The sequence below is a fragment of the Camellia sinensis genome, chromosome 8, assembly GCF_055761805.1.
Source record: "Camellia sinensis isolate YWXY chromosome 8, ASM5576180v1, whole genome shotgun sequence".
NCBI lineage: Eukaryota > Viridiplantae > Streptophyta > Magnoliopsida > Ericales > Theaceae > Camellia > Camellia sinensis.
In genome coordinates, this window is record NC_138968.1 from 58,977,568 (window position 1) to 59,049,656 (window position 72,089).

A 72,089-nucleotide genomic window follows, 5' to 3' on the forward strand; every position below is an offset into this window, starting at 1 on the left:
AAACAAAACCAAGCAAATAACACCCTCTAGAGCTCAAACCATGCTCAAAAGTACCTTAGCTCAAAGATGGTGAGATTTGGCGAAGGGTGTATAGGCAAAGGTTAAGGAATTGTAGTCAAAAGTGTAGAGAATTTGTAGAGAGAGAGGAATATTTTTGAGTTCAAAATTTTCTAACCTTGCTACAAGAGAGAGGGGGTCTCTATATATAAAAAATATGAAATTTCCTCAAGGAGATCCTGCCCTATACATGGGTGAAGATGGGTGCATCTGTGCAAACAGCTGGCACAACTGGTATAAAATATCTGTAAAATACACTAGTGATCGGCAAGCCACATCAGTGGTCGGCAACCCAAAAGTAATGGCCAGCAGCCTCTAGGGATGGCCGGCAGGCTACTGGAGGTTGCAGGCTGGAAAAACCAAGGCATGGTCCAAAAATGAGACAAAAAGGGTGTAGGGTTTGAAAGGCTCAAAGTTGTGGCATTCTGCTGAGGACTTCAAGCACTCGGCGAGCAAACAGACTCATCATCGGGTGTGCATGCGAGGATGTCCAAGGTGTAAAGGCCGTCAAAAATAAGGTGTCGATTGGGGGTTGGAAGGGTTTCCTGTTGCTGGGAGAGAAACAACATCTGTTCCTCCTATTGCAGCACCTTTCGCAGGACAGGCTTAAAGAGGTCAACCATACCCCCAACAGTAGCCAGTACCACAAGGACAGCCAGTCCCAAATGTACCTCCCTATGGACCAAGATGACCTCAAACCCATGGGTTTCCACCAAACCCTGTGTTTGTTCCCCCAGTAGTAGTCCAATAAGCACAGAATATGGTTCCTAGGGAGGAAGTTGCTGATATTGTCAAACAAATGTATAGAGCTATAGCTCGGGGGGTTCAGAATCCTGTATATAGAAAGCCATACGCAGAATGGGTAGATAGGGTGCATGAATATCCAGGAGGGTTTAGAATACCAGACTTTGCTCTCTTTTTTGGAAATGGAAATCAATCAACAGTAGAACATATTGCCAGGTTTGCAAGCCAATGTGGTGAATTCACCAATAATGATTATATGAAGTTGAGACTCTTTCCAAATTCTTCAACTGAGGGAGCCTTTGTATGGTATATTAACCTTACACTTGGCTCTATCCAAACTTGGTAGCAAATGGAGGAGGCATTTCATGCCCAACTCTTCCAAACAGGGCCAGAAGTTTCCATTGCAGATTTGGCAAGGTTAAGCCAAAGGCCTGATGAGGAGGCTGTTCAATTTATTGCCAGATTCAAAAGAGCACGAAACAAATTTAGGGTCATTCTACCGGAGCTTGAATTTGTCAGATTGGCTCAAAATGGTTTAGAGTTTAGACTTCGAAAGAAGTTTGATTCAACTGAGTTTCGAGACTTAGTGGAATTAATCTATAAAGTGTCTAAATATGAATCTTTACTTGAGGAAGAACAAGATCGAAGTAATGCATCATATAAAACTTATTATAGGAACCCTAATTGTGAAATTGATGCAGTAGAGATCGTAGGGAAAGAGCCTATGACCTGTGAGGCATTATTTCATAAGGACACTATAATAGATTAGTAATTCAAAAAGAAAGAACTTCATAGGAAATATTCTTTTGATTTAACAAAAGCAGATGATATTTTTGATCATTTACTTGCAGCAAATTTCCTAAAGTTACCAAAGGGAGTTAAGATCCCTACCCCAGAAGAACTTAAAGAGAAAATGTACTACAAATGACACAATTCTTGGTCTCATTCAACTAAAAATTGTATTGTTTTTCGGGACAAGATCCAAGAACATATTCGAAAGGGCAGTTTAAAGTTCCCAGCCAAAACAAAGAAAGCTATGGGGATTGACACTAACCCATTCCCAGAGAATAGGGAAGTTACAGCCAATGTTGGCGTACCAGATTTCCAAAACCTATCCTTGAAGGAATTAGAGGAGGTTAATCTGCAGATGCATGTTGCCAGCCAGACTGCTTTCAAGAAGGATACCAGAAGTTCACCAGCAAATGGACAGAGCTTTGCAGACCAAAAAGATGACTCTAGTGAGAAGGCGCTGGATGATGACTCTCTTGAGGCACCTGTCATGCAAAGGATGTGTCCCAGATACAGGTTAAGTTACAAATGGTTGAAAGGGCTCCCAATTGATGGGAAACAGTATTACAAGGATGTACAGAGATACCCTAAGCCAACCAATACCTACAACAAGAGGCCATACCCAACTGGTCCTAGACAGTAGCCATTCTTGGCTGGACCATCAGCCACTAGAATGCATTCCAAGGGTAAGAGACCTCTACATGAGTTCAAACCACCCAATTACTACAGGATGGATGGAAATTATCCTGGGAGAAGGCCTGAATTAGGCCCAAGTCAAGAAATCAAAGCCAATAATTGGCCTCTAAAATCAACTTTCAGTATGTTGCAATGCAATCACCCTGAAAGAAGGCCTAAATTAGGCTCAAGACAGGGTGTCAAAGCCAGTGAATGGCCTCAAAAGTTGGCTTCGAAGGTGGTTTCAAAGACTGGGAGAGCAAGTTCAGCAACTGAATCAGTAAGTTCATGAGTACCTGAGGTGCCAGACTGGTTTGTCAGGCAGAATAAGCCTAAAGAGATACCTGCACAGAGAATTGTCTTTGGAGACTAGGACAGAATAATTAATCCACTCTTGGTGGCTCCAAATAATTGGGTATTATTAAAGCACCCAAAAATAAAGGAACAAAATATGGTTCCAGTAATCTCTAGGTCTCAAATGAAGAAGATCAAGCAAAGGTACACTCAATACCAAAAGGATCTGAAGGAAAGAGGAGAGAGTTCTTCATTGGCCCAGTCAAAATGCCAGACAAAGGAAAAAGAAAGTCCAAAATTGGCTGCTCAGAACAAAAGAAGTGTCAGCAAAGAGCAATTGGCTAAAGTTCACACTGAACTGAAAGCCAGGGAAATATCCAGCTTAGCAGGTCTTGAAAAAGCCTTGATAGAAAGCGACAATGAGACAGAAGGCGAATTTGAACTAGGCCAAAGGAAAGAAATGGCTGAGGATGAGATGTTTGAAGCCTTCATGGCTGAATAGACATTTTTGGCCAAAAAACCAACAATAGCAGACCATTCGAAAGAAGTCACCAGTACTAAAGTACCAGAGTGCAGCATGGAAGATGTTTCTGAAATAACTAAACAAGTTAGTTTGGAAAAGAAACAAGTACAGCCAGTAGTTCAGTTTGGCTCATTTCCTCCAGTGTCAGTGAATATGGTATATATATTGCCACAGGAGTTCCAGACTGAAGATGGAAACCAAGAAGGTCAGGAAATTGATCCTATTCCAGTTTCTAGTGAAGATTCACAGGTTAGCATGATTCAAGATGAGTCTGAAGTGGTCACACCAATGGAAACTGAAGATGAAAGTGAGGAAGTGAGTATTAATCTCTCATATCCCTTCGAGTATCCTACAACATCTATGACATAGCACGTTAAGCCCTTGTATGTCAAGGCTTTTTTTGATGGGATACAAATGAACAAGGTATTAGTAGATAATGGGGCAGCGTGAACCTGCTTTCAAAGTCCACTTGGAAGAAACTGGGAGAAAGAAACCCCAGATTAATCCTAGCCAGCATAATTATTGCTAGCTTTGCTGGTGATAAGCAGATGGCTTAGGGTATCTTGCCCATCAACCTGAATGTAGGAACAAGAGATTGCATGACAACATTCTTTGTTATACATATAATGCCAAGTATAATGCTTTACTTGGTAGGGATTGGATCTACACCAACAAATGTGTGCCTTCCTGTCTACATCAGAAGATAATGATGGCCCTATGCAATGGAGAGACAGAGGAGATCAATGCAGACCATCAACCCTTTATCGCTTGTGCTAACTTTGCAGAGGCCAAGTTGTATACTGAAGGAGTGACACCACTCAGTATATTGAGAAAACCTTATGGATCAGCCGAAGTGACTGCTGATGAGGAAGTAGCACACCTGAAGCACTTAGTGTAGGAGAATGGTGATGAAGAATTCGTCATCAAGAATGATAATGATGTCTGGTTGTAGGCAAGAAGATGAAACCCAAGAAGCCAAACCCTTGGCTTTAGTTAAGTTTTCAATATTGGACATAAAATCAATAGTTCAGAAGGTTCGAGAACAAGATAAGGAAGCCATGGTAGTTGGCTATAAGTAGGAGCAACAACATGTCAGGCCTTTGACCTTTGACAAGTACTGTGCCTTGGACATTGAAACAAAAGTTCAGGAAATACATGAAGAAAAAGCCTTATAGACAGAATTTATCTATGAGGAAGAAGGCAAAGATGTTGAACCAGAGAAAGTGGGAGCAGAACAAAGCAAAGAAGTTGCTTCGAAGGTAGAAGAAATCAAAAGAGAAGCATTAGTAAGTGCTCAAGTTCAAAACCCCTTGGAAGAAGTCAATTTAGGGGAAGGTTCTATACAGCAGCCCACTTATATCAGTGTGTGGTTAAGTGCTCTTGATAGGAACCAGTTATTGGTAGTCTTAAAGAAATATAAGGATTGTTTTGCGTTGTCTTATAATGAACTGCCAGGATTGGATATGTCATTAGTGGAACATAGGCTCCCTAGGAAACCTAACTTCAAACCACACAAACAAAAACCAAGACAGATGAGCCCTAAAGTGGTTCAGAAAGTAAAGGAGGAAATTCTTAGACTCCTTAAAGCAGGCTTCATTAGAATAGCCAGGTAGTTAAATGGTTGTCAAACATTGTGCCTGTAGTTAAAAAGAATGGCAAGATGAGGGTATGCATCAATTTTCGAAATCTGAATTTGGAAACTCCAAAAGATAAATACCCCATGCCTATAGTAGATCTACTAGTAAACAGTTCAGCAAGGCACAGGATTTTGTCTATGATGGATGGGCATTCTGGTTACAACCAAATCTACATTGTAGAGGAGGATGTCCACAAGACAGTATTTACGTGTCCTGGGAATATTGGCACCTTCGAATGGGTAAAAATACCATTTGGTCTAAAGAATGCTGGGGCAACATATCAGAGGGCAATGAATTCTATCTTTCATGATTTTATTGGAGGATACCTGGAGTGTTACATTGAAGATATTGTTGTAAAATCCCAGTCTATAGAGGAGCACTTGGTTCACTTGGTAGCAGCTTTCGAAAGAATGAGAAAGTTCAAGTTAAAGCTTAATCCTCTCAAATGTGCTTTTGGTGTATCAACTGGAAACTTCTTGGGCTATGTAGTACACAAGAGGGGAATACAGATTGATCAAAATAAAGCCAAAGCCACCATTGAGGCCAAGCCTCCATCAAGTAAGAAAGAAGTACAAACGTTCCTTAGACAGGTTAATTTTTTTCGAAGATTTATTTCTAACACTATAGAGAAAACTAAAGCATTTTCTTCTTTATTAAAGTTGAGAGATAAAGAAGAGTTTGTGTGGACAGTAGAGCATCAAACTACTTTTGAAGGAATTAAAGCCTACTTGGCCAAGCCTCCAGTGTTGATGCCACCAAAGAGCGACAGGCCTTTGAAGTTATACATTGCTGCAGGAAAAGATTCATTGGGAGTTTTCCTAGCTCAGGACAATGAAGAAGGCAAGGAGCAAGTAGTTTATTACCTTAGTAGGTTTTTAAATTCTTGTGAATGTAAATACTCAGCTGTAGAAAAGTTGTGCCTTGCATTGTACTTTGCAGTAATAAAATTAAGATATTATCTTTTGCCTATTGTTGTCTTGGTAATTGCAACCACAGACTTGGTTAAGTATATGTTATCTAGACCAATGTTGAGAGGAAGAATTGGCAAATGGATATTAGCTTTGTCAGAGTTTCATCTAGAATATGTTCCCTAAAAGGCAGTAAAAGGGCAAGTTTTGGCTAACTTCTTAGCAGATCATCCATGTCAAATAGAAAGCCAGGAAATAATGGATCTTCGTATGATCAATGTTGAGCCATGGTAGATGTGGTTTGACGGATCAAAGGCCAATGGTTTGATTGGAATTGGTGTTGTAATTAAGTCACCACAGGGGGCAGAAACCACACATGGTTTCAAGGTTGATGAAATTACTTGTTCCAATAATCAAGCTGAATATGAAGCCTTAATAATGGGACTAGAAATGTTTATTGGATTACAAGCTCATGCAGTTGATATCTTTGGAGATTCTTAATTGGTAGTCAACCAAGTAAAAGGAATTTTCAAATGTCAAAATGCAAGCATGCTACCATAGTATGTTGTTACATTACACTTGCTTTCTCAGTTTCAGATAGCAAATGTGACTTATATCGCAAGGTTCATGAATAACAAAGCTAATGATGTAGCTAAGAAGGCTTCGAATTTCAAAAGGAGGGGTGACACTCAATTGAATTTATGTCAAGCAACATATCAAAAGTTAATACCACCTTTAGATAAAAGGAATATGGTGTTAGAAGTTAATCATAATGACTTACAGGATCAAGATTGGAGGCATCCAATCATGTAGTACTTAACTGGCCTATCTTCGAAGTCCAACAGAAAGATTAAATTACAGTCTATGCAATACATAGTGTATGGTAATGCTCTTTACAAAAGAGGAGCAGATGGGTTGTTATTGGAATGTCTAGGGCTGAAAAGGCATTGGCAGCCATGGCTGAAGTCTATGAAGGCATTTGTGGTACCCATCAGCCTGGTGTGAAAATGAGGTGATTGCTTCGAAGGCATCTGTACTATTGGCCAACTATCCTTAAAGATTGTATAGAGTATGCTAGAGGGTGCCAGGCATGCCAAAAGCATGGCATAATAAGACATGTACCGATAATTGATCTGCCTATAGTTGTGTAGCCTTGGCCATTTAGAGGTTGGGCCATGGATATGATAGGAAAAATACATCCACCCTCTTTGAAGCATCATTGTTTTACCTTAGTGGCCAAAGATTACTTCACTAAGTATGTCGAAGCTAAACCGTATGAGGCTGTAGATCAAACTGAAGTTACTAGATTTATTAAAGATCTAATTTACAGATTTGGCATCCCACAGACCATAATTATAGATAATGAGACGGTATTTGATGGAAATATGGTAAAATCTTTCACAGTAGAATTTGGAATTTGTCTTATCAATTCCACCCCTTATTATGCACAAGCAAATGGTCAGGCAGAATCATCCAACAAGTCCTTGAAAAAAGGAATACAAAGAGTTGTGGAAGATAATCCAAGGGATTGTTATAACTTGTTGTTGGATGTATTATGGGCTTATAGGACTTCTCCAAGATCAAGTACTGGAGTCACTCCTTATGCTTTGGTATATGGGCATGATGCTGTGTTGCATGTAGAGATTAACATTAGGTCTTTAAAGGTGAAATGCTAGGACTAGTTAACTTCTGAGCAATATCATCAGAGCATGTTCTTGGAATTAGAGAATATAGATGAAGCTAGAATTCTAGAATTAAACAATATTCTGTTCCAAAAGACAAAGGCAGCCAAAAGCTATAATAAGAAGGTTAAACATATTAGCTTTCATGAATGTGATTTGGTGTGGAAAACAATACGTCCACTAGGAATTAAAAGCCATAAGTTTGGCAAATGGTCACCTAATTGGGAAGTACCATGTCAAATTCATAGAGTCTTGCCTGGAGGAGCATACCATTTGAGAAATTTGAATGGATATGTGCATCCTAAGAAAATTAATGGCAGGTATTTGAAATCTTATTATCCAACTGTGTGGGAAACACAAGGAGTGTAGAAAATGCTAAACAAGAGAAGCATGAAAACACTTAAACAATCAATAAGGATTTCATTTCATATAGAGTTAAGTACATGTAGCCATAGATTGGCCCAAAAATCAGTACAATGCTTTAGTTGTTCCCTTATAATAGATTCTCTACTCCTAAGGGATGGGAACAACTGAATGGTTGTAGCCATGTATTGCCTATAGTTAGCTTGCCCTTGATTGGTGATCTGCAGCTTTGTAGCAGCTCAATCCAAGGCTAAGTTAACTGCTACTAACTCCTTTTTCTAATTGAGCGTTTTTCTGCAAGAGTTGAGTTCAAAACTGAAAAGAAGAAGAATGGTGTCCCTTCAATTCAGATATCTCAGTATGTATATGGGAGACAAATTCTTTTCTTTCAACAGCTTCTCTTCTGCAGCTTTAGCAATGTCGCAGATGTTGACATAGAAATCTATGGTAGCTGTTGCCTGAGACAAATGGCTTGAAATGGCCATGTTGGACAGTTCAATGCCTTTGCGGCATTGGAGGAAACCATTCTTAAGTATGGGTCTTTGTAAGGCTTCAAATAGGATCCTTGAAAATGATGTTAGCAATTCCAAACAAGTGTCTAAGTCCAATGGAGGCAAAAAAGCTCTACTGATGGTTGATGAGCCTCAAAAATTTCCAAAAGAGAGCCAGCGAGGTCTAACGGTTCAACTTCACTACTGGCTGCTAGAGTGGTTGAAGGTGTGTCAAAAAGGCTAGCCAATCCGGCTTCAAAAATGTCCATCTTTTCCACTGACATTGAAGGTGCAGAGAGGTCTAAAAGAGATGGTTACATAGTGTAGACACCTCATTTTTGACAGCCCTTCAAGACTTGGATGTTCTTGCAGGTACATCCGATAACGAGTCTGATTGCTCGCCGAGTGCTCAAAGTCCTCAGCGGAACGCCGCAGGTTTGAGCCTTTCAAACCCTGCATCCATTTTGTCTCCTTTTTGGACCATGGCTTGGCACTACAAGAAAATACACATTTGGCGACTAATGTTTTAGTCGCCAAAAGCATTGATTTTAGTCGCCGAAGTGCTTCCCCGACCAAAAATTTTGGTTGCTGGCTTTGTCGCGAGTACATTGTCGGCGAAGGTATTGGCGACTTAAAAAATTTAGTTGTCAAAAGTCCAACAAAAATGGCGACTAATATTTTTGTAGGCAAAAGTAATAGGTATTAGCGACTAAAATTGGCTTGGTCACTGATGAGTGACATCGGCGACTAACATATTAGTCGCCCAAAGGGTACATCAATTCATTTAACTCACATCTTCAGCTACTAAATCTTTTGCCGCCAAAAATTCAAATATCTACGACGACCAAATTAGTAGTCGCCAAAAGTGTTATTTTAGCTACTAAATTTTTAGTCGCGGAAAGGTTGATTCTTCTTTAGCTACTACACAGTTTAGTCGCCTATGACATATAATTATGTTTTGGCGACTAAATATTTATTCGCCAAAAGTATTTTGAGTTTTAGCTACTAAACAAATAGTCACCAAAACTGTTTTCAATTTGTTTTGGCTACTAAATATTTAGTCGCCAAAAGTGTTTTGAGTTTTAGCTACTAAACAATTTGTCGCCAAAACTGTTTTCAATTTGTTTTGGCTACTAAATATTTAGTCGCCAAAAGATTTATTTCTTTTTTCGGCTACCAATTGTTTTGTCACCAAAAACGTCATTTTTTATTTTTGTTTTGTTTTTTTCATTTTAATAAATTTTTTAACAACCTGTATGTATTCACCGCAACCTGTAATAGGTATACAAACAAATCAATATATATATTATCACCTATTCCGTAATGCATGTTTCCCTTACAACCATCAAACAAAAAAGAACACCTTACAATATAAACTTATATACAAACCAACAAATATATTCCAATTACAAATAATAACGCTATACATTCCAAATATGTTACCAAAATTGTAATGACCATTTGGCATGGTACAAATTACCATGGTAATATGTACCATGACAAAAGATAATCAATATATACCACCAGAGCAATTAATACAAGTTCCAAAAATACTATCTATCCCGCCAAAAATTATATGTACGATTCATCCAAATTCACACAAAAAGTAGAGGATGACCAAAAACTCCCAAATTTGCAAAACTGTGAATTATCTTCCGGACAAAAAAATAGAAGATCCACATGTCAATGCCAAAAGCCATCTACACAACAAAAATTACACCCATTAGTTCCATTGTAAACAAAAATTTTCAACAAAAAGTTACAACCATCTATAAAACACAAATTGCAAGGATGTTAATTGTAATTGAAATTGCATTTAAATATAGTTTGAATTTAGGAAGTAATCATTAAAATTTTTTAACTTTTGAAACTAGGACACATAAAATGAGATGGAGAGAGGATTATAAAATTTTGTAAATTAGTTTACAACACTTCGCATTTCAGCTTTCTCCATCATATGTGCATGCTCTTTCACACTCCAACCCCAACATGGTGCTCACTTGGTCTTACAGAAAATCTAAGATCTAAATCTCGACAATGACAATATGTGAAAATGTGGAAAAGTATGTACTGTGTACAATATTGTATTTGAATAAAACTTACTGCACATGGAAACTCAATGCAAAGGTATGTACTGTGTAACATTTACGTCGGCTTATAGAACAAAATCTACTTAAATGTGTTGATATTGTCAAAATCTTGGCAATCATGATCGAAAGTCCCAAATAGGTTACAATTCAGATGGGTTCGGTTGAGTTGAGAGTTTATTCAAGTTCAGTGTAAAGTGTAAAGAAATTTCCCAAGTCAGGCATGAGCCCCAAGTCAAGTTTAGTCTAAAGTGTAAACATATATATATTTTATTCATAAAACTAAATATATAGAGATGCTTATAGAGCATATATATTTATAAGCTATAATATAAAAGCTTTAATATATATTCATAAGCTTTCTGGCGTTTGTCAACGCAACTCCCAACATACGCATGCTAATTACATCCCATCTGACCCTATAGGTCCTATTTGACATGAGGAAGCTACCCGTTGCATCCATAGAGTGCTTCGGGGGGTGCTTTGAATTTCCGGCCCTGAAAGGCATTTTTCGGCTAAGTTTATGGTGTTTATCACACCAACTCCCACACCACGCATGCTAATTTTGTCCTGTCTATCCCCATAGGTCCTATTTGATACGAGGAAGCTACCTGTGCCATCCATAGAGTGTTTCGGGGGGCTGATTTTAATTCCAGGCCCCGAAAGGCCTTTTTCGACTAAGTTTGTGGTCTTTTTCATGCCAACTCCCAACATACGCATGCTGTTTTCGTACCGTTTGTCCCCACAGGTCCTATTTGACACAAGGAAGCTACCCGTGCCATCCCTACAGTGGTTCAGGGGCTGCTTTCAATTTTCAGCCCTCGAAGGCCTTTTTCAGCTAAGTTTATGGCCTTTTTCATGCCAACTCCCAACGTACGCATGATAATTACATCCCACATGTCCCCACAGGTCCTATTTGACATGAGGAAGCTACCTGTGCCATCCCTACAGTAGTTCGGGGGCTGCTTTCAATTTTCGGCCCTCAAAGGCCTTTTTCGGCTAAGTTTATGGCGTTTTTCACGCCAACTCCCAACGTACACGTGCTAATTACGTCCCGTATGTCCTCACAGGTCCTATTTGACATGAGCAATCTACCCGTGTCATCCCTATAGTGGTTCGGGGGCTGCTTTCAATTTTCGGCCCTCAAAGGGCTTTTTTAGTAAAGTTTATGGCATTTTTCACGCCAACTCCCAACGTACACGTGCTAATTACGTCCCGTATGTCCCCACGGATCTTATTTGGCGCAAGGAAGCTACCCGTGCCATCCCTACAATGGTTTGGGGGCTGCTTTCAATTTTTGGCCCTCGAAGGCGTTTTTCGGCTAAGTTTGTGGCGTTTTTCACGCCAACTCCCAACGTATGCGTGCTAATTACGTCCCGTATGTCCCAACAGGTCCTAGTTGACAAGTGAAAGCTACTCGTTCCATCCCTACAGTGGTTCGGGGCCTGTTTTCAATTTTCGGCCCTTGAAGGCCTTTTTCGACTAAGTTTACGGCATTTTTCACGCCAACTCCCAACGTACACATGCTAATTATGTCCTGTATGTCCCTATAGGTCCTATTTGATGCAAGGAAGCTACCCGTGCCATCTCTATAGTGGTTCGGGGGTTGCTTTCAATTTTCGGCCCTCGAAGACCTTTTTCGGCTAAGTTTACGACGTTTTGGTAAGAAAACAAATAACCTAGGAGATCTAATATTAACTGAACTAATATATTTTTCCAATATGACAATAATGAAGCTCATAATTGGAACAACGGATTCAACATGGTTGATAGGGGGAAAAAGACCTAGAATTATTTTGATTACAACCCAAATAAAATCATGATTCAATGTCTAGAACTCCTAATGCACAATGAGGCTTTCATTAATTTATTTCATGTATTAGCATCCTTTTTAGGCAACATAAATTACAATTTTATAGTGGAATTATTGAGACGTGGCAGACAAAATACTTGTGCAATGAAAATATTGTTAACAATTGGGTATTGTCCAGTAACAAACCCCAAAACTCTATAAACAATGGCTAGGTTCCTTGTACATAGAAGCGTTAAAAAAATATATACCGATTGACTGGACTAAAACCTTATGAATTTTTCTAAGTTAAAAATTCAGATAACATTTTAGTTTTCTACAAAATCGGTTTTCAGCTCGATTTTATTGTCAACACTAAAACCGACCTATTCCTTTTTGTACCTTCAAGAAGTATTGGCGGGGAGAGGAATATCACATCACATTGTAAAAGAGGTAAGTAGGAAGTAGGTGTTGGGCTGATTGCCTTAACTTTTTGTATTCGAAATCATGATGCCAAAATGGCCCAAGGGCATGACTGCAATTTACACCACATACCCTTCAATATGCATAACTAGGACAACCCAAGTAGTAGCCTATTTGGGAAAAAAATACTCTAACGGTGTCAGCAAATAATGCAATTTTGGGAAACTTAATATTTCAATTGGATGGGGCTCCTAATATAGTAACTGCCCTCATATTCATAGGCTCATCGTACCCAAATTTGGGAAACTTAACATTTCATTGAAATCATGTGGCTACCTTATGGAAATCAGATTACGGTCCTTTGTGTAATGTATCGAAACACCAGGTCGTTCGCTGCAAAGTCTACTCACATTATGCCTCAAAACCTATTTGAAGCACATAGCAAAAAAAAAAAAAAATTGCATAGCAACTTTAGAAAACAATTCTATGCCAATATGATCCATATTTTTGTAGAACTTGCATTAGCTTATCAACAAAATTATGTTTACCGAATAGTAGGATGACCATCTGAACCTTGCAAGAGGGTTGTGAGCTGTGACACCACGTCGTTCAGATGATTGAGTTGTACATGTTGTGCCTCCCGTGCTTTTTTTTCTTCTTCGACTTGTTTCATCAGCTCCTCCCTTTCCCTCATAATTTCCTCTCGATCTCTTTGGCGCTTCTCTTTCTCCTTAAATAGCTCCTCGTGATCTCTTCGGCGCTCCTCTTTCTCCTTCAGCAACTCCTCGTGATCTCTTTGACGCTCCTCACGAAGAACCTCCAGTTCTACTCTCATTGACTCCATATGTTTATCACGTGCTTGTGCCACACTAGAAGCTGTGGAAGAGGGTTGTGGGCCTATCCCACATCCACGCAAGTAAATTTTTTTTTCCCCGAGCACTTGCCTTGATAGTTCTTCGTGGGTCAATGGAAACCCCTCATCGGTGGCTACGACTTGTAGATTCACCATATCATCCAATAATGGCAAAAAAATAATAAAGTCAAGATGGCAGAAGGAATTGAAAACAAATTTACTAATTGATATGCAACAAAATTGGTTTCAACATTCGATACTCACATGTAGCTCACCACATTTGGGGTCAATCCAGTCTCCCGTCTTCTTGGACTTGTGTGATTGCTTATAAAATTTAGGAAAATCTATATCTCCAACCTCATTTGCCTATTAGGTTTGAAAAAATTCCATTGATGAAGTATGAAGAAGAATCAATCATCCATTACATTACTAAATTAACAACTTCTCACCATAAGCGACATTGCTATAGGAAGTGATCACGATCCACTTGTATGATTATGGGGGAGCGTACCCCTATTTGCTTTACCAGCTTTAGAACGTTTATAACAAGAAAAAAAAAACAAAAAACAAAAAAACAAAATTACAAAATTACAAAAAAAAAAAAAACGAATTAGTAAAGAATTTTTACATATTAACACATAAATTAATTTCAAGAATGGGGTTTCTAATTAATTTGTTACCAAGTGAGATTCGCCTTTCCAAGTAACTTCAATCAGATATTTCCAGTCCTCCAAGCTCACTCCACTAGGCGAATGACTATAGGGGTCATCAACACCCTTTTCCTTAAGTTCAAGGAACTCTTGCTTTAGATTGTACCTCCAATCCTTGTATAGCAAATATGCCTTTCTATCGAGCATTTCTTGAGCTTGTTCATTATTATCAAAATCATCACCGATAACAAACTTGTCCTACAAACATAATAAGAGAATTAGTACATCAATTAATTTAAGCAATTACAAATAACATAATAAAGACATTATGACAAGATGAATCTCAAACTAGCACGGCTTGGACGACCGTATATTTGGTCGCTTTGATCAATTTTTCACCATGGCTTCATGCTCTGAAGAGGGCACAACCGTCTAATTTGCAATCCCAATTCATTCGTCGCTAGGGTGGCATTCCCTCATGTGATTGCGTTCAACACCCGATTGACATACACGTGTAATTTCTCTCCTTTTTTCCTAGCTATTTTTTTCTGCACTTCTTTGCCTAATGTAGGTCCTCGTACACGAGTTGACCTTTTTCGCCCTAGTACAAAAGGGGAAGCAAATCACAAATTACAAACATTACTAATGAAAGATATGAGAGTATTGGTTGCTGCTTCATTAAAAAAAGAAAAAAAGAAAAAAAAAACACATATAAACTTGTTATGTAGGCCTAGTACAGTATAAAAGAAACATATTAAAAACTTCAGTCAAATTCATTAAAAATCTTCAAATTTTCAAAAAAAAAAAAAGAAAAAATCACATCAGAGGTGTTACCAATGAAGAATGACAAGTCACAGTTCTCTAACCATTAAATTAGTAAACAGCCAATACCCCAAATTTTCTGGAATTTCCCCTCCATGGAAATGAAGCAATGAACAAACAATATACTTCATATAGAAGCCTGTTTTTTGAAGCCTTTGTAAACAAAAAAGCATTGTAACAGCAAAGACAATAAGTGACTATCAAACTAATACTATTAATTATAAGTGTACAGCCATTGGTTTCTTTTAAGTTTGGAACTCAACTAAATCAATGAGCTTTATCTACAACATAATTTACATATTTGAATTTTAAATACTTCAAGCACAATAAAGCTATAATATCACCTCAACCAATTATAGGCCAACCAAAGATTACATGTGTAGCCTTTGTTAAACTTGAGATAAAAATCTGATTCTCTTTCCTTTCTTGGTTTCAGCAACCAAAAAACTCGACGGTATATTGGTATTTAGATGAGAAAGCAGTTATATTTCTGCTCCAACACCACAAATATGTTTTACCCTCATTTTTTTTTTTTTTTTTGTTATCCATGTTAGTTTTGCAAAGAATAGTAGACTTCTATCAGTAATGTTACTATTAAATGTAAAAGTAGTTGTTACAATCTCAAATTAAGAGCAGTTGAAGACGAGGATAGAATGATGAAACATATAGAGGAGTGAAAGGAATCTCTATTGAGTCTTGCCAACTGTGAAGTCCTACTAAAATCAATGCTTTTAGCTTAGCTAAACTACGCAGTGTCCTGTTTCAAGCTCCAAACTGCATCAACAAAGAAGCTGACTGCTACAATTCCAAGTTTCTGGTGGGTGGAAAATCGGAGGAGAGAAAGGTTCACTGACTCAATTGGTGGAAGCCGAGTAAAGGGCTGTTTAAAGGTAAATATTTTCCAAACTTCTCATTTTGGCAAAACACACAGTCCATAACGCAGTATTTGCTCAATCTGAACACGCAGTCTGTAATGTTGTATTTGCTCAATCTGAACATGCAGTTCATAACGTAGTATTTGCTCAATCTAAACACACAGTCCATAACACAGTATTTGCTCAATCTGAACACGCAGTTCATAACGCAGTATTTGGTTATTTGACACGCAGCTCATAACATAGCATACTGCTCAATCTGAATACACAGTTCATAACATAGTATTCGATTTACTTGGCACGCAGCTCATAACATAGCACTCTGTCCAATCAGAACACACAGTTTATAACACAGTATTCAGTTTATTTGGCATGTAGCTCATAACATAGCACACTGTTCAATCGAAACACACAGTACATAACACAGTATTCGATTTATTTGGCACGCCGCTTATAACACTGCTCAATCTGAACACATAGCTCATAACACAACATTCTATTTATTTGGCAACTGAATACATCTGTTCATTCTGAACGCAGGTAGTTTCCCGTTTCACACGGGGTTACGGATCGATAATTGCGAGGGAGTCATATATGGAGCTCCCAGATGCTGTCCGACATATTGTGGATGAGGTAGGGTTTGGCTCATTTTGTGCGGGATTGTCACGCCATCTGGCGAGCAAGACCCTTCAGGGTGAACTTGTAGAGAGATGGTGGGACACCACCAACTCCTTCCATTTCTCAGCCACCGGGGACATGACGATGACCCTGTATGACTTTTCGATACTGACAAGCCTCAACGTGACAGGCCGGCCGATCCCATATGATATCGATATGGTGAGTAGAAGGCAGCTTAGACTTATCTTCTTGGAGCTCATCCACCGCCTTGCAGATCACCAGGCATGGTCAGGTACACATGGTTCTCCGAGCAGTACAGAGGGAGTATACCCGAGACTATTGAGGTCATACAACAGTATGCCCCGGGATTTTTGATGTTCCTCCTCGGGACCACTCTGTTCTCCAACAGGGGGAACACAGTCGGGCTTTATCTGCTGAGTGCTCTGGTAGACCTATCATAGGTCCGGCACTTTGATTGGGGTGGCGCTGGCCTCGCTACCCTTTATTGCTACATGGGCACGACCTCCCGCGAGCGGGGGACCGTAGTAGATGGCTACTGGCGAGCCTGGGAGGTATATTCTGCCCTCTTGATTCATCTTTCTGCTTTTCATTATCTGTACACTGCACACGGCACACATTACATTCTATACTCTACATTCTGCACTCAGCATTCTGCATTTTCTGTATATTTTGTATTCTGACAGCCACTGTTTTGCCTTTCACAGTTGTGGGTTTATGCCTACTTCCCGACACTCGTCCCTGAGGTCGAGGTCGAGGCACCTCTTGAGATCCCTTATTCACGCAGATTTGAGGGTCGGTGTCAGCCCAGGCCCCGGAGACTCTACCATATCTGAGGTAGTATTTCGACATGGTGCGGGCGACCGAGGTAAACCAGAATTCTCAATTCTTCATGCTTTCAGCTTTGATTCATCTTGCACATTTATGATATCTAATCAGTTCAAGCACTTGCTATCCGCAGATCACTTGGCAGCCATGGATACCCTTGCCAGGATATGCTCGGTTCCAGTTCCCTGGGAAATGGGGCGCCTCCCGGTACAAGACTTTATTTGAGGGACCAGTCGACAGAGCTTGGTTTCTTGGGGAGCGCTTCATGCGCTAGACGATGGGCAACCCCGACCAGGAGATCCCCTCACCGCCTCCTCTCGACATGCGGTCCACAGAGAGTCTCACACCCCGGGAGGTCGACGACCTTATGTTGGGTGTCGATGCAGTTCTTTTCTTGGAGGAGGGGGAGTATGCGACATACCGCCATACATACCTGATGACTCCACTGACAGGTGTTCGCACCCCCACGAGGAGAGCTGCTGACGTTCCATCATCGAGTCGCGCTTAAGCTGTAGACATCTCTTCCACTAGCAGGACTAGAGGGATGCCGTCGACTTGCCAGTATGCTGGGTGGCCAGATCTTCCGATCGAGCTGCCAGGCTGGCAGTATGGGACATCTTACCAGATTCCACTGGAGCCTCCATTGCCCGATCATCGATACGTCAGTGAGCCTGACTCACCACCGGTATGCTCCACAGTTTTCATTTATCACTCAGATATTTAGACATTCATTCATTCACTGATGACTTGAACTTACATCTGCAGCCTCCTAGAGAGTGTACTGAGGGGTTGCTTGAAGTAGTGGCCTCACTCGAGAGCATGGTCCTGCGGAGGGAGACGCTGCTATACGCCTCTAGCGTTCCGGTACTTTTCAATTTCCTTGTATTTATCATACTTCTGATGACATACTGAAACTGAGAACTTCACTATATTGATTCACTACATGTGTAGAGCACATCTGACACATCACATTCGCATACTATATCTGCACACTCCATGTACTATATACATACTCTGGCTGATGTATTCAAACTGCCCTTTTCAGGTTATGTCGCTACAGCCTGGGCCATCCAGGCCGTCTCAAGCAGCTAGGAGAGAGGCCTCGACTCTTGGCCAAGGGAGACGTAGAGCACCCGCTAGACAGGATGACGAGTCCAGCGAGGATGAGGAGTCTGCACATCCTCAGTCAGAGATATCCGCAGGAAGAGATGACAACTCTGGTTCCGATTCTGAGGGTGGAGGTGACGCCAAGGATGATTTCAAGGGCGGCGACTCCGATTCAGATGGTGGTGCCGGCGGCGGTGGTGCAGAGGCTGCTCAGCCGAAGAGGGTGAAGAGGGCCTCTCAATCTTGAGTTTGATAGCACTGATACAGATGTTCCTGCTTTATTTTTCTTTTTACATGTAGTTGAAGCACATTGTACAACTTAGGCAGTTTTATTTTCTTTAAAACTTGTAGCCTGTTGTAAAATGTTGTAAAAAGAAACCATGATGAAATGAAAATAGCATTTTGTTCAAAAAGTGTTGTATTTTGTATTCTAAGCATCGCATCGCATCATTTTGCACAAAAATGAGATTGAATGGAATTTGAACATTGTGTATTACCAAGTCAGGTAGTGAACCAACATAACAAGCCAAACAGCTTAACTAAATAAGCAACAACAAGACTAACAAGTTTAAAACTCTATAAACAAATGAGCAACAACTCGATAAACAAATGAGCAACAACTCGATAGACAAATGAGCAACAACTCGATAAACAAATGAGCAACAACTCGATAAGCAAATGCAGTTTGGGTAAACAAAGCGACAGAACGCATCCAAAACAGAGGTAAACTCAGACCTTCAGCACCCTCAACGCATAGGAAGGATAGGAATCTTCTTCTGGAGACAAGAAACAGGCTACAGACCACCTTTTCTTCAAGGCCGACCACAAAAAGTGGCTAGCCGACCACTTTCTTGGTCTGCAGACCAGAAAATGTAGCTGGCCGACCAAAAAAACTGGTTGGCTGACCAGTTGGCCTGGGGACCTCCAGTTTTCTGACACTTGTCCTCCAAACAGTGCCTTATCCTCCATAGAGGTTCCAGCTTCGTGGTTTCCTCATTCTAACTCAGTTTTGCACCAAAATGGAGGCGTTTCTTGTCTAAAATCTCACAAATTGGATCGCTACCTTGTATGGCTCGGAAAAGGTGAATTTTCGGGGATTCGGCATGAATGTACTATTCACGCTGAGCCGCACCCCGCTGCGTTTTCCATTCCTTCATGCCGCGACAAGGTTTTGGAATCCGGTAACTCATGTCTTTAGCTTTGGCGGACAAGAGGTATGTCCCACATTCGAAGACTTCCAAGCTTTAATGGAATTCGAGCACGATGAAGAAATTTTACCACAATCCCGCTTTGGTGACATCCAAGCCTTAGGACGGATGTGCGGGCTCACTTTGCATGATACTCGGTCATTGACTCGCGACGGAGTACTGGATATCCCTAGCTTGATTCGTCGATTTTCTGATGACGGTGACCGCGGCGATCATGCTTGGCAGGGTTTTCAGCGACATGCGCTTTGCTTGTGCATGTTGTCTCACTTCTTGCTCGCCCCAAGTTTCGGAAGGTTTAGCATCCGTTTGATCGAGCTTGCCCAGGGCTTGAAAGAGGGCAAGAGCTGCATCGCCATGACACTGGCTGAGACATTGATGGGTTTGGACGCTTTCCATCGCCGGGAGACGACTAGATTCGCGGGGAGTCCACTACTACTGCAGGTAATGTTTCCTACCCTATCTCACATATATTTCTCACATCACTTGGCCCTGAGGCTCGTTTTTTTCTTTTTCTCTCAAAACCCTTTTCCTTGCTTTTCTCTCAACGTACACCTATTTATTCTTTAATCTCTCATTTTTTATCCCTCCCCAGATATGGTTGATGGATAGGTTGAAGCTTGCGGACTCATGCCCAGCATATTCAGCTCGTAGCTATTTCTTTCGACGACGTCTAGTCGATGCCCCTGATGAGGGATGGTACTATGAATAGATGCGTAGTTTATTCGCTGTTAACATTGCTTGGCGCTGCCCTTGGCTCAATCTACCTGCGATGAGCTACAGTATGACTCGCCAACCCGAGATTCAGTTGATTAGCCTGACACACTATGTCCTTTACTTCCCATTTCGAATCCGGCGTCAATTTGGACATGATTAGACTTGCCCGGCAGAGGGGATAGAGCACTTTGCTGCATTTCCAGTCCGGGGCATACAACTAGCTTGGTATGCCACAGCATGGAGGATGAGTGAGCTTCTGGCCCTCGCTCCCACTTTCAGTTGCACCCTTTCTGATGAATACATAGCTTGGCTTGATGAAGAGGCGCAGGTTGGGCCTACTTTGATATCAGAGGCTTCGACCAGCTCTGGGAGGGGGCGCAGGAACACCTGACTTATCCATGCCCCGAATTTATTGCTTTATCAGTACTTTCAAGTTTTCTTCATGAATGTAATAAAAAGCAACTTCAATTTGTATTCAAGAGGAGGAGAACTCTGTACTGAAATCAATGTAATTGAAGGTTGTGGGTACTGAAAATTTTTCGTTTGGTCCAAAAATGGTCTAAGTCGTAAAAAGATTAATTTGAGCCAAAATCAACTTTATTAAAACTTTTCAAACCATTTTCGATATGGATCACAACTAGACATGCCCGAGATCTATCACTAAGATGTGCAACCCCGGATCCTCAGCAATTGGAAAGTTGCCCTTAGTCTGAATAACACTGCACTGGAGATCACAACTGAGCTCTTGAATGCAGAATAGACAAAGATGGCCAACATGATCACACGGACAAAGTTGATTGAGGAAGTGTTTAGGGCTGGACTTCAGAATGAAGTTGCCTACGTATCCCGAAGATGGGAATCATGCCTTACGTAGTTTGGCTCAGGTTCACTTGTGTATTAACACTCTCCTTTTGCGCTCTAACTTTTGCCAAGGCCGCCCTTCATGGGTTTTCAACCTAGCGAGCTCAGTTTTTATAATTTCAAATTTTTCATGCTCTAACATTTGCCTAGGCCGCCCTTTCGGGTTTTCAGCCTAGCGAGTCACTCAGGGATAATATTTCTTCAATTTGTCCATGTTGATCGGTTGGGAGAACTCTAGGCCATCTAGGTCCATCAGAACGACAGCTCCACCCGGCCAAATAGACTTGATGATGTAAGGGCCAGTCCAATTTGGGTTTGAACTTGCCCCTATGGTCGTAGATGGGAGCTCGGTTGTCTTTGAGCATTAGATCCCCTTCCTTCAAAATTCCTGGACTTAACCTTCTTGTTGAAAGCCCTGGAAATTCTCCGTTGATAACCTTGAACGTGATACAGTGCTTTCAGCCTTCTTTCATCAAAGAGTATGAGTTCTTTGAACCTACTTTGCTGGCAATCTGCCTCAGCTATCTAACACTCAGTCAATACCCGTAATGACGGAACCTCAACTTCGATAGGCAGAACAGCCTTCATCCTATAAACCAAAGAATACGGAGTTGCCCCAGTAGAAGTTCGAATTGAATTCTGGTAGCCCCACAGAGCAAATGGCAGCTTATCTGGCCAGTCCCGGTAGGTTTCCACTATCTTTTGTAGAATGTGTTTGATGTTCTTGTTGGCGGCCTCAATTGCTCCATTGGTCTGCGGCCGATATGTAGATGACTTATGAAAAGCCACATTGTACTTCTCCAACAAGTCGATCACCTCCTTCTTGAAGTGGGAACCATTATCTGAAATGATCTCATTCGGGACCCCGTAGCGACAGATAATGTTGTTTCTGATGAACTTAGCAACATGCGATGCCTTCAACACCGTGTAAGATTGGGCCTCAACCCACTTCGTAAAGTAGTCTATCGCTACTAGAATGTACTCATGCCCGTTGGACCCCTTCGGAGTGACAGCCCCAATTACATTAATCCCCCAGACTGAAAACAACTATGGCGAAGTCATGTTGTACAGCTTCGATGGCAGAATGTTCATGCAGTTCGCATGGATCTGACATTTGTGGCATCGCCGAACAAAGCCAATACAATCCTCCTCCATGGTGGACCAGTAATAACCCTGTCTAAGGATCTTCCGGGCTAGCATCACCCCGTTCATGTGTGCTCCGCACTCTCCTCCATGGATGGCCTCCATCAGGCGCTTCGATTCTTCAGCATCAACACACAGTTTATGCATCCCGAGATGACCTCTCTTATACAATTTACCCCCGCAGATGATGAATTGAGCAGTCATTCTTCGAATTGCCCTCTTATCCTTGGCATTTGCCCCTGGTGGATACGCTTCCTTTTCCAAGAAGTTCCAGACATCGTAATACCAGAGATTCTCATCTTGTACTTCATCTATGGCGGCAATTAGCTCATAGGTCGGCACAAATTTCTATTCGATGATGATCGGACGCATCCAAACTCCGAAAGGGATGTCTATCATAGAAGATAGAGTTGATAATGAATCAGCGAACCTGTTGTTCTCTCTTAACAGATGGACGAAGTTCAGTTTCTCAAACCGAGGAATCAACACTTACAAGGTCTGGTGATAGATTCTCATCTTTTCTTCTTTAACTTTCCAATCTCCTTTTGGTTGAGATACAACAAGGTTCGAGTCCCCGATGACATCCAACCATTTTGCCCCTAGTTCTAAAGCGGCTTCTAAACTACCAATACATGCCTTGTACTCTGCTTCATTATTCGATACTTTGAACCGGAGTTTGAATGCTAAGGGTATGCGGGAATTGTCGGGTGCTATCAGCAACACCCCTATTCCATACCCATATTGGTTTGACGCTCCGTCAAAGTACATCGTCCAAGTTTCTTCTTCGACATGCAGAATGGCCTCATCTGGGAATAGATACTTAACTGCTTCATCCCTTTCAACTGGGTGATCGACTAGGAACTCTGCTACCACTCTCCCTTTCACTGACTTGCGCATCATGTACTTCAGATCAAATTTGGAAAGCAGAAGCAACCAACGGGCTAGCTTGTCCATAAGTGCCGGTTTTTCGAAGAGATATTTGATGGGATCTAATCTTGAAACCAGTATTACGGAGTGAGCTAACAGGTAGTGCCGTAGCTTCCTAGTAGCCCATACGAAGGCCAGATAAGCCTTCTCTAGCGGAGTGTAGCGGGTCTCGTATTCCAGCATTTTCTTGCTCAGGTAGTAAATAGCTTTCTCCACTTTGTCCTCAGACTCCTGTGCGAGCATGCTGCCCATTGTAGTTTCAGTCATTGAAGGGTACAGAATCAACGGTTTCCTCGGCTCAGGCGGTGACAACACAGGTGGGTTCTATAAATAATGTTTAATCTGTTCAAAAGTAGCATGGCATCGGCCGTCCCATTGGAACTTCTTTCTTTTCTTCAGGAGACCAAAGAGTGGTTCACAAGTCAAGGTTAATTTTGCAATAAACCGTCTTATGAATTGCACTTTACCGAGAAAGTCTCGCACCTCCTTTTCAGTCCTCGGTGGTTGGCATTTCTAAGATGGCCTTAATTTTAGAAGGATCGACCTCGATACCTCTCTGTGTGATCAAGAACCCCAGCATTTTCCCTGTTGTAACACCAAACGTACACTTCTGAGGATTCAGCCGCAACCGATACTCTCTTACCCATTGGAAGAATTTCTGCAAGGCGGTGTAGTGGCCCTCTCTTTCCTTGGACTTGACAATCATGTCATCCATGTACACCTGAACCTCTTTATGGATCATATCGTGCAAAATTCTGGTCGCAGCCGGTTGATATGTATTCCCAGCATTTTTTAGCCCAAACAGCATCACCTTATAATAATAGGTTCCCCACGGGTTGGTGAAAGCAGTCTTCTCCCGGCCTTCGGGTGCCATCAATATCTAATTGTAGCTTGAAACCCATCCATGAATGAGAGCAACGCATGCCCTGCAGTGAAGTCCACTAATTCATCAATATGCGGCAGAGGAAAGTCGTCCTTCGGACTGGCTTTGTTCAAATCCCTAAAGTCCACACATACCCGAATTCTGCCGTCCTTCTTCAGCACTGGAACTATATTGGCCAACCAAGTTGGGTATTCAGACACCAGCAGGAACCCTGCGTCAATTTGCTTGGTGGCCTATTCTTTGATCTTTAGAGCCCAGTCTGGGTGGATCCTCCTAAGCTTCTGCTTAACGGGTTGGGCCTCTGGGTCAAGAGGGATCCGGTGCTGTACAATCTCAGGATCGATTTTAGGCATGTCTTCGTAGGACCACGCGAAAACATCTTTGAAATCTTTTAATAAAGCGACTAAGCGCTCGCGCTCCTCCGAAGACAACGTTGACCCGATCTGGACCAGCCGCGGGTCCTTCTCAGTACCAACATTAATTTGGGTGATTTCATCAACCAAGGGTTTTACAAACCTCTCCTGCTCCTGATCAAGCAAATATTTCAAAACCGGAGGAATTTTTTCCTCGTCGTTTTCATCAAAATTTTGAAAGTCCTGATTAATGCAATAAATTAAGGGACGGAAAAGTACTCGAAGGCCACAGTCGCACAATTCTCATTAATCACTTCCAAATCGCCTGATTCCTCTGTTACAACAAACTCAAAGGAAAAAGAAAAAGATGACCTAGACAGGACTGTGGCATCCGGGTTGTCACCCCCAAGAATACCGGACTCAGACTCGGATGAGCTGGAATCTGATTCCGACTCCACTGACTCAGTGGAATCAGATTCTGGCTCACTACCTAACCCGGTGTTGCTCGATAAGAATCCCTCCTTGCATTGCCAGATGAGGGAGGGTGCGATGGATGCATTTTGAACGTTTGAAGAGGGGCTCACAGCCGCTTCATTCCCAATCATGGACACTAAGAGGTCATCCCTCAAGCACTCTTGTACGATCTGAGGATCTGAGAGCAGACAAGCCAGTGCTGCCCCATTTCAAACTATGTGCTCTCGGAATCCTCCTCCTTGCACTGCCCAGCCTCAGCCGGTGGGTCTGTCTGCTCTTTGACAACATCATTCCCAAACAAATGCAAGTCAAAGAAAATCTCAAATCCCGGCAGGCGCTACCTCTCTGCATTTAGCCATGGCTTTGAGAAGTTGGAGAACGGGAAGTCTTCCCCCTCCTAGGCAAAGCGTCCGTTCGGGGTACCCTGGATAGGTCGGTGCATTAACTCATAATGCTTCCCGGCCTACTTGGCTCTGGCTCTCCCAGCCATCTCTTTCCCTTTCCTCACCCAGTCCTCATTGGTAGGCGGATATCCTAAACCAAAGGTATGTGGGTTATGCGGCACTTCGGCTGATACTGCAATGCCTTTTCGGCCACTATGCCCTAATCCCATCCTAGGGATGTGCTGGAGCTTGTTCATGAGGTACACAGACTGTCCGCTGATGTATATCCCCTCATCAACAGCTAGGATATTTTGTACAACCCGAGCCTCGGCTAGGGTAAATCCTAACAGGAACACATCCTCTGCGCCATGTTCAATCTCCAGAATTGGCGTCAAAACCTCTGGCGGTGGATGAATTGACGAATTCTCAAAAACTATAGCCACCCCCTTCCCGTGGGGGTACTTCAACATCTGGTGTAGGGTGGAAGAGACCGCCTTCACCTGGTGCAGCCACGGCTGCCCTAGGAGTAGATTAAAGGTTGCGAGAACGTCCAAGACATGAAAGTCAATATCGTGTTGTCCTGGACCAACCTGAGTCTAAATCTGCACAGTCCCCATCACTTCTCTGCTGGTATTGTCATATGCCCAAATCACCTGGGCGGTAGGCACAAAATCCACGGGCTTCAACCTGATAGCATATGCCATCCTCGACGGGCACACATTGATGGTGGATCCGGTGTCGACAAGAACCACTGGTATCCATTTTTCTCTACACTCAATAGAGATGTAGAGAGGTTTGTTATGATTTGCCCCCTTAGGCGGCAACTCCTTGTTAGTGAAGGTCAACGTCAGGGAAGCTCCTCCCGAAAAAACCAATCCTACCAGCTGCTCAGGCGTGGTGTCGATTGAAAGTTTGGCCTTGTTCATTGCAGAAAGGACAGCTTGTCTATAAACTCTTGAGGCCATAAGCAGTCCCTAGATGGAGATGTCTACTTGTATCTTCTTAAGCTGTTTCAATACAGCCTCCTCCTCGAGCAGTTTTTCTTTCTGCCTTTCCACCTCCTTGTCCTTCCCGGACGCCTCTGGTTGATCTAGGTGTGGGGGTTTGAAATACCGCCCACACCTAATCATGTGGTCAACCTCCCCCACATACCAGGTATCATCCGGCTGGCTTTGCCCCTAATCTTCGTCTGTATGGGCAAGACATAAGTCGTCGTCTTCCCACCACATGCCATCGGCAACCGACATATACCTGTCCGGTTCCGTTACAACTATTTCTGTGGACATAGCATATTCCATCCCCTTAGGGGCTTTGACCTTTCTAGCCCTTTCTAGATCTTCGACCTTTTCCCGCTTAAACTGCTTCAGTGTAGCCTGCTGTTCAGCATCTTCTGTACTCAAACTGCCCGTATTCTGAGCAAAATTCTTTACACTGGTGCTCTCCTGCAATCTACTCTGATTCCCGGCCACTGCTGATGTCTCCGTCTCTAACGGACCCCGTTCTGTCTGAGGCTGCTCAATAACATCCGGCTCATCGCTGAGCCACCCAGTAGCTTTCGCTGACCTTTCCAGATCAAACTAGTAGACAGTCACGTCCCCTGAGTCCTGTTCATTGAAAAATTGAAGGTTGGCTATATCCTCTTCCAATCCCGTTAGATCATCTAGCCCCTGATTAGGTCCATCCTCTCGAACTACATAGATTTTTGCCCCAACCGGCAGCTCTACTCTCGGGTTATGGGAAGGAGAAAGTTTTTCTGGCAAGCGCCGCGGCTCTAGGGGCTTCAGGTGCCCTTTCTTGATCAAAACCCCCAAAGCCTTGGACAAAGACATGTATAGTGGGGTGAAGGTTCTTTGGCCTCTGGGTGCATACCTGGTTATTTGCGAGCTACTTCCGGATGCACCAATAAAGGGTGTAGCTGCAAAGGTTTTTGGAGTGGTGGTGGTGACCATACCCACATCTGAAGTTCTGGCAGCTGCAGCACTACTTGTGCCTGCATTCGTACTGCGGTTGAACGCCCTCTTGGGTAGCTCTCTTTCATGGTCAATCAGACCCTTTTTCATGGCATCCTCAATCTGCACGCCGATCTCATGTAAATCTGCAAAGGTGGGTAGGGGGAGGATGATCATCTTTTGTATGAGCTTGGGCTGGAGGTTGCGCACAACCATCCGTATCTGATCTTTGTCAACGGGCCTGATGGTCATCATCGAGGCTTTGGCCCTCCAACGGGTTACAAAATTGGAGAAGCTCTCCTTTGGCTCTTGCCTGGTTGTCTCGAGATCATGAGTTGTGACCTCGATCTGCGTATTGTAAGAGTATTGAGCTATAAAGGCCTCAGCCATCTCTTCCCAGCTTCTCTTAACGGAGTCCTCTAGCTTCGCGTACCAAATAACCGCTATACCTGATAGGATCCGGCCAAATAGGGAAAGTTTCGGTAATCTGGAGAGTCCCATCGGCCTTAAGATATCCGAAAACAACAGCAGGTGCACCATAGGATCTCCAGAATTGTCAAAGCGGTCTATGTGCGGCGTCTTAAATCGGTCAGGCAGTGTCACGGCCGAGTCGGTGTATCCATCCTCTATATCTGGAATGGATTTCACACCTTGAGACTTCTTGAATAGCTTTTCTAGCTTGCTCACTTTTAGCGTTGTTGGATCTACCTCGAACTCAAACGGTGAATCCACTAGATTGGTGGGTGCTTTGGATAGCTGGGGTAGGATTGGGGGCGGAGCTAGCCCTGTTGGAACGTCCGTCTGTTCCTGGACATTTGCAGTATCACTGAGTATTGGAACTCTCGGTGGAGGAGGAGGTGGGTGCGAAACAGATGCTCCGGTTTACTGCTGTAGCCTTGCAATTAACTCTGCCTGTTGGGCTACTACTTCTGCTTGATGTGCAACCACTTCAGCCTGGCGGGCAGCATCCTGCTGCATGGCTTTCATACTTTCCTGGAGCTGACACATCGTCTCTTCCATGCCTGCCATAATGTACTGATCTATCTGAACAACCGGTATATCTGTCTCTGCGGTAGAAACTGAACTCTCAGCCTGACTATTCACTGGCAAAGTTGGTAAGGACCGCTGATCTGGCAACCGCTGTACTGATACACTACGCCTTACTAACCTCCGTCTAGTAACCGGGAATAAACAAAGGAACACTGCTTGTCCATCTATCAGATCCTCGGATCGATGAAGTCTTCGACCTCTAATCCAGAAAGTTCGGGGAATATCTACCTGGTCGGATGGAATAGTGCTAAACTACCTTTCAAAAAGATAAATAAAGCAAAATAAGGAAATATACAACCAGAAAAACAGATAGCATAACGGCTTAAATAAAGACAACACGCAGTTGACATGACAACACACAATTGGCACTTGTAAGCTGAACACACTATTCTCAAACACTGTTTATTGTGCCCAAATCCCTGCCCCAAATTTGATACCCTCAGGTAAAACTGATTCTTCAAATACTGATGCCCTCAGGCCTGATACCCAAACTTGCAAACTAACACATGCATTCCCTGCAGAAACACACTCTAAAAGCACATATCAAGCAAATGAGAGCCAGAACACCCCTATGGAGGGCTAGGGTTTCCCTGTCCTATTTTGTTGGGAGCTAGGGTTTCACTACGCACGCAGCGGTTTTGAACAACCTATAATCGGGTAAACAACCTGTCCTAGTTTGGAATGGTCACTATGGATTCCGATATGCACTAGGTCGAATGGTCAAAAAGGGTGCCCCGATAAAAACCGAGGTTTGTGTTCCCGTCATGGCAGAGCCCGCAACCAGTCAGCCTTGTGGCACGCTTCTCAAAGCGAGCCTCCGACAAACCGTTCAAGAATAGCATACGGCAAACACGGTGTTCTAGGCGCACCAATGCAAATGCAATGCAAAGAAACACAAAAGTGTAAACAAAACAAGATATCATGAGTTCGAGTCAAGTTCTCTAACTCCCCAGCAGAGTCGCGAGAAACTGTAGACCGCCCCGGAGAACTCCCGGCTCCATGCACGAGGGTGCAAATTCGTTTCTTCTTTAGCTACTACAGTTCAGACTTGTGTCACAGTTCTGAATCTAATCTCACAAAGTGCAATATGAGACCGATAAATCACCAAAGAGCCCAAATCCGGCAAATCGTTTTGGAAAATTGATTTTTATAAAGAAGTGTCGAACATGGATTGCTTTTCCAGATACAGAGTCGCCACCTAAATATTTTATTTTGGGGGAATTTAGGAAACCCTGACTCGTGCCTAAGGCCATGTGTCCGTCATCACCAAAGTTGCCTTAGCTCGGGAACTTGGGTACGAGAGGGGAAGGTCATGCAATGAGCACCCCTGCTCTCCCGATCAAAGATCGGCCTTTACTAACATGATATGTTGTTTTTGAAAACACATGCGTTCTTATTCCGGTTATTAACCTAGAATTGCTATGTGATGCGCACAACATACAAGTATAGACTAGATCGCCTAAGTTGGAACAAAACATTTCATGTTCGTTTGTTTGAAAACGGTTTAGAAGTGCTACTCGTAAGTAGGCTAAGACGCATATTTTGATGAATTGTTCCAATTCAAGCAATCCGACCTTCACCCACAGGCATAAACACTCACAGTGTACTCCGAGCCAAAACAGAGAACTAGTTAGAAATCATGCATGATCCTAGTTCATGTTAAAATGGTTAATGCAACACATGCAAAATGCAACTAAGATAGGCTCGGCTATTCTAAGATGTCATGTGAATGTGACAATTCGATACATGTATTCAACTTGGAATTGAAATACAATGCAGTTTGTATGATGCGCCGAGCCCGGTGAATGCAAAATAGATGAATGGATGCACGCATGCAAGCATAAGGTATGCCAATCGAAATATGCCCTAAAACTAACCATCGTAAGTGGTTAAGTAAAAGGGAGAAAGAAGTGGAGGTTAGAAGACATGCATCACACAAACGCACGCTTATTACAACAGTTGGCCCTCTTGACGGAGGGTCCGAATGGTGAGCTAACTAGTTAATCTATGCAAATTAAACTAATTATTACATCACAAAACTAATTAACTAACAAGATAACTAATTAAGTACAAAACTAAGCTAATCAAATACAAATAAACAGCTAAATGCATTAACTACTTAGGTACAGAACCAAAGCATAAACTAGCTAAGGAAAGTAGTAAAAGAGCTCCTCGAGATGAGAAGTGCATGCATGCCCGGTTGCCTCCTTCGAAAATCCGTCGCGATGCCCCGATTTGCCTCTGTTTGCAACTGTTCTCAGAACCTTGCACCGTGCTCCGGAAAGCTTCTAACTCACTTTGGGGACCTGTGGGAGGGTTGCCGACCACCTAGGGGTGTTTCCAGCCATTGGTCAACCACTTTCTATTGCTGCAGACCAGAAAAAGTGGTCGGCCAGCTAGTTTTTCTGGTTGGCCGACCAATTTTTGTTGCACTTCTCCAATTTGCTGCAACAGAGAGCAAGAAAGGGCATGGCAATGTATTTGCAAGATATGTGTGCACAACCACCCTCCCTATCATTTCATAAGCTCAAGAAAGTGTGGTTCTCGACCCTCGGGCCACCAATTGGGCATCTCGTTGCATGATGGCCGAGAAGCCAAATTGCACAATTCAATGTAAAATGAATGCACACATAAACACATAAAGCCGAGAACTCTATCATGTATGATCAAGAGGGTCGGCGACCAAGAATTGAGGCACGTTTTATCACTCTAAGCATGAAACGTCCCTCGTTTCTCGTGTTTGGACTAACACCTAGTCCAAACAAATGCAATGCAACTCAAGCATGCAAACATGTAATGCAACTTTAGCATGCAAACATGCAATGCAAGGCATGCAAAACACAATGCAACTACGTGGCATACATAATGCAAAAGATAACATGGCATACTCAATGCAATGTGACATGATCAACTTAACGAAGCTCATGACATGTAAACAATACTAATGCATGCATACACAATGCAAGGCAACATAAGCATGCAACAACATGATGCAATGTAATAACATTCACATAACATGCTTGATGGACTTAAACCAAAATGGACAGACCTCAGTCAAACATGCTCAAAGCAATGGCCCATCAACTAGGCATGAGAGCACAACTCTCAAGAGTGCTCAAAGAGTGACAAGCATGGAGGTGTAACAACACTAAGTGCACTGAAATGAGGTATGAAATGATGCAAAATTATTCAATCAATACAAGCATGGCATGCTAGGGTCCTTAAACATTGAAGCTAGCAAAGAGGACCACAAAGGGGGCATGCAATACATGGCACAAATGCATGAGCCAGCCACAAACAGAGCTCAAATAGGTCTAAACAAAGACCAAAACATGCTAAGATGGGAGCTCGAGGACCTAGGCAAGATTGCATACATGCTAGGCCATAAACAAGGCAACAATGTATAACACTCAAAGGCACTTAAAGAGTGAATGAAGTGAAAATATGGCAATGCTACATGCTTTCAAATGTCATGGTAAATGATGCCAAATCATGTACACAACACAAATGAAGCATGTTATGCCGCTCAAAACTCGAAGCTAGCATATACATTTGCACTACGGCTATGCAAAACAGGAAGCATATGGAAAAGGTAACCCAAAAAAATCCTAGAACATGTCAAAATGAGTCTAAAACATGTATGGAAGGAAGCCAAAACAAGCTAGCATGAAGGGCATAAGGCATGATGTGTGCAAGGTAAATAAGGTGGATTACACTACACCTATCAAGAACAAGCATGAGATGGCTTCGCCAACAAAAATCAAAGTTATATCATGGCAAAATAACCCCAAAAACAAACTGAAATGCTAGCTCGTAAGCTTAGGCATGAAGGCATACACAATGATTCATGTTTAAGGCATAAAGGGCAAACCCTCCAACGCATTGAAAGAGTGAAAGTTGTGAATGCATGAACATGAAACCTACACTGAAATCACATAACAAATGATGCCAAATCATATAAATAGCCCAAGCAATGCATGCTAGGGTACTTGATACACAAAACTAGCAAGGGGCTATCAAACCAAACCTTAACAGAGGTATATCATGCTAAAATAATCCCAAATACATGCTAAGATATGGCCAACATAAGCTTAATAAACATGCTCAAACATGAGGCAAATGAAGCAAGCATTCGAGAACATAAGGAGAGGGAATGAGCCTCTCCCATTTGGGACCCCAAAACACCATTTCCACCATTGAAATTCCTCTGAGTTTCAGTGGTGAGAAGGCCAAAACAAGGTGGTCCCAATAGCTTAAAACAAAGGTTCAAAACAAGGCCTAAAAAGGCACAAGAGGGGGTAGACTACCCCCAACACAAAAGTGACCTTAAACAAACATGTTAAGGACTGAAAAATAGAACTTTTTGTAGTAGGAAGTTATGCCTAAAACACCATGCAAGTAGGGATAAAAGCTTAAGAAAAATCAACAGATTTAAGGGTTAGAAGCTCACTTTGAAGGTACAACTCCAACAACTTTTTTGAGCTCAAACCAAACCAAAGCACCAAAACCAGCTTCTAAGAGCCTCAGCAACAAAAGGATGGTGTTTGAGTGTGTGTTTGTGTGTTAAAGTATGAAGAATAAGCACTTTAAGGCACAAAACAAGAGCAAATAAGGAAATATAGAGACAAGTGTGTATCTATAGCTCAAGCCACCAAAATCTAAACCTGGAGGAGGAAGGGGAGGTTCTCTTAAATAGAGAACCAAGCCTCAAGCTTGTTGAGGAAGCTAAGGGCTGAAAGCCATCCCTCTATACACATGTATGGAGGATGGCTTTTGTGCCCTTCAGCTATGACAGTTGGAGAGAAAATATCTCTAGGAAGCTAGTGAAAAGCTGCCGACCACTTGAAGTGGTTGGCCAGCTACTTACACTGGTCAGCCAACCAGTGGAAGTGGTCGGCCAGGGTCAAAAGTGGTTGGCCACAGGGGAGAGGTGGTCTACAACATGAGACCAAGGTGGTGGTGTGGTGGCCGACCAGAAAAGGTGGTCCAAAGACTAAGAAAACCAGTTGCCCGGCCAGAAAACTGGCTGGCAAGCAGAAAAGTGGTCTCCAAGGGGAAGAACTAGTCTCCCACCCTTGCACCACCTTCCAAACAAGGAAAACAAGGTTTGTACCAAAAACAAACCAAAAAGGATACAAGACGAGAGTCCGGGAGGCAAGGGGCGCGGCCGGGAGCCTCGAAAACTAGTCTACGGGCATCAAAAGTGGTCAACGACCATAAAAGTGGTCTCCCAGACCACAGTGTCCCTCCAGGCAGAGGCAACAAGGTGTGGTTCAAAAACCACGCCAAACGGAGAACGTTAAGCTGTCCCGAGACAAGTCGCGCGGCCGAAGGCTTCGAAAATCGAAAACAAGTCTCCAGACAGGAAAATTGGTATACGACCATGAAAAGTGATCTATGACCGCAAAACGGTGGTCTACAAGACCTCTCCCGCCCTCTAGGAAAGAGAAAACAAGGTTCGGTCCACAAACCGAGCCAAAGCACAAAGAGTTCAGAGGCCCGGAGGCAAGGCTCTCAGCCAAAAACTCAGACGTCATCGATTGAGCGGCAGGGCCATGCGATCATCCTCCTGAAAATGTCTCGGTTTTGCTGCCAGAACTGTTCTGTTTGCAGTAAATGCCTCTGTTTTGCCATTGCTTCTGCTCTCTTTTGTAGGAAAATGAACACTGCTTGGCTGAAAAAGGTGGCCGGGCGGCCAGTAAAAGTGGGTGACCATACAGAAGAGGTGGCCAGTCGGCCACTATTGTTGCTATTGCCCTGTTGCAGCAGAAAAGGAAATGAGTAAAAACAGAGTGTTTCCAGGAGATGTCTATCCACCCTGCCTCTCCTTCTCATCAAACAAATCAATGGAGGTGTAGGTTTGATGCATAAGCCATCAGTTGATGCAAACTCATTGTCTGATGACTTATGGACCAAGGGATACAATCTCAATAAATGATGACGAAGACACACAAAAACCTCTCCCTATCAGGGCTTTGATCAAGGGAAGTGGCTGACCTTGGAACCTTGAATCATTTTCATCACTAATAAGTATGAAATGACTCAAGACTCTATGGTTCAATTAATGTCCAATTAAACCCAAGTTGATTCTATTATCTTGTTTCATTTTGGCCCCAATTTTATTACCTCATTTAATTACATTTCCATTCATTAATTGATTGAGTCCAAAAATAAAGATTAAGTCCACTAATGGAGAGGAGTGTCAAACCGAGGGTTGTTTTAGGTATGAGAAAAAGAGATCATGTCGTTGGTAATGAACCTCCAAAGAGATTAAACTATTAAGCACAAGGTTACCTCTCAAGCTTAAACAACACTCATTTTGAAACAACTCTCAAAACAAATAAAATGCCAAGAAAAGAGCTGGAGTGGAGAGGTGATTAGAGTTGAACACAAGAATGAAAAGTATAAAATAAATGCTATCAACTCAAATAGGTTGGTGTGTAATGCCTAAAACACCAAACCTATGAGGACCATTACACTACAAGCATGCTATACAAAACATAAATGAAAGAAACAACCTAAAAGAGTCCTAAAACACCTAAAAATAGTACTAAAATTAATGTACAAAATGCTAAAAGAGTGAGCTAAAATAATGGAGAAATTAAGCTAGTAAACAAGCCAAAGGAGGGGTGGCTAACCCCTCCATTTTTGGGACTTCAAAGCCACATGTTTTAGCCTCTGAAAACCTCTGAAAATTAGTGGCAAAAAGCTCAAAAAAAGTTGATGCAAAGATGGGAAACACAAGGGTAAAAGCCTAGGAAGCATGGTTCAAAGAAGGGTGGTCAACCCCTCTACCTTTAATGGCCTTAAACCACAAGTTTCAACCCATAAAAACATGTGAAAAATAGTGAAAAAACAACAATAAATGATGGTAAATAAATAGGGGAAGAAGCTTGCAGTTGTACCTTTTGAAGATGAGGGACCCTTTGAATTATAAACAACCAATTTCACACCCTCAAGAGCTAAGATGGAAGCTCAAGAACCACAGCAAAGAGACCTCAAAAATTTGTTTAAGAAGTCTAGGTAAGGTATGTATAGGTTGCAAGGTAGAAAGAGAAAAAATTTCTAAGAATTTTCCTTCTCCAAATTTTTCTAACCTAATTTTATGAGAGGGGGTCAAGTATATATAGAAAAACATGTTAGGCTCTCAGAAATATCCATACAGAAACAACTGGTGCAGTGCATGTACCTGTGGAGACAGCTGGCATAACTGGCGAAAAGATCTGGTTTTTTGACACAAGTGGCTGGCTGGCCACTAAAGGGGACGACCATACACTAATTTGTGGCCGGCCGAGAACTAGTGGGTCTGTGGGCCTCTGGGTGGTTAGGCTTGGTCAGGCTTGGAAATGTGATATCCCTGTTCCATAGTATGCTAATTGGTCCTTAATATGAATATGATTATGTGTTTGATATGATTTTGTGTGCCATTATGTGAAAATATGTGGTTTTGAATTTCTATCTGTTCGCCGTAGGAATACCTGTTTGATTATCTGCTTTGGAATTTAAATTGGAGGCCTTATCGGCCACGAAACCCGGAATTGATTGCGTCATTCTGATTGGCATAAATTTTAGAGCCTACGGTGAAATTTAATTGGAAATTAATTCGGATCAAATTAATTAGATTAAATTAAAGATATAGTGCCCAATTATTTAATATTTATAATTTTGGTTAGTGGGACTTTTATTTAAAGGGCCATATACACTCTCATTTGTTTCTTTTGAGCTCAAAATCCGAGTTACACATTTGTGAGGGTGAGAAGGCCAGCTATAGAGAGAAATCGGAGAATTGTGCAATTTTGCTCAAGAAGCTTGGTGATCTTGAAGGCACACTCAAGAATTTACCATAAATTGTGAGAATTAAGGCTCCTAGGTGAGTAATCAACCATTGACTCATGGATTTTAGTCTGTAAATTGTGTTTTCAAGCTAGTTGGGTAATCAAGAGTGAGAATTGAAATGAAATTGAGTCGATCATGTTGAATTGAAGGTCAATGCATGCATGCATGTAGGAAATTGCTATGAATTTCCATGTTTGGGCATAGAGTATGTAATCCATGTTGATTTTTGATTGAGGTCCATGTATTTGATCGTCTCTTCACCAATTAAGTTGAGGATAACGAGTATCTCCCACATGCATATGCAAATCATGGAGGTGTGAGTTTGAATGTTTGAATTTAATGTGTGGGTGATGAGTTTGGGTCAATTTGAGGCATGAATGCAAGTAATTCATGGAATTGAGCTTCATAATGTTGTAATTTGGTGTTTGTACCACGTTAGTACATGTTTATGTGAAGATTGAGCCATAAAATGCAAGATGTGTTGAATTGAAGGTTGAATTTGAGCTCAAGAAAATTGCTGGAAAACCCAGAATTTTTGATGCCCGCTTCAGCGGGAGAACCGCTGCTCGAGCGGGAAATACAAGCTCCCAGTATTTTTTTGTGCAGACAAGGTGTCCGCTCGAGCGGGGAGCTATGTAGATAGACCTTCAGCTCAAGCGCCCGACTTCACGCTCAAGCGTAATTTTCATGCATCCAACACTTTTGCAGACCTCATGGGTCCGCTCGAGCGGGGAAGTCCACGCTCGAGCAGGATCCCTGTTTCTAAAAATTTTAAAAAGGCATTCTGTGTTTCGTTTTCTATTCTCTTTCACTTCTAAGTACTCTTAGGCATACATTGAGCATTGTAATTGAATTAAAGGGGTAAGAATAAAGCCTAAAGAGGAATATGTGAATTGAAGAACAGATTGAATCATTTGTGACTCGTATGTGTTATGTGATGTGTAGGGTCAAGCTCCATGGCAAACCAACCAACTGATCGCTGTGACTAATATCTTGACGAAGATATCTGAAATATGTTGTTGTCCAATTGCTTACTTCTATGTATGTTTAAAAGCTTGTTGATTTGATTGGTGGACAATGTTTGCTATGCCAAATGAATGGGCCAAAGGCCAGTTTGACATAAATGAATGAATGAATGGGCCGAAGGACAGTCTGACATAAATGAATAAATGGGCCAGAGGCCAGTATGATTTGAATGATAGAATGAATGGGCCAGAGGCCAGTATGATTTGAATGAAAGTATGAATGGGCCAGAGGCCAGTTTGACATGAAAGAATGAATGGGCCAAAGGCCAGTTTGACATGAATAAATGAATGAATGGCCTAGAGGCCAATATGATTTGAATGAAAGAATGAATAGACCAGAGGCCAGTCTGACATGAATGAAAGACGAATGGGCCAAAGGCCAGTTTGACATGAATAGATTGGGTCCGAGGCCGTCCAAAGTGTTTGAAACCGAAGTTACTTGATCCATATCTATTTATGTACTAGATAGAAATATGAATTGGGCCTAAGGCCGTCTGATGTATATTGTTCCAATGCATCTTCTTTAATTGATATTATTCACTAGGCTTTCGCTCACGCTCATTCATGTGTTTGTAGGTGAGCCAAGAGAGGTCCAGACCCAGCCTCAGTGAAATCTGTGTGGAACAACCAAGGTTTTGAAGAGTCAGCCCTTGCGTCTCACGCATGAGACTCGTCTTCACCCTTTTGTTATCTATTTATATTTTGTCCTGTTGGAGAAGACTTTGAATCCGTTGTACATAGTTTCATGGGTTGACTTAGACTTAAATGATCCTGTTTGTACAAAACTTCATGTTATTGTGTTTTCTGCTGTGAGTTATTAATATGTCTATGTATGGTTTGTTATGATGTGCCGTGTAAGCACAGCTCTATGGATAAAGATTTAAATTTTGCTTCCCTTTGGCCCCCTTTACTCGGATGAGTTATGCCCGGTTTGGTTTGAGGCCGTAGGTAATCTCATGATTACTAGCCGGTTATGTCCTTAACCGTTGGGGGTGGGTTCGGGTCATGACAGGAAAACTGCTATTTTTCGTCCAAAAAAGGTGCAAGGTTTGTAGGCTTATTGAGACCTAAATCTAAGGCTTCCTGCAGAGGAAATCGAGCATTTGACAAGTGTGTGCATTCATCATTGGGTGATCAATCGGTGGCGCCCAAGTCTTCAAGGGCAGTAAAAAATGGGGTGTCTACAGTTGTCCCACTTTGACAGAGGTCAAAGTCATGAAATGACGTGAGTGAATATCAAAGCCCAGAGATAACCCATTTTGACAAGACCGTAAGACTTGGGCAAACAATCAAAACATAAATTAAATTGGTTGAGCCTAAAAGCTGCCTACATATCTCTTTTCAAGGAATCAAACCAATGTAGTTCAGGGACAAGATGCAAATGATATGCACAGTCGAAAACTAGACTTACACACTTCGCGAAGCCGGGTTTTTGAAACTCGGTGATCAGGGAAGAGAACACAATAACAGGATGTAGACACCCCATTTTTGACCGACTTTGAGACTCAGACATCATCGATTGAGCATTCGCTGATAGTGCACGTTGTGCTCGTTTCGAGCTTTGGAGTTTTGGCTGAGAGCCTTGCCTCCGGGTCTCCGAACTCTTTGTGCTTCAACTCGGTTTGCGGACCAAAGCCTTTTTTTCTTCCCAGAGGGAGGGAGAGGTCTTGAAGACCATCTCTCTGTGGTCGTAGACTACTTTTCGTTGTCGTAGGCCACTTTTCCCGTATTGAGACTAGTTTCCGATTTTTGGAGCCTTCGGCCATGTGCCTTGTCTCGAGACCGCTTAACGTTCTCCATTTGGCTTAGTTTTTGAACCACACCTTGCTTCCTCTCCCTAGAGGCACACTGTGGTCCGTGAGACCACTTTTTGTGGTCGTGTACCACTTTTGGTGCTGAACAGCTGGGTTTCGAGGCTCCCGGCTACGCGCTTTGCCTCCTGAACTCTTGTTTCGCATCCGTGTTGGTTTGTTTTTAGTACAAACCTTGTTTTCCTTGCTTGGAAGGTGGAACAAGGATGGGAGACCAGTTTTTCCCCTTGGAGGCCACCTTCCTTCTCGCCAGCCGATTTTCTGGGCGGGAAACTAGTTTTCTTGGTCTTTAGGCCACCTTTTCTGGTGTCCCCCCACCATTGGCTTGCTTTCAGTGTGGAGACCACCAATTCCCCCGGCCAACCACTTTTTTTTCTGGGAGACCACTTGAAATGGTCGGCTGACCACTACAAGTAGCAGGCCGACCACTTTAAGTGGTCGGCATCTCTCCTCCTGTTTTGGCAGACTGTGTGGATGCCAGCTATGCCAGCTGGAGGGCACAAACTGTATCCTTCATACACGTGTATGGAGGGATTGCATCCAAGCTTTAGCTTCTCTAAGAAGCTTTAACTTTGGTTTTTCTATAAGAGAGGGACCCTCTCTCCATTGTAAGGGTTCTGATTTTGGGTTGAGGAGATAGGCTTACACGCTCTCTATATCCCTCTCTTTCTCTCTTTATATTGGTGTTTTGCTTCACACTTGTGCACACAACCTCTCTTACCTTGTTGCTGAGTTGCTGGAGGTTCTTGAGGGAGCTCAAAAGGTGGTTTTGGCTCAAGAAATCTACTGGTTTTACAGTGCTTCAAGGGTAACCTCTTTTCTCCCTTTTAAGCTTATTTTGGTTGCTCTCTTAGCCATATTTGCATGCTTCTCTTGGCTTAACATTGAACTACAAAAAGCTCTATTTTTCAGTCCCTAGCATGTTTGTTTAAGGCCCTTTTGGTGTTGAGGGCCTTCTACCCTCTTGCATGCCTTGTTTAGTCTTGTATTGTGCCATGCCTTAAGGCCTTTGGGTTGGTCTTTGCTTGACCTTTTAGCCATTGAAATCAAGTGGATTTTCAGCGGTAGGCATGTCATTTTGAGGCCTCAAATCAGAGGGGGGTGATCCCCTCTCTTCTTGTTTTGTTTGCTTGCATTTTTGGCCTATCAAAGGAGCATGCATCTTCATACTTTCAAGGCTTGGTCCAGGTACTTTTTCATGACTTTTAGGGCCTGCCTTAGCTCTGTCTATGGCTGGTTTGGCCACCTTGTGTTTGTTTCTTGTATGTGTAGTGTATTCCCATTTGTGGCTTATCAAAGTAGCATGTCTTTCTAGCATGTATTAGCTCAATTTCAGTAGATTTTTGGCCATCATTTGACATGTCATGACTCTTCTTTTGGCTGGTTTGGTAGTCTCTTGCATGCTCCATATGCTTGTAGTGTAAATCTTGTTTACTAGCTTTGTATTCATGATGTTTTGGCTCATTATCCTAGCATATTTTGGCTATGCTCTAGCATGATTTTGTTCTTATTTTGGGCTATCTTAGCTCTATTTTGAGGCTTCTTGGTCGGATGAGGCTTGTCATGCATGCTTGTAGTGTAATAGCCTTGACTAGCTTTGAGTTTAGAGGTCTCTTACATGCTTAACTTGAGGTATTTGAATGTTTTGGCACCATTGAGAATGATATTTCAGAGGATGTAGGGCTGTTACACTTCCATATTTTCCGCTCTTGAAGTGCTCTTGAGGGTTGTGCTTTTGTGCCCTGTTTGCGAGCCATTGCATGAGCCTCATTTTCGTGCCTTTCAAGCCATCATACCAACTCATTTTTGCTACTATTTTGGCCTGTATAGGGTCTATTTGGGGCTAGTTTGGCCATTTGAGCATTATCTTGCATGCCTCTAGTGTAATACACTTCACTAGTTTCGACGCTTGAGCTTTTCAACATGCATTACATGGGTGGTTCGCATGATTCTAAGTCATTTTGCATGCCATTTCAGTGCTAGAGCATATGCAATCGTACTCCATGTTTCATTCTCTCAATGCCTTTGGAGAGTTGTATTTTGTGCCTTGAGCTTGGGCCAACATGCAAGCATGTTTGTATAGCATTTTGAGTTTCTATCTTAGCATGTATGGCCACTGATTTGGACATGGCTGAGGTCTATCCATTTTGGTTTAAGTCCATTGTGCATTGTGTATGCCATGTAGTTCATAGCATTGTGTATGCTAGTATGTTAGTTGCATGCTTTCATGCTTGTCCCTTGCATCGTGTTCATATGCTTGTTTCATTGCATTGAATGTTTGCATGCTTGAGCCACATTGTGTATGCCATGCCATGTTGTTTGTTGCATTATGTTTGGAATAGGAGTTAGTCCAAACACGGGAAACGAGGGACGTTTCATACTCGAAGTGATGAAACGTACCTCAATTCTCGGTCGCTGACACTCTTGACTATACATGATGGAGTTTTAGGCTTTATGTGTTTGTGTGTGCATTCATTTCATATTGAGTTATGCAATTTGGCTCCTCAGCCATCATGCATCGAGATGCGTGATTGATGGCCCAAGGGTTGAGAACCATACTCCCTTGAGCTTACGTAATGATAGGGAGGGTGGTTGTGCACACATGGGTTGCAAATACTTTGCCATGCCCCTTTCTTGATCTCTGTTGCAGCAAACTAAAGTCTGGCAGCAGAAATTGGTCAGCCGACCAGATAAAGTGGCTGGACGACCACTTTTTCTGGTTTTCAGCACAGAAAGTGGTCGACAAGTGGTCTCCAATGCCAGCAACTGGTCGGCATCCCTCCTATAGATTCCCATGATGGAGTTTCAGCCTTCTAGAGCTTTTTACAGTGTTCTGAGACCAGTTGCAAACAGAGACAAATCGGGGCATCGCGATGGATTTTCGCACAAGGTGACCGGGCACGTATCCTTCGTCATTTAAGGTAGATTGGAGGCAGCCTATTCCATATAGTTTACATGTTTATTCAATTGCTAACTTAATTAATTTGTTAATTAGTTAGAGTTGTGTAATAATTAGCTGTAGCTTGTTATTCATTCTGTTGTGTAATAACTAGTTTAATTAGATTAGCTTAGATTAGCTAGTTGGTTCTGTATTATTCATTTGGACCCTCCGTTGAGAGGGCACAACTATTGTAAATAAGTGTGCGTGTGTGTGATGTATGTCTTCCAACCCCCATTTCTTTCTCCCTTTTATTTACCAGCTTACGATAGTTAGTTTTAGGGCATGTTTCAATTAGCATCCTTATGCTCGCATGTTTGCATCCATTCATCTGTCTTGCATGCACCAGGCTCGGCGCATCATGGTAACTGCATTGTATTTCAATTCTTGTTTGAATACATGTATCAAATTGCATTTCACATGACATTTTAGAATAGTCGAGCCTATCTTAGTTGCATTTTGTATGTGTTGCATTAGGCATTCTTGACATAGCTAAGATCATGCATTGATTTCTAACATAGCTTTTGTTTTGGCTCGGAGTACTCGGTAAGTGTTTATGCTTTAGCATCCTTGCATGTGTGTGAGTGACTGCCATGATAGCATGCTTGCCATGAGGCTAACTGCTTATGTGATATAACTGTCCGAATGCCTGTGGGTGAAGGTTAGATTACTTGAATTGGAATAATTCATTGATTGCGAGTTTTAAGCCCACTTGAGAGTGGCAAATCACCATGTTTTCCAAGCCCACTTGAGGGTGGCAAAATCCGTATTTTAGCCTACTTGCGAGTAGTAAGCCGCTTTCAAAAACAAACATGAGATGTTTTGTTCCAACTTAGGTGATCCAGTCTATACTTGTATGTTGTGCGCATAACATAGTAATTCTAGGTTAGTAACCGAAATAAGTGCACATGTGTTTTCAAAAATAAGATATCATATTAGTAAAGGCCGATCTTTGATCGGGCGAGCGGGGGTGCTCATTGCATGACCTTCCCCTCTCGTACCCAAGTTCCTGAGCCGAGGCAACTTTGGTGATGACAGACACGTGGCCTTAGGCACGAGTCAGGGTTTCCTAAATTTCCCAAAAATAAAATATTTAGGTGGTGACTCTGTATCTGGCAAAGCAATCCATGTTTGACACTTCTTTCTACAAATCAGTTTTTCAAAATGATTTGCCGGATTTGGACTTTTGGTGATTTATCAAGCTCGCATTGCACTTTGCAAGATCAGATTAAGAACCGTGACATTGAGTTCGAACTATAGTGAGCCAAATGAACAAAACATGATTTTCCAGGGACGTTCGGGCACGTCTACACAGGATAACAACATATAATCCAAACAAATAAGCAAAATTCAATCCCAAATGTGTTTCACATAAAATGAGGAAAGACGCACTATAATCATGCTAAAAACATGCGAAGAGAAAGAGAAAAACCGCTCAGGGGTGTGGTTTCGCACACCCTGAGATACTCTAATCATGTTAAAAAAATGTGGGAAGAGGAAATGCTATGATGCGATACATGCAAAGAGTATAATGGTAGTGCGATAGATGCACGATGTGATTGCGTGATAGATGCACAATGTGAGAGAGTGCGATAGATATACGAAATGAGGACATTTGATAGATGCACGGAATGAGAACGTTGTGCGATAGATGCATGAAATGAGGACATTGTGTGATAGATGCACGAAATGAAGACATAGTGCGATAGATGCACGAATTGATAGCGTGCAATAGATACACAAAATAATGATGTGCGATAGATGCACGGAATGATGATGTGCGATAGATGCACAATGTGAGAGGGTGCGATAAATGCATAATAAATAAACAAAGCAGTGCTTTAAAAGTACCGCACATGCACACGACACAAGGCGGCATAATTGAAAATCAGTATGTGAGACCATGAAAATCCTCTCACATGGATTGTAGAGATCCAACGAAGAGAGGAGCTTTACCCCTGTATATCAGCAAAGATAAACGTAGTCGGCGCCACCCAACCGGGGTTACCGACCGGAGACACTCCGATGATGAAATTAGTCACTGAAATCAGAAAAGACATCTCTAGAGAAAGAAGTGTTTGTGTGATATATGGCAAAGAGAGATAAGCCATACCTCCTCTTCTGGGATGCCCTCCCTTTATATAGATGGGGGGTGTGATATTAGTTTGGGCTAGATCCATTGTAGGCCTTGTTTGGGTTAACTCCAATAAGTTGATATATATTTTTTTCTGGCTCCCACAATTGCCCCAAAACTTTCATTGTCTGCGGTAGAAGGAATGAGAGTTTTTTCTTGCCAAGTTACGCTGTTCAAATAGATGTTAGGTCCTTTGACAAAGAATACATTTGATAAATGAATAACATAAATGAATGAATGGCTGGATGAATGTAGGTAAGTATGAATGTATGTACAAATATATGTATATAGAGGAGAAAGGTGAGCTAAAGCCCAGTGAGTAATAGTATCTCTATAACAATGGGCCACGGTATTATAACCCCCGGGTAAGGGTGTAGGCCACGGTATTATAGCCCAGGGCAAGGATGTATTATATTGTCGAGTGCAAAGATTGCTTCCAAATATGGACTTTCGTGCCGAGCTAGAAATATTTCTATATGCCGAGCACAGAAATGATTGCCTGAACCAAATAAGATAGATTAAATAAGGTAGATATATCAGCCAAAAGATGGACCACAATATTATTACCCCCGGGTGAGGATGTAGACCTGCGGTATTATAACCCCCGGGTAAGGGTGTAGGCCTGCGGTATTATTACCCCCGGGCGAGGGTGTAGGCCTGCGGTATTATTACCCCCGGGCGAGGATGTAGGCCACAATATTATTACCCCCGGGCGAGGGTGTAGGCCTTTGCTGATGGCGCTCCATGCCAAGTGCGAAGATTACGCTATACTCGAAGACTTATTCTAATTTTAAGTGGCGATATATTGGGCCAACTATTTAATTGCCGAGTTGCTCGGTTTGCGTTTAGTCCAAGGTAGACTTTATGTCATGACCCGAACCCGCCCCCGTGGGTGAAGGACATAACCGGCCAGTAATCACGAGATCACCTACGGCCTCAAACCAAACCAAACATATTTAAACAGAGTTAACGGGGGCCAAACAGAAGCAATTTAAAACTTTGTCCATAGAGTTGTGCTTACATGGCACATCATAATAAACCATCCATATGGATATTAATAACTCACAACGAAATACGTACTACATAAGGTTCTGTACATACAGGATCATATAAGTCTAAGTCAACCTATCACAACTATATACAACATATGCAAAGTCTTCGCCAACATGACAAAATATGAAGTACATAACAAAAGGGCGAAGACGGTCTCGTGCATGAGACACAAGGGCTGACTCTCCCAAAATCTTTGTTGTTTCACATAGACTTCACTGGGGCTGGGTTTGGATTTCTCTGGGCTCACCTACAAACACATGAATGAGCATGAGCGATAGCCCAGTGAATAATATCAAATACAGAAGTTATACAAACGATATGTAGAACAACATGCTTCAAATGGCCTTGGGCCCAATTCATATTTCTATTTAACATATATATACACAATTTAGGTCAAGTGACTGCGGTTCCGAACAAACTGGCCTTTGGCCCATTTAAACTTTCATTTATGTCAGAACGGCCTTTGGCCCATTCACATGACAAACTAGCCTTTGGCCCATTCATTCGTTCATGTCAAAACGGCCTCTGGCCCATTCATTCATGTCAAAACGGCCTCCGGCCCATTCATTCATGTCAAAACGGCCTCTGGCCCATTCATTCATGTCCAAACGGCCTCTAGCCTATTCATTCATGTCAAAACGGCCTCTGGCCCATTCATTCATGTCAAAATGGCCTCTGGCCCATTCATTTGGTATGGCAAATATTGTCCACTAATTGAATCAATGAACTTATAAAACTTACATAGAAGTAAGCAATTAACCAACAACATATTTCAGATATCTCTATTAAGATATTACTCACAGTAATCGGTTTGTTGGTTTGCCCTGGAGCTCGACCCTACACATTCCATGAACACAAAAGGGTCACAAACAATTCGATCCGTTCTAAATTCACATATTTCTCTTTAGGCTTCATTCTTATCTCTTTAACTCAATTACAATGCTCAATGCATGTCTAAGAGTATTTGGAAGTGAAAGAGAACAGAAAATGAAACACAGAATTTCTTTTCAAAATTTCAGAAAACAGGGTCCCCGCTCGAAGCGGACCCATGAGGTCTGCAAAAGTGCTGGATGCATCAAAATTACGCTCAAGCGTGAAGTCTGGCGCTCGAGCTAAAGGTCTGTCTACATAGCTCCCCGCTCGAGCGTAAACATACCCGCTCAAGTGGACATCCAAGTCTGCAAAAATACTGGGAGCACGAAATTCACACTTGAGCGGCGGTTTCCCCGCTCGAGCGGACATCAAAATTCTGGAAAACCCAGAACATGTTCTTGAGCTTCAATTCGACATTCCATCCAACATTTCTTGCATGCAATAGCTCAAACTTCAAATATACTTGTACTAACATGGTATAAACCCCAAATCACAACACAATGAAGCTCAATTTCATGAATCAAACACATGCATGTCCCAAATTGACTCAAACTCATCACCAACACACTAAATTCAAACATTTAAGGTTCATACTTCCATGATTTGCACTTGCATGTGGAATATACACAATATTCTCAACTTAACTGGGGAAGAGGTGATCAAATATATGGACTTAAACCAAAAAATCAACATGGATCATACACATTGTGCTCAATATGGAAATTCATAGTAATTTCCTACATGCATGCACATATTGGCTTTCAATACAACAAAATCAACTCAATTTCCTCATAATCAAACGAATCCATGTTCTTGATCATTAATCAAACTTGAATCCACAATTTATAACATTAAGCTCATGAATTCCCTTACCTAGGAGCTCAATCTTCCAAACTAAAGCAATTTCTTGAGTTTAATCTTCAAATTCCCCAAACCTTGAGCCAAGGTTACACAATTCTCTCCCTCTCTCTCTTTCTATAGCCGGCCCTCTCTCTTCTTTGAGTTCAAATCAGTCAAATGAAGCTATAAAGAGAGAATTGAGGGTGTAGTGCCGTAATACAACAAACCCCACTAAATCAATTTAATAATAATAATAATTGGGCACTAATTCATCAATTAAATCAATTAATTCTGATCTGAATCAATTTCAAATTAAATTTTACCGTAAGCTCTAAAAATTATGCTAATCACAATGGCGCAATCAATTTCGGGTTCTGTGGCTGATAAGGCCTTCAATTTAATTTCCAAAGCAGATAATCAAACAGATATTCCTACAGTGAACAGATAGAAATTCAAAACCACATATTTTCACATAATGGCACATAAAACCATATTAAACACATAATCATGCTCATATTAAGGACCAATTAACATATTACGGAACAGGGATATCGCACTTTCCCCATTGCTTTCGACGGACAGGTGTTAGTCGGAAGGAATGCAGATTTCCATTGCCCTATGTTGCGGGGAAGATTCGGCTTTGGTAAAATGATGGCGCACAAAAATATGCAAACTGCCGACTGCGAAATGCGAATTGCTAACTGCCAAGTGCTAGCGGCCGACTGCCAAGTGTGTAATGTATTGCCCCAAAACTGGCGCTTGCTTAGAGCGGTGTGAAATGGAGCGGGAGTGTGTAACTCAAGTAAATGTCATTGTAATGTTTGTACCAAGTTGGCCGAGTATGCATGCATATCAAAGGTGCCGAGATGATGATCGGCTGATGTGCCCCAATTGGAAAGCGGAAAATTGATTGATGTCCCAGTGGGAAATTGTTTTGCCAAATAATGTTGTTAGGCGAATAAAGTTGCCGAATACTGTGGCCAATGTTGCTACATAAGGCTTGACAATGCATAAAGTTGACAAATAATGTTGTTTAGCCGAATAAAGTTGATGCACGACCGAATAATGATCACAATGTTGAATTAATAATGGTGCCGAATAATCTTGCCGAGTAAATTTGATGCACTATCGAGCAACTAGTGTCAAAACATCAGTGGTGTCCGTTTCATATATAATGTAATTTTGCCGAAATGTTGGTCAGCTACACTTGGGTCAGTGATTGTGCTGATCTTTTGGTCGACAATTTTTCTTAGCTTCGCGGTGTGTCGGCATCCCTTCGAAGTTGGATTTGCTAAGAACTTGGTTGGCAATGGCTGCCAATTTATTAAAGGTGAGTGTCTTGTCCAACATATATTTGCCCCATTACTTGTGAATAAGATTGGTTATTCAGAAGGAATAAAATTGATTTGGGCCAAAATTGCCGCGTAGGCCGATAAGAATTTGAAACGGATTTCGTGCTCTTGTTCGGTGTCGTGGCGAAATCGGAATGAAGCCGAGACAAAGTAGGGTGCTTGGTGATATATGAAGTGAGCCATTGTGCTCAATTTTTGAATAAAATCTGCAAATAGTTTTTTTTTTTTTTCTGAGCTGAATTTGCAAATTCTGATCATACGGATGGACCCGGAATGCGTCAAATAGTTGGAAATGACTATTGGATTGCTATGATCAGACTCCTGATGGCGTAATTATAGCCAAAATAGAACTGAGAGCTCAGATCAGCATGGTGTAATTCAGCCGTGAAGTATAGAGTAATTTTTGCATGGGCTGGCTGGGTTGTCTTCTCCAGCAAAGTAACTTACTTTCTGGGCAAACTTTGATAGGCTCGTATGGCTTCGTTTGAGCTCCGATTTCGACGCGGTTTGTGGCGTTAGACTTGTCTCGACGAGGACTTCACACTGTTATAGTCAAAGTTTGAATTTGACAATTCTGAAAAATGTCAATTGCTGGAAATTTAGTCTATTTCGTAACTGTCGGTGGCTTGTGGTTCGTTCGTGGCTCTTCTAGTTGGTGATTTTGGGATTTTTGAGTCGATGCGAATCCTGTGGTAGGTTCAGATTTGAATCTCAGCAAGCCGAGATGCGAGTTTTATGTCGAGATACTAGTGCCGAGCAAGATTGTGGTTTGCAGATAATGTATGTGTGTCGAATAAAGTTTGCGAAACGTTTGCCGAATAAAGTTTGCGAAGCCGAATAATATTGCCGAAGCCGAGTTGATAATATGTGGCATTGATAAGCAGTTCATAATATGCAAAGTTGATAGTTTTTAATCAATCGGTAATATGCCGAATGAAAAGCCGAATTGCAAAGTTCAGCAATACTACGGCATAATGTGTTTCCAAATAAATTTCCGAAGCCGAATAATGTTGATGAACAATGAATGTTGGATGGATGGGGGAATGTATTTAGCAAAAAAGCTTGGTGCACATTGTTGGCTATGCATTCAGTGGAGAGAAATCGAAGCCATTCTTGTGGCCAGGGTGGTTATAGAGCTACCGAGTAGGTTCGTAACTTTGTCGAGCAATGTGCTGAGTTGCGGCAGTGCTGAGATGCATACACATGGTCTCGAACGTTGTAACGCTACTGACCAGCCTCGTTAAATTGTCGAATAACTCCATTGTTCGTAAACTTATGATCGGCAAGTCCGTAATAACCAATGTGTTGTCGAGAGTGATGGATGAGCTTCAATGAACTGGCAAGTCGATGGGCCAATGGTGATGCCGAGTATGGAATTGTGCCAAGTAATGTTGCTTGGTAATGATGTTGCCGAATTGCAGAGTCATCCTTTGGCTTGCTTTGACGATTCCTTTCAATCTTTCGCATTACTTCGGCGGAGCCTCACTTTGGCACAATTAGCGTGGTTCATGTTGGTTCATGTTGGTTCATATTATCTTCCGCATTATTTGAACTCTGCGCAACTATCACAAGTCTCTTGCACTAATACATGCAATGTATAATACATAAACAAACTCCAAAAAATATTAATTTTCGAGTTTTACTGCAACCCGTTGAAACTCAATTTTTATGGGAGAAAATAATTAATTATGGAGCAATATTTCTTTAAAAGCAAGCCCAAATATTAAGATAAGCAATGTTGGCCGAATAGTGATACCGAGCCGATTCAATGTAGGGAATGGAGAAATTTGATGGTATAGCAGAGTCAAATTTGATGCATCCATGCTTGAGTGTGCCAAACAATTTTGTGTCCTCACGGCTGATGTATTGTATTTTATTTATTTATTTTTATGTTGATTTATATTCATTAATTAATTAATTTTTTATTTTTTATTTATTATTTTTATTTATTATTTTATTTTTAATAAATGTAAGCAACAAATATCTGCACATATATCTATAAACTTGGTGAAGTCATTCAATAAAGGTTGGACACCTGTGAGTCTAAGTATACATAGAAGAAAGAAATTGAATATGGCCGAACAATCTTGTTGAATTGCCGAAAAGATGCTCTCTTTTAAGAAAAGTGAAACCCACTGGTAGAGAGAGAAAATGGAGAAGCAAAAGTAGACCATGAATTCCATGTTGTTTTAAAAAATTTTGATGAGATGCACAGTGAACAAAAAGTTCTATTTGGTAAGCACGAACATATGTATATCTAATCCAAGAACCAATTTGCAGAGAGCAAGAACAATTTTTTACTTACTAGAACATGTTTGCTCTTCTCTTCGACTCTTGCAGACGTTTCCCACAGACGGTGCCAATTGTGAGACCATGAAAATCCTCTCACATGGATTGTAGAGATCCAACGAAGAGAGGAGCTTTGCCACTATATATCTGCAAAGATGAACGTAGTCGGCGCCACCCAACCAGGGCTACCGGCCGAAGACACTTCGATGATGAAATTAGTCACTGAAATTAGAGAAGACATCTCTAGAGAAAGAAGTGTTTGTGTGATATATGGCAGAGAGAGATAAGGCATACCTCATCTTCTGGGATGCCCCCCCTTTATATAGATGGGGGGTGTGATATTAGTGTGGGCTGGATCCATTGTAGGCCTTGTTTGGGTTAACCCCAATAAGTTGATATATATTTTTTTCTGGCTCCCACACAGTACAATGACAACGCATGTTCTGTGCAACATAATAGACAACCAACATAAGATACAATGCGTGTTCTATGCAAGATAATTGAAAGCATGTTCTATGAACACCGAATAAGCATATGAGTTACGATGCAATACGCACATGCAACGTAAGAGTTCTATGCAAAAGATATGTAAATCTCGGCATAATGGACAAAAGCGATGTTCGACGGCAACCTCCAACTTAATCCTCGGAGACTTTGCAAAATGCTCAAAAGGATATAACTTGTTCATATTTGAAATTGGGGCATGTTCGCGTGCCGAAGTACAACAGGCATTGGAACGGCGTAACTAGAACACAGGTTCGAGATCCCCGGAAATCAAATCCATTTCAAATACCTCAATCCTTCTTTATGGACCCAAAACAGGACCCCCCATACATTGTTTTGGGGATGAGAGCAGCACAAACCAACACTAGGCCACAAAAGGGGCATGCTGGCCACTAATAGTGTACGACCGGCCACTAATGATAATTTTGGGGCAAAATGGACATTTTGGCTCGAGTTTCTTTAAATACACCACCAAACCTCATTTCCTCATACACACACCTCCGAAATCACTCTCCCTCTCCCTCTAGGTATTTTCTCTCTCTACATTGGAGCTTTGTACGTGTTTTCCAACACCCCATGCAAACTTTATTCGTAAAACCTCTTTGATCCTCTACACTTTGAACCGATCAGATTTTGTTTTCGTTGATTTTTTTGAGTTTTCAACACTTTAGGCTTATTTCCCTCGAGTTTTTCTTGGGTTTTATGAACTTTCCCGGATTTTGACTTTTTCTCCCATTTTCTCTCTCCTAGGGTTGACTTTTTCCAAGTTTTTCCTCATTTTCCTCATTTTCTCCATTTTTCTTCGGTTTTCACCCCACTTTCTAGATGGTAGACAACATTCCTCGTGATAACGCCCCTCTCGAGGTTCCAACTATACTTTCACCCCCTGTAGAGGTCGAAGAGGTCTTTGTTCCAAGGCACGAGTTACTACCGCTGAGGCTGAGTCCATTTGATCTGGCCACTTACCACCCCCAGACGCATGCGATGGCTGTCGGCGACATGTTACGATTTGATGATTTCCTCGGTGGCGTGCCGAAGGATATTTTGTTGAGGGAGCCGGACTCCCACCTTTCCCACGGCGCTACTGAGGTACAAACTTTGCTTTTCATGTACTGCCTGTTTTGCTTTTCATCACTATTTGTCAGCTGACTTTTCTTTCATTTGATTCATTCTTTTCTTGTAACAGGAAGACTCTCACTCTTGGAGAGGCTATGGGACTGTGACAGTTAGGGAGTGGTACCATGAGCTTCCCGTCCAAGTCTGTGAGTTGGTCGACAAGGCAGGCTTTGGCTTATTTTGCACCGGGCTCTCATGCCATATGGCCAGCTGGGCCCTATGTGGAGCATTAGTGGAGAGGTGGTGGGATACCACCCACTCCTTCCACTTCTCATCGACTGGGAAAATGACGATGACCCCTTACGGCTTCTCGATGATCACCGACTTGGGCGTATGTGGTGATCCGATTCCCTTTGACATGGATTTGGGCCAATGGAAGGCAGGTTGGATCTACCTGCTTGGGGCGAGCACACCTCTGTATAGGCCAACTATGGTATGATATAGCTGGTTTCTTGAGCACTTTCATGGGAGTCAACCTGAGACTCAGGAGGAAAGCAGTATACCCAGGGCTTCTTGATATATCTTTGCGAACAAGTGGAACACAGTGGGCTTATACTTGTTGAGCACACTTGCGACCTTGCCCCGGCTCTGATTATACGACTGGGGTGGAGCCGGCCTTGCCACCCTCTATAACTACATGAGCTCCAGGTCCCACATGAAAGGGAACAAGGTTGGAGGCTACTGGAGAACCTGTGAGGTATACATCTATCCTTTCAGTTTCTATTTGTTTCTTATGCTTTCTGATTTGCATTTTCTGTTTCTATGTATGTTCATGCATTGTGCTTTCTGCTTTGCACTTTCTATTTGATATTTGCTCGCACATATGGATTCAAACTACTGATCTTTTCTTGTAACTGTGGGTTTACACCTATTTCCCAGCCCTTTTCCCAAAGCCGATGGATGAGATTGCTTCAGCTGTCCCCTACGAGCGGCGGTATGAAGGTAGGTGCTGCCGTCGGAACTGTGAGGACATGACCTTCGCCTACTATTGCCAATACTTTGATATAGTGGTAGCCCGTGAGGTAATCTGACACTTACAATTACTTCTGCATTATTTCCATTGCTACTGTTCTGATCCATATTTTAACAACTGACAACAACTAATAACTTGTAAATTTTCTATTTGTAGATCAGCTTGCAGCCATAGGCGATGATGCCGGCCGGAGTTAGAGACCAGTATGCTAGATCTTGAGCGACCTCCCGGCATCAGATCCTTTTAAAGGGCCCATTCTGTCGGGCATGGTTCTTGGGAAAGTGGTTTGTACGCCAAACACTGGGCTTGCCTGCCCTGGTTGCTCCTATGCCACCCCCAACATCCATGAAGACAATTGATAGCCTCTCAACTTAGTATATGGTAGGACTGGATGCCCACTACTTCTGAGGGGACGGAGATTACACGGCCTTCATCCGAACTCATCTTATGCCGTCCCTGACCTGAGTTCGCACGAGCGTTGCAACAGGTGCTCCCTTGGCCTGAGAGGCTACTCAGGAGGCCGAGATTGGTATTGGAGAGGCTCTTCTTACTGTGTAGGTTGCTGGTTGGCTGGCGATTCCTACTATTCTTACCTAGTGGCGACCGGGCAGGACAACTTATTAGATTCTGATAGAGCCACCAAAGATAGGACACGAGTATGTTAGAGCTCCAAGCGCACCTCAGGTATGGACCCCACTTTACAACTTGTATCCCACGCTTTCCCTTTTGCAGATATTGAATATTCAAATTCACTTGCAGGTGCCCACAGAGTATACGGAGGGCCTCCTCTAGCTGGTTGCTTCTTTAGTCAGCATGGTGAAGAGGAGAGAGATGCGACTTGTTCTCCACGGTATTCAGGTATTCTCCTTCTTTCTTCGCATGCATGTCACCGCTAACTCACACTGTCATGCCCCACACTGTCATATTCCCACTAATACACTGATATGCATTTGACACTTCCTCAAACTACACTGACACACTGTACTCAGGTTGAGTTTGTCTTTTGCATGATAGTCATTCTACATACTACACTAATTCCACATACTACATTATGCGATAATACATACACTGTATCTGATATACTGATGCTTGTTTTTCAGATCCCACCTGCATTGAGGGCACCAGCGGTAGCGGATGCATCGGCGACACCTTCTCTAGTGGTAGGGAGGGGAGGTAAACAGGCCCCAACATGCGGTCGAGATGATCAGCGAGGTCGAGGCAAGGGCAGGGGTGCTTGGGGCTGGAGCCTTGAGTCTAAGGAGACCTCTCCTTCTTTAGAGCCAGTTTTGAGTGGGGATGATACTGAGACTAGCAGCACCGACAAGGCGGTGAGCCGACGTTCTGAGCCATCTGAGAGTGAGGATGATGATACTGGCTCGGGGTCAAAGAGCGATGAGAACGCTGATACCGGTTCTATGTCCAAGGACAGAGATAGCGATACTGACTCTAGCTCAGAGTCTGATTTTGATAGCGGTGCCGATGGAGATAGCGCTCCTGAGTCCCCTCCAAGAAAGAGGACAAAGAGGTCCTCTTGAGCTTGATGCGAATGGTGCTGATTTTTGTACTTTCTGCTTAGTTTCTTTTTGTTTTGGTAGCTTAGCACATGTATAGCTTCAGATAGGTTTTTACTTTTGTTTTTGAAAAGACTTGTATTCTCTTTTGCCAAAACCATGATCGAGGTAAAACCTCGCAGTTTTATATATAAAGAAAAAGCTTTATTTTGCATCATGAGCACCACACTTGCGTAGAAAATGGAATTGAATTAGAAACTGAGAATGCTTGTATTGGAGTGATGTTCTTAATTGGATAATGAGCTAACCAACGACCAAAATACATAATACAACAACTTAAACACAGCTATTTACACTTGCTAAAAACAAAAGACTCAAAACAAGACCTCAAAACACAAAGACCAAGACAGAACCGAACTGCCCAACTGCAAGGCCACAAAAGTGGACGGCCGGCCACTAAAGACACCCCATTTTTTTATCGTCCTCAAGACTTGGACGTCATCGTTTGAACACTCGATGATCATCCACGTTTGTGTTCGTTTTGAGTTCTCGGAGGTCTCGGTGGTGCGTCTTGCCTCAAGATCTCTCAACTTGTTTGTTTTATGCTTGGTTGTGGACCAAACACTTGTGTTTTTGGCTTCTGAGGAAAGAGGGTGGCTTGTTTGCCATCCCTTCAACCCACCGGCCAAGGCTTGAGGCCATCGGCCATCGGCCATGATTTCTTTCCACCGGCCAAATGTATTGGCCGATCGGCACTTTATTTGGTTGGTTGGCCCTTGTGTTGGTCGATCGGCCATTTTTGCTCGTCGAACCCTATTCATCTGTTTTATGCTGATGTTTTATTCCAGTTGGATTAGTTGGCATGCACATTTGCTCCCCTCCATACACGTGTATGAAGGGATTTACCTCTTGGTTTACCTTTCTTTGGAAGCTTTGTTATTGAACTTCTATAAAGAGGGAACTCCTCCTCCCTCCTCAAGGGTTCAGAAAAATGGCCCAGAGAGGATAGATATAGTTTTGTATCTATATTTCTTTGTTTAGTCTTGTTTTGTGACCTAAAGTGAGTTTTTGTCTTACTTTTGCACTTGAACACCTAGCATTACACCATCCTTGGGTTACTGAGGTACTAGAGGGTTGTTATTAGGGTTCTTGAGGTGTTTTTGATCAGAGAAACCTGCTGGACCTTCGTTCTTGAAGAGGTTCTACAAGGGTGAGTTCCTTTCTTTAGATACCCCTTTCTTGCTTAAGCTTTTAGCCCATCTTGCTTATTGTTTTAAGCTTGGTGTATAACTGATAAAAGTTCTATTTTCACTTGGTTTAGAACTTTGTTTAAGGTCCTTTTGAGGTTTGGGGTTGTTTACCCCCCTTTAAGGCCTTGTTTTAGACCATCCATTTTGGCCTTTGTTATTAGCTTTGCATGGCCTCTCTACCACTTAAATTGAGAGGATTTTCAGTGGTGATGAGGTGGTTTTGAGGTCTTAAATAGGAGAGGGTCATCCCTTTTCCTTGTTGTCTTAAATGCTTGCATAAATGGCTTGTGTTGGTGGCTTGTATGCTTAGCTTGCTTTAGCTTTATGTCAGTGCATATTAGGCTTTGTTTTTCCGTAATACATCTCTGTTTCAAGTTGGTTTAGACATACCATGCATGCTTTGTATACTTGTCATGTAATCCCATGATTTGTCCTAACATGCACCATGTTGTAACATGTCTTTTTAGCATGATTTTGGCTCAACTTCATGAAGCTTCTAGCTTTATTTTAACATGCTAAAGCTCTAATTTTGGTTGTTTTGGTCATCCATGACTTGCTTTGTATAGCCACCATGTAATCTAGCTTGTAGGCTTTGAGTATTGAACCCTTTGACATGCTTTACTTGGGCCATTTCAGTGGTTTGACATCACTTGTTATGTTATTTTAGTCCACATAGTATGCTCAAATACTTGCATTTATCACCTATTCCATGCTTTGGATAGTTTGTGTGTTATGCCTCATGAGCGTGTCATTGTGTATGCCACCATGCCTAGGCATTTGGGATGCCATCTAAATGTTTTTTTTGAGCCCGTTTTAGCATGTCATATCTCTGATTTTGGTTTCTTGAATCATGCCATGTTTGGTTGTCTTAGGTGTAGTGTAACACCTCTTTGGTAGCCTTGCATGTCTCATGTTATTGCCCCTTGTTTTAGCTTGTTTTGGTTTTGGTCATTGCATGTTTTAGGCTCACTTTGGTATGCCTTAGGAGTGTTTTAGGTTATGTTTTCCATATGCTCTTTGTCTTGTGTAGTTTGGTTCAAGTCCCTTCACTAATCTTAGGCTTTAAGCCTTGTGCATGCTATGATCATGATTTGTCTATGTGATTTTGCATCACTCCTAGCATTATTTCAGAGCGTGTAATGTTGTCACATTTGCATGCTTTTCATTCCTTTTAAGTGTTCTTGGAAGTTGCCTTTTATGCCTTAGTCTTTAGGCCAAAAGACATGTATGTTTGTATGTGCATTTGTCCTCATTTCCATTGCACTTTGGCCACTGATTTGGACCTATTTGAGAGCTGTCCATATTGGTTTAAGTCTATCCTTTGCATGTTGTTGCATGCTTGCCTTGCATGTTGTTACATACTTGGCCTATTAATATGTTGTTGCATGTTTAAGTGATATTGCATTTGGCATGCATCTCTTGTTAAGTTGCTTAATATGTTGTTACATGTTTGCCTCACATGTTATTACAAGCTTGAATGTTGTCACATGCCTTGTATGTTTTCATGCTTGTTTAGGTCGCATTGCATTTGACATGCTTGTTACCATTAGCCTTGTATTGTATTGTCATTAACACGCTCATGTTGCATTAGTTTTGCTTGCATGTTTGCATCCCTTGCCTCTTGATCAACCATGATAGAGGTTGGGGTCTTTTATGTGTTTTTATGTACATTTCATTTGATATTAATGCATACTTGACTCCTTTGACCATCATGCATTGAAATGCGTGATTGGTGGCCCAAGGGCCGAGAGCCACACTCCCTTGAGTTCACAGCATGATAGGGAGGGTGGTCATGCATACATTGTCTTGTAAATACCTTGCCATGCACTGTCTGTCCTCTACTGCAGCAAAAACAGGATTCTGCAGGAAGGCGTGGTCGGTCCGCCATCTTAAGTGCCGACCGGCTATTCATTGTTGGCCGATGGCTTCACACATGGTCGAGGACTAGTTCCACCTGGCCGATGGCCTCATCTCTTGGCCAATGAACTCTCAGCATGTCCCTAAGGTAGTTCAGAAGTGTCACAGAAGTTGGCACAGTTTCCAAAGGTGTAGAGCAGTGTAGACAGAGGAAATATGTAGCATGGTGATGGATTTCCAAGCAAAGCCGTCCGAGCATGCATTTGTCTCTCTTCCCGAGGCTGCTTTACTGCTTTCATAGCTTAATTAATTTGTTTAATTAGTTAAGTGTTGTGTAATACTTAATTAGCTTGTTAGTTAGTTAATTAGTTAATTTGTATTATTCTTTCGGACCCTCCGTCGAGAGGGCAAATTTTGTAATAAGTGTGCATGAGTGTGTGAATGTCTTCCAACCTCACGTCTTTCTCCCATTTACTTACCTGCTTTTGATGGTTAGTTTAGGGCATATTTCAGTTATCATCCTTATGCTTTGCATGTTTGCATCATTCATTCATTTTGTATGCACCAGGCTCGGCGCATCATACAAACTGCATCGTATTTCAATTCCAAGTTGAATACATGTATCAATTGTTGTGCCTCACATGACATCTTAGGATGGCCGAGCCTATTTCTAGTTGCATTTCGCATGTGTTGCATTAGCCATCTTAACTTGAACTAGGATCATGCATTGATTACTAACTAGTTTCTGTTTTGGCTCGGTGTACTTGGTGAGTGTTTACGCTTTAGCATCCTTGCATGTGTGTGAGTGACTACCATGAAAACATGCTTGCCATGAGGCTATTTGCTTATGTGATATAACTACCTGAATGCCTGTGGGTGAATGTTGGATTACTTGAATTGGAACAATTCATTGAAATGCGAGTTTTAAGCCCACTTGAGGGTGGAAAAATCGTGTTATCTAAGCCCACTCGAGGGTGGCAAATCCACGTCTTAGCCTACTTGCGAGTAGCACCTTCAAACCATTTTCAAACAAACAAACATGAGATGTTTCGTTCCAACTTAGGCTATCTAGTCTATACTTGTGTGCTGTGCGCATCACATAGTAATTCCAGGCTAATAACCGGAATAAGAACGCATATGTTTTCAAAAACTAGATATCATGCTTAGTACAGGCCGATCTTTGATCTGGCGAGCAGGTGTGCTCATAGATGACCTTCCCCAATCGTACCCAAGTTCCTGAGCCGAGGCAACTTTGGTGATGACGAGCGCGTGGTCTTCGACACGAGTCAGGGTTTCCTAAATTCCCCCAAAAATAAAATATTTAGGTGGCAACTCTGTATCTAGAAAAATAGTCGATGTTTGGCACTTCTTTCTTAAAAATCAGTTTTCCAAAACGATTTGCCAGATTTGGACTCTTTGGTGATTTATCAATCTCACATCGCATATTGTGAGATCAGATTAAGAACTGTGACATTTTGAGTCCAAACTGTAGCATGAGGCGCTCAGTGCGCGTCTACAGTTTCTGGCGACTTTGCTGGGGAGTTAGAGAACTCGACTCGAACTCATGATATCTTGTTTTGATTATACTTATGTGTTTCTTTGCATTGCATGTGCATTGGTGCACCTAGGACACCGTGTTTGCGGTATGCTATTCCTGAATGGTTTGCCGGAGGCTTGCTTTCTGAAGCATGCCATAAGGCTGACCGGTTGCAGGCTCTGCCACGACGGGAACACAAACCCCGGTTTTACCGGGGCTTCCTTTTTGACCATTTGACCTAATGGATATTCGGAATTGGTAGTGACTATCCCAAACTAGGACAGGTTGCTTACCCGATAGTAGGTTGTTTGAAACCGCTGCGTGCGTAGTGAAACCTTAGCTCCTGACAAAATAGGACAGGGAAACCCTACCCTAACATAGGGGTGCTTTGGCTCTCATTTGCTTGCTATGTGCTTTTAGAGTGTGTCTCTATAGGTTGCACGTATCAGTTTGCAAGTCTAAGTATCAGGCCTACGGGCATCAGTATTTTGACAATCAGTTATATCTGCGGGTATCAGATTCATTTTTGGGGGAGTGATTTAGGGAACAATGATTAGTGATCGAATATAGTTATTCAGTTATGTTCTGGCAAAATTGGGCTGAGACACTGCCTATTTTCTCTTATAGGGGAGAAGAAAAGGGTTTAGGAGATTCAATTCGGAGCAGCCAGTATTTTTCTTCGCTGAGTCAAGGCAGAGAAAGGCTAGTTGAGGCTTACCTGTTCATCTGATCTGTTAGTCGCCAGTCGTATCACCTCTGTTCAGTTCAGCAGACTCGTGACGATACAGAATTCGAAAGAGATAGTGGTCATGACAATGGCTTTAAACCAGGAAATCACCATGCAGGGTAAGACCGATGCTGATTTGTAACACCCGCCCAGGTCGCCTGCCGCACATCCAATCTGGGAACCCCAATTCTTTCAAACCCATGAGCCCACCACTTTTGAGCTGATGGGAATGATTGGTGATCTTCAGAGGTCTGTGGCTGATCTAGCCTTCGGAATGTCGGCTCCGTCACCGGCCACATCGTATGCCTGAAACTTCATGCCATAAGAGCCCCCGCTATTGGGGCGAATTGTCATTTAACTTAGTCAACCTGAAGCCATCCCAAGTTTCAACAATGACAGGTCGACAACAACTAGGCTCTGCTCCAATGTAGGCACCCAAACCTTCAAACAAGCTGAGGCTAGGGGTAAGGACAAGGTGGGGGCAGACACTAATCCCTATAAACAACTTCTGTAGGCGGTTGGGGCACTAAAAGTCGGGGGATTGAACAGACAGCAATTGCTCGCAGTCGCCGCAAAGACTGTGGATGACACTTTCCCCACTCAAACCGAGGGCAGTTCAAGTCAAGGGAAAAATAGGGAGAAACACCGCCATACCAGGACCATTCCCTCCAAACCTAATTCTGCACTTGGGAAACATCAGCAAACCAAGTCAGTGCCTGCCGACCCCTTTGTTAGTACGTCCAGTAAAACCCTACAAACGTCAAAGTATTTACCCCGAGGTCACAGGGTCTTCCATGCCCTCTACATGCCTTTGTCTAAGGCTCTTCAAATCCTTACCAAAAAGGGACATCTCAAACCCCTCGAGCCTTGGCCTCTCCCTAGCCGTCTTCCAGCTGATCATGGCGCTACTCAGTACTGTGCATACCGTCAACAGACTGGTCATAGTACCGACAATTGCTTCCGTCTTCGCCACGAAGTACAGGATTTGATTGACAACGAGGTTATCCTCCCACCAAGCTCAGCAAAGTCTATCGTCACTGGGTCGGTGAACCTGGAGGATAATGAAATGTGATCAGGGGATGAACCATCTGCGGGTGGTGCCCATTTTACTTCAGATGTGGCGTGTGGCACGCACTATTTTGAGCATTTGCGAATGCTGGTTTTTGTAGTTTCTGACTTGGGTGTTGAGTCCGTTCTGTGGTTTTGTTTTGAGTCTGTCTCTTTGTTTTGAGTCAGTCTTTTTGATTAGGGGTCTGTCTTGTTGTGTTGAGTCAGTCCTGTTGTATAGGAGTCGGGTGATTTTGGGGGTGTTACCTTGGATATCACTTGCTTGTTTTGTGTTTGTCTTTTCGCTTTCTTTTGAGTCTGTTTCTGCCATGGAGCTCGTTGTGCCAACAGATCTGAATAAAACAACAGTAATTTTCACAGTCTTGTGTTTGCTTCTACCTTACGCCAGTTGTGCCAGAAGTTTGAATGAAACGGTAGTGCTGTTTACCTGCTTTTCTACGCCTTTAAATCAATGCATTGACCTAAGCTTTTCAAAACTTTTTGAACACTATGATGAAAACGAAGAGGAAGGAATTCCTTGGAATTTGCAAAATTTGATCAAATTAAGAGAAAGAGAGGCGTGCTAAGCTCTTAATGAATGAGATCATTTTTGTTAACGTGAGTACTAAGAAGGATCCTAGCTTGATCTAGATTGGTTCTACATTGTCTTCAGCGCGAGTGATTTGTTGCTTTCTTAAAAGATTTCAAAAAAAAAAAATTTATTTTGCGCGGTCCTGCTTTGACCTGTTTGGAATCGCTCTTGAGATTGTGCAGTTTAGGATCGCTCTCAGCCTCGAGGCTCGACCCCTTTGTTTTCAAACCTTGAAACTGAATTCAGAATGTTCACCGATCAACCATAATGTAAGGCCTGTGTGGCCAGATTTGAAGTAGCCCACGAACTAGGGGCAAGAAAGTCGGATTAAGAAGGTTAGACGTCGTCAAAAGAAGCTTGCGAAGCTAGATCATAAGCACCCCTCGAACTAGGGGCAAAAGAATTTCAAATGTACTCGAAGAGCAAAAAATTGAGATGTTTCTCAAGCTAACGAAGATCGGCAAGAATGCCAAATCCTAGAAGGGAGGAAAGAAGAAAGTATTGCTGAAGGACAATCAAGTTCCTATCCACAACACTAGGGGCAAATTCAGCCCCCATTGGATGGACTTGTGCATCATCGGCAGACAACAGTCACTCTCCTGGATTCAGAGGGCTTCGAGATCTCAAAACCATTTGACATGGACAGAGCTACACTTTTACCCTTGAGAGGTTCGCTGTGCCGAAAACCCGAAAGGGCGACCCAGGCAAAAGTTAAAGCAAGGAAAAGAAGAAAAGAAAAAAGAAAAAAAAGAAGAAGCAAAAAAAAAAAGAACTGAAAATTCTGCAAAAAACAAAAAAAAAAAAAAAAAAAAAAAAAAAAACAAAAAAAAAAAACAAAAAAGAATTGAAAAGAAAAGAAAAACATAGCTCGTAAGATTGAAAACCCCGAGGGGGACCTTGGCAAAAGTTATAGCGTAAAAGGAGAGGTTAATACACGAGTGTACCTTAAACCCCGAACTACGTAAGACTTGATTCTCATGTTTGGGATATGTAGGCAACTTCATTCTAAAGTCTAGCCATAAACACTTCCAAATTGATTGTGTCCATGTATTGGTTCTGATCATCGTTGTCTTCTCTGTATCCGAGAGTTTCGGTTGTGATCGTCACTCTGAGGACTGATTACAATTCGCTGCGGTGCTATTCAAACAAGGGGCAACTTTCCGTTGCCATACAGTGTGCTGTGGTGCTATTCAAACAAGGGGCAATTTTCCATTGCCATACAGTGCCGTTCAGACAAGGGGGCAATTTTCCATTGTTTTTTATCTGAGATTATGCATCTCAAGAGTAGGTTCTGTGCTCGTCGAGCAGTGGCCATTTGCAAAAATAGTTTTTGAGAATTTTTAATGAGGTTGACTAATTCTCTCGAAAATTATTCCATTCCAAAACTGGACCATTTCTTGGACCCAAAAAAGGAAAATTTTCAGTACTTACAAACTAACTTGCATGATTTCAAATCAGAAAAGTTGAACGAGTGTGTTAATCTAACTCTCATATTGGTCAAAATTGTATTAGTAGAAAACCAAAACAAAAAAATGGTCAAAATGATGAACTAGGGGCACAGTTGAGTCAGATGTTCTGTCTTTTCCCCATTGTCAACTTACTTGCCAAGAAGGGCATTCTACCTGCCAAAAAGGATACAGCTGAAGCTGTCAGTAAAGGGCTGAAAGCTCTCAACATCCTCCAAGCAACGAGGTATCAAGCCAAGGGCGAAGCATGAACTGGAATGGGTCAAGATATTCTACTCCCTCATCGGGACAGATTTGATCACGTCCAAACTCCCCAGTAGAGCATTGTCAACTGATGTCAGCTACAGATTTGCTACACACCCAGTTATAGCGCCACCCCTCTGTAGGAATGCTCACTGTCGTGAGCAGAAGAAAAAGAATCTAGCAGAATGCTAGGGGCATGAGCCCACAACTTCTTCTTTATCCACCAATCATCCAGGGGAGGGATAAAAAATGAGAGATTGAAGAATAGAGAGATGTGCGATGAGAGAAAAAGTGAGAAAGGCGCTTTTCTAGAAAAAAAAAATAGAGCCTGAGGGTTGAGTGATGTGAGAATCACAAATGAGAAATGGTGGGAAACAATACCCAAAGAAATTGGCTCCTCGCAAAATGAGAGGCCTCTCGCCTTTCTAATACGTCTGAGTGTCGTGTTTATTGTTTTGTTCATCTCGATTCTTGTTTTGGGTCATTTCGAGTGTTACTCGATGTGTTTAGGTTGTCTACCTTTTGTTTTTCTTTGTTAAGTCATTTTGACTATGGTCAGCTGTAGGTTCAATACCCGGTTGGGAACCCTTTTCTCATTACAATTTCAAAAATGAATCGTTTTTTTTTTTTTTTGCTCAGAGTGCAATGCCATTCTCCACATTTGTGCAAAACAGAATTCGTTCTTTCATAAAGCCATAGGGTTCAACCCAGATCATGTCAGAACAGTAAAACCAGGACCTATTTGAAGCTATATGGGTTCCGGACTGCGAAGCAAAAGAAAAGAGAGAAAATTTGAAGCATTTGAGGATGTTTCAATTTTTGTACATTTCGTGTGTTCAGTAGGAGCCATGTGCAGAATAAACAGAGTACTGTGTTATGGGATGTGTGTTCAGAATAAGCAGTTTGCTGTATGAGCTGTGTGTAGAATAAAAAGCGCACTGTGTTATAGGCTGTATGTTCAGAATGAGCAGTGTTCAGAGTGATCTGTGTGTTCAGAATGAGCAGTGTTTAGAGTGAGTTGTGTGTTCAGAATGAGCAGTGTGCAGAGTGGGCTGTGTGTTCAAAATGAGCAGTGTTCAGAGTGGTCTGTGTGTTTAGAATGAGCAGTGTTCAGAGTGGTCTGTGTGCTCAGAATGAGCAGTGTTCAAAGTGGGCTGTATGTTCCGAATGAGCAGTGTTCAGAGTGGTCTATGTGTTCAGAATGAGCAGTGTTTAGAGTGGGCAGTGTGTTCAGAATGGGTCGTGTGTACAGAATAAACTGTGTGTTCAGAATGGGTCTTGTGTACAGAATAAACTGTGCGTTCAGAATAAGCAGTGTGCTGTATGAGCTGTGTGTTCAAAGAAACAGAATGCTGTGTTGATTATTTCAAAGCCCGAATGGCGATCAGAAGTGCCCTCCCTAAGTATCGTTCCATGCCAGGGGCATCTTGGCTGTGCTTGCGATGAGTTCCAAGGAGATCAATCGCGACGGTGGAAACTAGAGTTCGAATGGTTCTTGCCTAGAATGCAAAGGTTTGGAATTTTTGAGACTAAAGTCTGGTTTGAATACCCAGGGGTGTATCCACGGCATGAAATCTGTATGGAAGCCCCGTAGATTGAGGTATCAAAGCATGTATGCACCTCAATTCTGGATACCGATCAAACCTAGTCTGTCACCCCATTGAAGAATAGGGAAAGTTCTGAATATGATCAAGAAGAAGAGCAGCATCCGTGGTTTCCCCAGCAGTTGTTGCTTCTTGCCAGAAATTTAGAACCTTTGAACTGTGAGTTGAGGGTTGGTGTTCGGGGAACACAGGGAGGATCCCCATCAGAATAGAGCAGTTTATCGCCACTCACCCAGTGAGGTGCTTGCTAAAGCGCCGCTACGTTTGTTTATTGCATTCGTTGAACGTCATGCATTGTATTGCATCCTACCTATCAATTTCCTTTTCATTCATGCACAGTATTGTATATACTGTTCATCCGGAGAAATTCTGGTTCAGTTTTATTGATACTTTTCCTCTCTCGAGTGTGATACGTTCAGAGAAACTTCCTTTCCTCTCTTGCGTGTGCTACGCTGGGAGGTTTTTCTCTTTTACTCTCCCGTGTGTGCTACGCTGAGAGATGCTTTCTTTTCGTCTGTCGCATCTGCTACGCTGAGAGGTTCTTTCTTTCCCCATGTTCTATGATCAGTCTAGGTGTGAAATATGCTGAGAACTTGTGATTGGCACCGCTTCCAATGCCTTTTGGATGTTGATTTTGCGAAGTCACGCCTATTTGCTTATCAAGTTGTTGTACATTTGTTTATCGAGTTATATTTCATCCTCTTTAAGTCTTTGTCTTCCTTATCGAGTTGTAGTTACACTTGGTTAGCTTGTCAAGTTCTTTGATTTGCTTATCGAGTTGTTTTTGTCGTTAATCGGTTCACTACCCGATTATTACGGTGCAAGTGCTTAATTTTCAAACAAAAGTTTAATCACATTTACATTGTTATGTAATGCGATGCGATGCATAAAATGTACAAATATAACACTTTTTGAACAAAACAGCTATTTCATTTCATCATGTCTTTTGCAAAAAGTACATAGTTTTGAGAAAGTAAAAGCTGCCTGAGGCAGTACAATGTGCTCAAACTACCAGTAAAAAGAAAAATAAAACACAACAAAAAGAGAAGAAAAGCAACAAAGTGTCTGAACAGAGCAAAAGAGAAAAAAAGCAGCAGGATGTTTGGATCAGTATCAGTCATCTTGAGCACGGGAGTCCGTCCTGGTCCTCTTCTCGGACGAGGGTCCAGGATCACCGCTGCCAGCTCCATAGTCTGAATCTGAGCCGTCTCCGGCCTTGCCCTGGGACGACGCCGCCTCCTCATCAGAATCATCGGGGAAGGCTCTCGTGAACTACTCTCAGCGCGGCTGCACCTATGTCTGCCTCGACTGTGGATGGTTATCCTCCGCTTGGCTCCCCCTCCTCTTCGAGCAGGAATAGATGGTCCAGCTGGAGCGCCTCCCGCGACGGAAATCTGAAATGGGGCCTGAAAAGGACCAAGGGCAAATGCATCAGTTATGCTACGCAAAGTAGGGTATGAATGCCACATACAGTGTATGATTGTAGTGTGTGAATACTGTGAGCAGTATATCGATATAGAATACAGTGTATGAGTACAGTGTATGAATGTCGTGAGCAACGCTATGAACAATATGTGGGTTACAGTGTATCAGTCCCGTGAGTGCTGTGAATCAAGTGCCGTGTTGATAGTGTAATGCATTAGATTATGTATGAAGCTGATCGTGCAGAGTTTGAGACTGTAGTTGAGAGAACTTACCGAGTATTGTAGATGGTCAATAAGTCGATGCACTGTTGCAGCATCCCTACCGCTGAGGCTGTCAACTCTAAGGACTGGCGAGTGTACTCGACGGAAGCCTGCAAAAGGGTTGAAGTCATTAGTATTCTGCGGGATATCAAATGAATTGAAATGACTGTATAGAATGCAAAGTGTGGTAGTACATACCGGGGTCGAGCCATAGACTCCAACAAGCTCATAATCAACCGGAGGAGGAACGAAGGGAATCTGATAAGTCTCCCCACCCTGTCCTCAGCATGTGATCATCGTGGGAAGCTCTGGTCATCCAGCTCCCTGACCTCTTCGAGACCCACTCCTGCCTCGAGCTTGAGGTGCCCGCGATGCTCCAGCTCTCGCCGCTGGCGTTGCTGGTCTCTTTCTCTCAACTCGGCTGGCACTGGTCAGAGGCCGCATAATATGGGTCTAGACGTACTCCGTATAGTCGCACTCGTCTACAAAGCGCTCATGGCTCTAGCCGATAGTATAACTCATCATCTCCGCTAAGGTATACCTCTCGGTGTACCTCGCATGGGTAGGAGGAGGCGCTGGAACTGGCTGCTCTGGTATGCCCAAGGTCTGTTGCAAGAAGCGCTCCCCAAAGTACCAAACACGGCAGACCAGGCCCTCCAGTAGAATCCTGAATCGGGCAGTCTCCTGAGTGCCCGCATATGGATCCCTCACCGCATCAGGCAACACCGCCCACGGCTACCAGGTGATCTGCAAATGGCAGGATATACAGTTTGTTATCTGTTATTGAAAGTACATTGTAAGGTGAAGCTTAAATGAACTGTAAAGTTTAACATACCTCGGCTGCGGTGATGGTGTCAAAGCAGCGGCAGAAGAACATGAAGGACTCCCGCAATCTCTGCTCGCATCTCACGTCAAAGCGGCGGGAAAATAGGACCATGGGGGGCATCTCCTCGTCTGGCACTGGGGCAAACCTAGGGAAGCAGGTGTATACCCATAGCTGTAGAGTGTAACAGAGCAGACATGAGTAGGCTTATCAGATAAAACAGTATGTAGAATGAAGCAGAAGTCAAGGGACAGGGTGCAGTGTATTGTACAATGCGTGCAGTGTGTTATGCAGCGTGTGCAGTATACAGCTAGCATAAAGCAAGTTGTGTACACGCAGTGTGTATGGTGTACAAATAATGAAAAGCAGAATTGAAAAGGCAGAAAGGGAATGTGTACCTCCCAGGCTCGCCAATAGTCTCCAAGCAACTGCCCGCTGCGGTGGGACGATGAGCTCATATAGCCGTAGAGAGTGGCCAAGCCGGCGCCACCCCAGTCATAAAGGTGGATCCACGTCACATCTACAAGCGCACTCAGCAGATAGTGGGCAGCGGTGTTCGCCCGGTCGGCAAAAAGCGTGGTCCCTACCAGAAACATGATAAAACCACGGGCATACTACTCCTCCTCCCGGGTAGTAGGCGCCTGGCTTCGGAAGTGGTCCTCGAACCATGAATACCTCACAAACCCCGGCCGGGCAAGAGGTGGTCGATTGCCGAGCAGGTACATCTGAGCAGCGCCCCACTCATCCATATCTGCATCAAAAGGGATCGGATCACCCCCCACCTCGATGCCGGTGAGCATTGAGAAATCGAAGGGAGTCATCGTCATCTCCCCGGTGGCAGAAAGGTAGAAGGAGTTGGTGGTGCCCCAACACCTCTCCACCAGAGCAGCAAGAAGGGGCCTGCTCACAGTGAGGCGTGAGAGCCCCATGCAGAAGGTCCCAAAGCCAGCCTGGTCGACAATCTGGCAGACTGCGTCGGACAGCTCCATATACCATCCTCGGGCCATGATGTTCCCATACCCTCGGAAGGCATAGGAATCTCCCTGTGATAAAAAAAAAAAAAAAAAAAACCACAACAAACAGTTGCAAAGCAATGTTAGAAATACAATGTTTGGAAACGTGCAAAATTGATGAGATACAGTATGTGTACATGTGTTTGAATGCCTTCAGAACCTAGGAAAATGCCGTGTGTGTGCATGTGTCTAAATACCTTCAGAATTTGGGAAAATGCAGTGTGTGTGTGCCTGTGTTTATGCTCAGGATCGATGAAAATGCAGTGTGCGTGCATATGTTCAAGTTTAAATAGATATCGGGTGTGAGTCTGCTCACAGTGAACTACAGCATGTGATATATCGGTGTATCCGAGTCAAGCAGTTAAAGAACAGAATCGGCTACTGCAGTTATGTGTTCTACATTGTGAAAAATGAAACAGAGAAGGGTGTACCTCAGAAGCGCCATTAGGCAGATGTGACTCTAGCTCGCGCAGCAGAAGCTCCAGTGGCGCGCCTCGCACATAGCTCCTGAAATGACGGAGGCTATGAGGAGGAAGCACATGTATCGCCAACCTGTAGGTCGCCGGATCGAACGGTCGGATGTGGAGAGGTAGGAGCTCGACCTCAGGGTCCACGTCCATCTCCTGAGGACTCCCATCCTATGGAATGTCGTCTGCCATTTCAAAAGGAGCGTGAAAAGGGCCAAGGATGTGAAAAACGGGCTAGAATGTGAAAAGTCAACCCAAAAGTCAACCCCGAGAGGGTGAAAAATGGATGAAAAGTCAGAGTGTGGGAAAAGGCACAAAGGTCGAGGTAAACTCAGGGAAAACAAGCCCCAAGTGGTAGAAATTGAGAAAGAAACACCGAAAATCGAGTTCTGTTCGGTTTAAAGTGTGAGAAACGGGAAGGGTTTCGCGAATCGAACGACGAAAAAGGCTCAAAAACGCGGCAAAAACTCAGATCGAAGGTTGAAAAATCACCTAGAGAGAGAGGAGGGATTTTCGATCTAGGAGGAAGTGAAAATATAGGGTTTGAGGCCCTATATTTAAAGACCCGTGGCCAAAAGACAAAACTGCCCCGAAACTGCCATTTTTAGCTGGTCGGCCAAATAGTTAGCTGATCGGCTAAGTATTTGGCCGATGAGCTTATTTTGTGGCCGATGGATGGCCGGTGGCCCCCACTTATGGCCGATACACCTCCTACACCCTTGTTTTGGTCTGATATGATTGTTTGGGACCTCCATTCTTCAAGACAGTGCAAGAAAATAGACTGTTGAAGCTCAACTGGCTTCCGTGTTCACCTCGAATAGTGCCTTCTGTGTGTGATGCTCGGTACGCGCAAGGTGTATCCTTTTGTATCTTTCGAGATTCAGAAATTGCTTTAAATACCTTGCATTACAATGTTTTGTCTTGCTTATGATAATCACCACCGCTTGCATGGTTATGCACAACTCTATGCGTTGTAGCGCACACCACACTTGCATTGTTATAAACATCCCTTATGCGTTGCCACGCACGTCATGCTCGCATTGTCATGCACATCCTGTGGGTCGCATTGTCTTGCACCCCTTCATCTGCGTTGTTTCGCATGCCCCATTTGCATCATCATACACCTTATCATATTATATGCATTGACATACATATCTTACAAGCATTGTCATGCATTTCAGTATATGCATTGACATGCATATCTTACAAGCATTGTCATGCATTTCAGTTCATGCATTACCATGCATATCCCATATGCATTGTCATGCATTTCAATTCATGCATTGTCATGCATTTAAGTTCATGCATTGTCATGCATTTAATTCGTGCATTGTCATGCACTTCAGTTCACGCATTGTTGTGCATTTCAATTCGTGCATTGTCATGCACTTCAGTTCATGCATTGTCGTGCATTTTAGTTCATGCATTGCCGTGCATTTCTGTGATACCCCTGTTCCGTAGTATGCTAATTGGGCCTTAATTTGAGTATGATTATGTTTTTAGCATGATTTTATGTGCCATTATATGAATATATGTGATTTTGAAGTTTTATCTGTTCACCGTAGGAATATCTGTTTGAATAATCTGCTTTGGAAATTAAATTGAGGGCCTTATCGGCCACAGAACCCGAAATTGATTACGCCATTGTGATTAGTGTAATTTTTAGAGCCTACGGTGAAATTTAATTGAAAATTTATTCGGGTCAGATTAAACCGATTAAATTGATGAATTGAGTGCCCAATTATTTTATATTAAAATAATATGTTAATGGGGCTTGTTGTATGTTAGCACTACACTCTCCTTTAACTCTATTGAACTCAAAATCTGAGTTATACAATTGAGATTGAGAGAGAGACGACTGTTAGAGAGAGAGAGAGAGGAGAGAATTGTGCATTTGTGGTTCAAGACTTGGACCTTTTGGAGATTAAGCTCAAGTATTGCTAAATTGGGGAGATTAAAGCTCCTTGGTGAGTGATTCATGCACTTATAGTCATCACCTTGTGAATTCAAGTTTAATAGATGGTCAAGAGCATGAATTAGTTTGAATGGAAGGGAATTGAGTTGCTTGTGTTCAATTGAAGGTCAATGAAGGCATGCATGTATATAATTGTTGTGGAAATGCATAATCTAGCATGTATTGAGTTGAACATGGAAATAAGGGTGTTAAATCTTACATGCAAGTATGCTTTTGTTGTATTCCATGAGAATGAACACCATTTGCATTGTTTGGGATGGAAATGAAATCAAGATTAGCATGCATGTTTGAATAATTAAGATATGAGCTTTGAAAGTATGATTTTGTTTATATTAGAATGAGTTGATGGGGGATTGGGACATCCATGTGAATTAATTGTGAATTAGGCTCCATTGTAATGTGTTTTGGTGTTTATGGCATGTTAGCATAACTATATTTGAGATTTGAGCCATAACATGCATGTTTTGTTGGTTGAAATTCGAATTGGAGCTCAAGAACTCAATCTGGAAAACCCATATTTTTTATGTTCGCTCGAGCGGGAAAATCGTGCTCCCAGCACTTTTGGTAGAGTTGGATGTCCACTCGATCGGTATATATCACGCTCGAGCGGGGAGTTTTTGTAGACTGGCCTTCCGCTCGAGCGCTCTATCCCACGCTCGAGCGTATTTTTCATGCAACTAGTACTTTTGCAGGCCCTAAGGGTCCGCTCGAGCGGGCAAGTTGACGCTCGAGCGGGGACCCTATCCCCTGAAATTTTGTACGCTCGTTCTGTGTTTCATTTTCCGTTCTCTTTCACTTGTAAGCACTCATAGGCATATGTTAAGCATTGTAAATGAGTTAATGAGATAAGAATAAAGCCTAAAGAGGAATATGCGAATCAAAGAACGGATTGAACTGTTAGTGACACCCTTTGTGTTCATGAAATGTGTAGGGTCAAGCTCCAGGGAAAATCCATAAGCCGATCACTGTGAGTAATATCAATATTTGAAAGCTTGTCAATGTCCAATTGTTTATTTCCCTTATAAACGTTATGAGTTGCTAATTGAGATTGTGGACAAAAATTTGACATGATAGAAATGCAAGGACCGAAGGTTGTTTTGACATGAATGAGTGGGCCGAAGGCCGTTTTGACATAAGTGAATGGACCTAAGGTCGTTTGGACACAAATGTATGGGCCGAAGGCCGTTTGACGTAAATGAATGGGCCGAAGGCCGTTCTGACATAAATGAATGGGCCGAAGGCCGTTTTGACATGAATGGAAATCTGATTGGGCCAACGGCCAGTATGTTTGGAACTACAGTCACTTGATCTGAATTTTATATAAGTATATATATGTTAAGCAGAAATATGCATTGGGCCCAAGGCCGTTC